The 60948-nt window shown below is 52.3% G+C and overlaps 2 protein-coding genes across 3 annotated transcripts; one reads left to right on the forward strand and one right to left on the reverse strand.

Moving 5' to 3' along the window:
- Positions 1–16182: 16182 nt before the first annotated feature.
- Positions 16183–48575, forward strand: Cog2 (component of oligomeric golgi complex 2). 2 transcript variants are annotated; one of them, XM_077105091.1, is made up of 18 exons: positions 16183–16311; positions 25029–25190; positions 26110–26175; positions 28117–28197; positions 29655–29758; positions 32215–32350; positions 33245–33424; positions 34501–34625; positions 37423–37549; positions 39973–40112; positions 40533–40594; positions 41596–41747; positions 42451–42648; positions 43453–43525; positions 43798–43940; positions 45312–45451; positions 46579–46759; positions 48036–48575. In XM_077105091.1, the coding sequence occupies exons 1-18, from the start codon at positions 16240–16242 to the stop codon at positions 48135–48137; spliced, it is 2244 nt and encodes a 747-aa protein (XP_076961206.1). In that variant the 5' UTR covers positions 16183–16239; the 3' UTR covers positions 48138–48575. The 2 variants fall into 2 exon arrangements, with proteins under 2 accessions (XP_076961206.1, XP_076961207.1); XM_077105092.1 differs by having other exon boundaries at positions 32242–32350.
- A 2750-nt stretch (positions 48576–51325) lies between these two features.
- On the reverse strand, positions 51326–58868 carry Agt (angiotensinogen). The gene is made up of 5 exons (XM_077105112.1): positions 58849–58868; positions 55103–55961; positions 53497–53764; positions 52000–52144; positions 51326–51517 (listed from the first exon to the last, which is right to left on the reverse strand). The coding sequence occupies exons 2-5, from the start codon at positions 55929–55931 to the stop codon at positions 51326–51328; spliced, it is 1434 nt and encodes a 477-aa protein (XP_076961227.1). The 5' UTR covers positions 55932–55961; positions 58849–58868.
- Positions 58869–60948: the final 2080 nt, after the last annotated feature.

Genomic DNA, 60948 nt, shown 5'->3' on the forward strand with positions numbered 1-60948 from the left:
AGTGCTGTGCTAGGGACAGAAACAGGTGGACTGGCTGCCCAAGTGTGCTTGCGTGCCAGCTTCGGTAGCACGCCCTTCTGCAGTAGAGTCTGCCTTGCTGACTGCCTCCGAGCACCTGTCTGACTCCTTGTGGCACCGAGCTCTTCTGACCCTTCCAACACACCCTCACAGACCTATCTGGAAATGACAACAACAACAATATGGGCATCCTATGGCCAGGCACTGTGACAGATAAACTTAACCACAGTTGGTAAAACACACACACTCCCAAGAGGGCACTGATGTCACCCTTAGGGTAGTGCTCTTCCCTGAGCTGGACAGTGCAGAAGGGTCCTGCTAGCAAGCAGAAGCAGACCAGGACTCCAGGGTGGAGCTGCATGAAATCAGCTGTGAAAAATCTAAGAGGCTGACCCAACTGCTGGTCGGTGCAGGTAACATGGCTGCCATGCAGTTTTGAAGAGCTGGTGAGCAAAGGGAGAGCCGGAATAGCCTGGCAGGCAGCTTGCCTCCTATGCCAAAACCCAGTTCCAACCTGCTAGTGCAGGGAGCTTTTGCTCCCCTTTTGTCCTGGGAGGCACAGAAGCAAGTGGTACTGTGAATGGAGGATCTTTGATCTCCCGCTGGGCTCATAGGTCTGTTAGAGTTCCCTGTTTGAAAATAGCCTGACTGCGTTGCAAAGGTAATTTTATTTGTAACCGCACAAGTGATACATAAATGCATAGTTATTAGAAAGTATTCTAAAAGTCAACTGCATGGAAGACAAGGTTATGTATCCACTTTGACACTCCCACCCTGCTAACTCCTCAATTTGGTATCTATTTTCCCAGACCTTTTACAGAGCATTTTTAAACAGTCTGGGAGGTTGCACTTCAAGGCAAGATGAACCATTGGTTTGGGCCTCTGTTGGGGATGCTGGGTGGTGCTGGCAGGGAGCATATGGCAGAGCTAATTGCTGATCTCATGGCCAGGAGCAAAGGAGAGAGAGAGGAAGGGGCTCAGCCTGACATCCCACTCAGGGGTCACACACACGATGACCTCCCCTATGCTCCATCTCCAGATGTTTCCTCCCATAGGACCACCCTGGAGATCGGCCTTTAACACACGGACCTTTGGCCTATAAAGTACAGCATCTGGTCATCATCAACAGCCTTGGGAACCCTGGGCCAAGGATCTGGGCCATCCATCTGATTCATGCTTCTAGTGGCTGGAGAGAGGGGTCAGTTTATGGCGATTTGATCACTACACAGAGAAGCTTGACCAGATTGTCTGAATCCACACGTGAGCCTTCTGGTTCCCTAGCAGTTCTCACCTGTCGCAGCCCCAGCTGCCCTGCCCTCGCCCTGCTAAACTGCCCCACGGCCTTTCCTGATGCTGCCTTGCCTTCCTCGCTGTCCTCAAGCTGCTGCAGGGGCTAAAACGATGGCTGGCTCAGCCAGTGGACCAGAGGCCCAGAAAGAGAGGCAGAGCCACTTGGAAGTGCACGTGTGTGTGTGTGTGTGTGTGTGTGTGTGTGTGTGCGTGTGTGTGCGTGCTAAGCTGCCTCTGCAAGATCTAAAACTATCGCTGTTCTTGTTTCGTGGAGCCACAGAAAGTACACCTATCCCATATCAGCACTTTATTCTGTCCACTCCTTGAACCTCTGAACTTCTGCCTAAAATCTCCTTCCTCCTACTTAGAACTCTCCCTGACTTCTCTGGAGAGACAGACTCAGTTTTTGTTGGTTTGAGGTGCCTTTATTTAGACTTCACTCTTCAAGGGGAAACAAAGGGCTCCCTCTGTGCATGCGTTTGACTCTGAGCCTGGGTGCTGGGGGTTCTGCCTGCACCAACCAGCTTTCCAAATCTCCAGACTGCAGCTGGTGTCCTGTGACTTCGACTCTGAAACTATCTCCCAGAGTTTGAGGGCTGTGTCACTCAAGACTGGCTCACCTCAGAGTCTGTCAATTCCAGGGGTCTCCTGTGTTCTGACCAGATGGTCATGAGTAGGAGGTCCCTGCAATCCCCTGCTAATTCAGCTGTTGGCCAGGAGAGCACATGGGGCTCAGGGAGCACTTGTGTCCACCAGCTATTGCCAAGGATTCAGATGAGTGGCCAGCTAAAGAGGAGCACAGGCCAGGTTTGGAAGTGTCCTGCACTCAGAACTTTCCATCCCTGGGGAATCCGGTCGACACTCCCAGCCTAGGGTGTGACCTCCAGTTTTGGTGCTCCCCAAACCCTACCATTTGGAGACTTCACCAGGGTGTCATCACAAAGCACCCTCCATGCTCACTCAATCTCCTGCCCTTCTGCTTTCCGGGAGTTGGAGGGTGAAAACAACACTTGGAAAGTTCTGTTGGTTTTGTATTTCTGGTGACCAGCCACACCAGGGAATCCACCAAGTGTGCTCTCATCAGAATAAGCCCTGCACCTGACTCAGGAACCCAAAGGGATTAGGGCTCTGCACTGGGAACCCAGCTCAGAGATGTCACAGCCAGCTGCTCCTGGCACTCGAGGAGGGAATTGAGGTTCTGGGGTTCCTATGCCAGGAACAGCAGGGAACACCAAAACATCTGCTTTTTAGTATAAATCATAGCAGCCCTTTGACAATCCGTTTTGGCTGCAGGGATGGGCACACACGCAGTTGCTCTCTCTCAGCACTCCTCGGGTATTCTGTTGCCATCTGACTTCCCTTGCTCCTGGGAACTACTGCCCCAGCAGTTGCTCCTCTGAATCAGCTGAGAGTCCTTTTGCTCAACTTGGGTAGACATCACAAAGTGGGGAAGTGCCACTCCCTGAGAGCTAGCAGCCTCCCCACAGCCCTCCTGGCAGTCAGAGCCAGCAGCTCCCCAGCTCTCCAGGGCTGGTCCGGCAACCAGAGGCAGCCCTCCACAGCTCCCCCACTGCAGGTCACTTTCAGGGTTGCGGCCTCAGCAGTACCAGCTCTTAGCACAGCAACTCAGCCTGCTCTGCCTGAGAGAAAGCCGGGAGAGGTGAGATGAAGAGCATCTGAAACATTTGTTATGGTTTAGAGTGAGGTGTCCTCCAGAAGTTCAAGTGGGAGATGATGCAGAGGTTGAGAGGTGAAGGTTTTGGTTATGAGAGTTTTAATCTGATGGGTGCCTTCATCCCCTGGGGATTAACTGGTAATAACTGCAGGCAGGCGGGTGTGGCTGAAGGAGGTGGGTCATTGGAGGCGTGCCTTTGGGGTTTATATGTTGTACTTGGAGAGTGGAGCTCTCTCTGCTGCCTGGTGCCATGTCCCCAGCTGCTTCCCTCTACCACACCCCTGCCATGATTGTCCTTCCTCACCTCTGACCCAGAGCAATGAAGTCAGCCATCTGAGACCTCTGAAACAGTGAAGGCCAAATAAACTTTTCCTTCTCTAAAACTGTTCTTGTCAGGTATTTTAGTCCCAGTAGCTAAAAACAAAAACAAACAAAAATAACTGACTAAAACAAGGCTTACATTAGGTCTCAAGCTATAGAAGGAGGGAAAGCAGCATGTCAGCTTCTCTGATGGGGAGGTGCGACTGCTCATAGAGAAAACCTGGGATCCCATATGCACAGGGTCCTCAGCTGACCACAGATTTTCTGCTTGGTCCTGGGGAAGGAGGGGCCTTGCAGACCAGCCTGGGGACAGCTAAAGGCTGCAGAGGGGCAGGGTCGTGGGATGGACCCAGCAGGAGCTGCCACAGCTGGAACTGCAGTCCCTGGGAGCAGGCATGGTCTCTGATGTGACTGAGGCAGAGGGAGGTATTCAGGCAGCCACAGCTGTCCACAGTGGGAGAAAGAGAAGTCAAAAGTACTTGTTGGGGAGCATTGGACCCTCTGTTCTGCCTCATTCCTGTGTGTGGATCTAGGTCTTGAAAATTGTCAAAAAATTTCAGCCATTATCTCATCAAATGGTGTCTTTGCCTCATTATCTCTTTTCTTTGCTTCTAAAAGTTGGTTAGAGGAACATTAGACATTTTCCCCCCTTGCCAGTGATGAAATCCAGGACTTCGTGCAGCTAAACAAGTGCTCGGCCACTGAGCTGCCCCTGTCCCGAGGGTCTGAGGAGGTCCAAGGGAGGGGACCTTGACTCAGGAGGAGCAGGGTTCTTGACAAACATCACAGGCAATAATTTAAGGACACGTCAGAGGCATGAGCAGGGATTTATTTAGGAGAGCTAGCATTACACACCTGATGGGAAGAAGAGAGGGCTTTCACAGGAGCCTGAGAAGCAGATCCCATGTTTACAGAGCACAGCAGCGGGGCTGGCTGGCGGTGAGCCCAGTGGGCTGCACAGTCCCGGCCAGTTTCCTCTGCACTTACACACTGCCCTGCACCACACCTTCTGTGAGCAAGGACACGGGTATGGCTGGGTGGCTCAGTGGCTGGGTCGCTCAGTGGCTGGTTTTGCATCCCAGGGGTCCATGGGCGCTTCCTGAATTCTGACTGCTATCCCCAAATCCTGACTTCAACCTAGGAGAAATTTTCTTACTCTGCACCTCCAGCCGCACACCTGCTTTCAAGTTCTCCACGGCTTCCCCTTTCTGTGAGGCATTCTGTATAAACAACGAGCTGTATTCCTGTCGCCAGTTCTCTTTTGTCACACCCATACTGTGATCAGGCTTACTTATTACATTTACTTCTAAGAATTCAGCTTCACTCTTTCAAATAGCTTTGATCATGAAACTTCGTCTGTTTTTAACTTAAGAAGTCCTACTGTGTTTGGTAATCGCGGCACTGAAAGTCTTTGTGGGCCAGCTTCTATGGTCTGTTGTTTCTTCTGGCTCTCTCTTGGGGTGCCCTTGTTTCCTGGGCATTGGCTGGGCCTCCCTGTCACTACCTGCTTGCCCAGGAAGTCTATTGAGGAAACTCCCTGATGTCTGTAAGGCTACCTCCTTCCTGGAGGATGTGTCCTTACATTAGACAGCTGTCGGGAGATGGCCATCTGATTCAGAGACCTTGACACGAGGTGTTTATCCTGGACGTGTTGCTCGCCCAGGTGTCATGAGTGTGTTGCCATCGTGAGTGACCTTAGCACAGGTAGGCGTTGCCCTCTCATCTGTTTCCGGGAGCCAGCTGTCTTCCTTTGCTGTGCTGTGACATGGTGGTGGAGGGACATCAGGCATGATTCCAGGCCACACTGGCTGAGGATGAGGCCCCAGGTACCAAATCTGAAGAAGAGAGTCCCCAAGAACAACCCACTGGATGCCCTGTGCCTGGTCTCCAGGCTCCAGCACTCCCCAGGCATTGACATCTGGGGCTCCGATATGCGCATTTGGTGAACACCCAGGCTGAAAGGGGACTGTTCACTCTTCTTGGTTCCACTTCCCTTGGGGTTTTCTCCTGTGTTTCTTGGTTTCTTGCCACTTCATCAGGGCTGTTAGGAAGGCTTTGTCAAACATTTTTAGTTATTTTCAGCAGGAATAATGAGCTGGGCGATTAGACAGCCATATTTCCAGGAAGAGAATCCCACAGGGCTTGTTCTTGTAAAGCAAAGAGAAGAAAATGACGTTAATGAAATGCACAGGTTGGTAAATATGGCTGTGCTATTAATCTTGTCAATAGGCATTTCAATCATGTTATGTCATGTAGGGGACAAAGTGACGTTCTTTTCTTACCAGGTGATATGAAATGTTGCTAATCAACTATGTGGCTTTCTGAAGAGGAAAATGCAGGAAGAGGCTTGCAGAATCAACACAAAACACAAATGAAAATCCGAGGAAGTAGAATTAACCCTCAACTCCCTCAGATCTGCCTTGTCAAAAATAGAGCATGTATCCACTCTCTTCCTAATACATAGAGGTGGACTGGATTGAATAAGAAGCCTCTTCAATCCAGACATAAATATGGGCTTCTCCTGGGGAAAGAGGCAGGGACCAGGACAAAGTTCCCTTATGGAACCTATCAGAAAATGAGCAAACTATCCCAGTAGGATTGTCCTTCACAAAGAGCTGTGTGCTCTTGCTCCTGGAGTGGGCAGCCCCTTCCAGGCAATGCCAGAGTTTCCTTCTTGAGGAAGGCAGTCGTAGGCATCAGGAGCTGGCCGGGGAGGAGGAGGACAGGAACCAAAGCCTCCCACAGAGGGCCAGCAGCAGACCCTGGGCCGGAGCCTGTCTGCAAAATCATGAGTTGGAGTTTCCCTCAGTTTCCTGCATGTAAGGAAAACTCTCAATGCAGCCTCTGCCATCCCACCAGAACTGGCCACTCTGAAGCCCCTCTGAGTTCTGGGGGAGGCCTTGCCACACCTGACCTCACTCACATCCCACTCCTGCCTCCCAGGCCTGCCTCAGCAGCGGTTCAGCTGGACCGCAGCCTCTGGGGTGCCTTCAAGTGCACCCATGGCAACAGGAAGAGCAGGCAACAGCAGGGCCCTGCCTGTGGGGAGCGTGGGCTTACTGTGGTTCTGAGCTGGGCAGGTGGCCAGAGAGATGAGAAAGGATGGAATCTGCCAAGTCCATGTTGATGTCCTCCCATGGGAATTAGCCCCAGCAGTCACAGCAGCTCCACTCACGTTGGCACTGTAGGCTCTGGTGGCTCAGTCCTCCACCCACTGCCGTTCCTCTCCTGCCCAAGTTATTCATGCCCCCTCCTCTGGCACAGTGTTCAGCAGCTCTGTCCACAGGCAGGGACTTTCAGGCCCATTCTCAATTTACCACCTCCCCATGCCAGCATCTTGGCTGCACCCAGATCCGCACCTACCCTGGGGTGCCCTGCTGTGCACAGGCACCCAGTTCTTCCTGTGATGTAGAGTAGACTGTTCTGAAGCTGACTTCCATCTGAACAAGAGGTGCTCCTGATGAGCATTCAACCTGACTCAGCACATCCCAGCCTCACTGCCACCAACCATCCCCACCAGCAATCATGTCACCCTCCACTGAGTCCCACCATCATGACCTGCACCTGATTCTGGGCACAGGGAGGTCTACAAGCCCAGAAGGAGAATTGGATTAAGATGCATTGACCTGTTTCTGAGCCTGGAATTTGTTGCCGATCAGCTGAGGGCTCATTTCCTCAGTTCAGATAGAGATCACAAGTGAGCAGAGCGGCCCTCCCTGAGTGTCACCAGCTCTGCATCTCGAGCACCAGTGGCTCAGCTATTGGTGTGATAGACCCAGCCTGATTCCCGCTTAAAAGTGGGAGACATCTCACCACAAAGACATGAAAAAATAATTTCGGCTTTACTATAAATTACGGCAAATTCTGAACTTGTTTGGAATGCCTGCCCATGCCTTGAGCTCACCCATGCCTGGCTTTCCCTGACCAGATAGCAGCCCTCTCTGAAACTTTGGTGAGGCCTCATAAATCATCCCTGGCCAGATAACGACCCTCTCTGAGGCTCTAATGACCTTCATAAATTCTGATGTCAGGGCCAGCAAAAGTATAAACTAGCCTTTGTATTATGCTCCTCCAAGTTTTGTTATCTGTAACCCCCCTTTGTGTAACTTTCTGGGCTATAAAGCTGGGCTGCCAGAACACTGCAGTGCTGTCTTGTTCCCACAGCTTTTGTTAGGAGAGGCAGCCCAGCTGGTCAAAATAATAAGCTTGCTTTAATTTGATTTTAATTGGAGTCAGTGGTCTTTTCTTTGCATCCTGGTCTAACAGGTGTTAGTAGTCCTCCTTGCTGCTCTCCTAGCAGCTAACTGGAGTTCTTTCAGGAGCAAGGCCTTGCAGGTCCCAGAAGCTCTCCATTCTGTGGCTACCCTCACACTCACTGGCCACTGCTATTGGCCACTTGCAGTGCTGTGCCCCGCATGTTGCCAGCTCCTAGTGCAACCAGCTCAGACGACCCTGCCTGAGACAGGATCGGTGAACATGCCAAACACAGCTCTTCAAAAGAGGGCCCACCTGGGCTGCAGGACAAGGGGAAGCAGCTCTGCTGGGGAAAGGTGGACTCGCACTTGGCAGTGTCCTGTGGCTGACCACAGACTTTCTGCAGAGTCATGGGGAGGGAGGAGCTCCTGTGGACTGACTGGGAACAGCTGAGGGGCTGCAGAAGAGTGGAGTCATCCGAGAGGCCACTGAGTCACCTGGATGGACACCAGACCAAAGCCACCACAGCCGAAACAGAGATCTCCAAGGGACCTTGGGGCATCTGATGTATTCACAGACGGCCACAAGGCATGTGGGGGCAGTCATGGCTGTTAAAGACAGAAACGTAGAATAAAAAGCCCCTCCTGGGGAGCAGAGGGCTCTTCTCTCCTGTCTCAGATTGGCACCCAGGCTAGATATGGTATTTCATATTCATCAGTTTCAGGTATATCTGTAGCTGTCCCAGAATAAACTGCCCAGAATTTAGCAGCTTAAAACAATAAATATTTATATATAACTATTATCTCATAGTTCCTGAGGCTGGCATCTGGGGGACACTTATCTGGTCCCCTCTAGGTCTCCTGTGGGGCACATGGAACAGCTGGGGCTGCATATCTGGCGGCTGCAGCATCCCCACCCAGGCTCACAGATAAGAGTATCAGCGAGTCTCAGTTCTTTGCAGGCCAGTGGGCAGCCTCAGCTCCTCATCTTGTGAGCCTCTGCAGGGCTGCCTGCATGTGCTCAGCAGCTAGGGACCAGGCAGACGCACCTCCCCATACACACACATGGGGATTGAAAAAAGGTAGAAGCACAGTTTCTTTTCAACACTGTCTTGAATGTGAAGTAGCCTCATTTCTGCTGTCACTGTCACAGCATGAGGAAGGCTTATGCAAGGTAAGAGGAGGCGGGGCACTCTGGTTCTCCCAAGCCCCAGCATGCTAGCCCCAACATGCTAGCCTCTCATGCCCACTAGTGGGTCCTTGTTTCATCAGCACAGTCCTTTCAGCATGGTGTGAAGTAGCTGTGCACCTCAGGCTGTGCAGTCCTCTTCAGCAAGACATCAGGTGTACCTTTAGGCTTTGAGTGACTCCCTGGCTCCCAGCTCCTGCCCTCAGGTGGATGGCCCTGTGCTGCCTACCACCCGCTGCCTGAGCTCCAGGAGTGCTCCATACTTTCCCAGGTTCTTATAGCTTTCCCTGGGCCCCTATGGTGCTTGTGGTTCTGTGTCTCATGGTAACTGTGGCGTTTTCATATGTGCATAGAACACATGCATGTAATATACACACCATTGGTTGCTGTATGCATTTAGAGGCCTGTTATTTTAAAGCTTAATTTTTGACTCATCATAAAACAACAACACAAACCATCCCAAACACCCAGCTGTCTTTACAAACATACGCATCAAGCGTGAGGCCATGTTGATGTGCGTGAGGCTCTTCAGGCCTCATGGGCCTGGTACAATGGTATCTGCTCACCTCCCTGTGTCTCCACCTGCCTGTCTCCTCATCCCATCTACCCTCTCTCTTACCTGTCTCCTCTATCAATCATCCATCTGTCCATCTGTCAATCCATCATCCATGCACCACTTGTCTACCCATCTACTTACCTCCTTATTTATCTGTCAGTTGCCTACCTGTCTATCTCAGGAGTTGATGTGTGCTTGAGAAAAAAGCAAAGCAGCACATGGGTCATGGAGGTGGGGTGTAGGGAGCAGGCATTATTCCATTTAGGGTTGAGTCAGAAACATCTCTCGCATGGAAGCAAAGACCAAGAGAGGACAAGGGCTGAGCATCTACACAAGGGCAGCAGCAAACGGGGTGGGGCTGTGCCTGGTGTGTCAGAGGAAAGTCTGGGTCTCCTGGGGACAAGAGAGCCTCCTGGGGAGCATTCTAGGAGGCAGGCTGGAGAGGGGTGGGGAGCGCCACCCTGTGGATTCATGCACAGCCTGCCCTGTTCTTGGTTAAGACCTCCCTCAGGCTGCTGTGAATGGGCTTGAGGAGCAGGGGCAGGGCAGGGAGGCCATCTGGATGGAGGCTTCTCAGCCCCAGTGCTGTGGACACTGGGGCTGGGTAGCTGTCCCAGAGACGACTGTCCCGTGTCTTGGAGGATGTTTACAGCATCCCTAAAAACACTGGAGGCCAGTGGCACCCTTTTAGCTACACCAACCAAAAGTGTCTCCAGACTTTCTCAAAAACACAAGAGGGAATAGCAGTCACCCCTCAACCCCTGCTGAGACCCTCTGGTCTGAATGAGAGGCAGTGCTGGCAGGGACCAGCATGGCAGGTGTGCAGGTAGTGAGGTGCAGCACGAGGCTGAGTGTGTTCTGGGGGGGCTTGTGGGTGGTTAAGTGTGAAGAATGACCGTGTGGAGGCTTTGGGCCTGGGCACTGCAGCAGTGCAGTGTTGACCAAGATGGAAGGATGGGCAAGGGGAAGTTCACTGGAAACCAGGACAGGATTTGGGACAGGTTGAGTTTGAAATCTGCACTCAATCTGCATGGAGGCAACTGTCAGGGAGTTGGATACATAAGTCTGGGGTCAGGGAATGTCCAGGGTGTGGGCATAAACCCCCATCATTAGGGCTGAGAAAACGGCCAAAGCCCTGGGACCAGACACACCTCGGAAGCAGTGAGCATGGGAGAGCAGGAGTGTGCTGGCCACATCTAAGCAGCCTCCTAATACCTGCCCCCAGCTGTGGCCTTTCAGTGGGGACCACACTCAGGACTTACTTCTGACCAGTAGACCATCAAGGTAAGGGGCCGTCACTCCTGTGCTTATGTGATGCACATGGTGGATGAGAGGCTCGCCTGCGCTCTGAGGAAGCACAGGGCCAAGCTGTCCACTACCATGGAGAAGACAGCATGGCAGGGGCTACCAGTGCCTTTAGAGGCTGAGGGATGCCCCAGTCAACAGCCACCCAGGGCTGGGCCCAGTCCTGCAAGAGCAAGGAGGTTATTCTGCCAATGACCTGAGCAGGTAGAGTTGATTTGATAGTGGAAAGGTCTACCATGCGGCCAGCGCAATGGTTTCATTAATGAGGTTCTTGGCATAAAAGTTAGCTAGCAGAGATCGAAATAAACACACAGACTCAGTTACCTTTTTCTATGACCAGGTCCGAGACAGCTCCCCTCTCTGGTTCCCTCCTCTAACCGCCCTGCAGGGCAGCAAGGATTACTCAGGGCTAGCAGGAGAGACAGAGAGTGAGCACGCCAGGGAGTAGCCTTTTATTGGGGAGCAAGAAATTCAGGGGAGAATTCCATCCAATGAAGGTTGAAGGGGGGGCCGCACTCCAAGGTCAGGGTCAGTGGTCAGTTACACCCCCACACGGACAGGTTCTCTCAACAGGAGAGGGCCAGGAAAGCTCCGACACAGCCAGAGCGCCTCAGACCCTGACCGGGAGTCACCCAGTCACGTGTGAGAATGGCTCCCGACAGAAAGGTTAGGGAATTCCTGTCTAATTTGCTTTTTTTTTTTTTTTCCCCAACAGTGTCCCACCAGAGAGTGAGCAAAGAGGAGGGGTGTTTTAAGGATGGGATGTGGTGGGTGGGAGGCAGGCTGGGACATGTGAAATGGGCATCTCCATTTGAGGGAGAGACATGGGAGTCTGTGGTGGTGCAGAGTACCATCTGGTCAACTGTTTGTGGTCAACTGTTTTAAAGTGCAACAGGTGTCTCAGGTGGGTGACTCAGCCCCAGCTTTCTGGCATAAGCAGCTGGCATTTGGTGGAGCTACTTGTCCAGAAGCAGAACGTAGGAAGGTAAGCAGATTCTTCAGCAAAGATGATGAGTTGACTTTTCTTTGTCTTTTTTTAAAATTTAAAATATATATTTATTTTTTAGGTGTAGATGGACATAGCACAATGCCTTTATTTTTATGTGGTGCTGAGGATTGAACCCAGGTCCTGCCACAATCCCAGCCCCATGAGTTGACTTTTCAATGTGTGGAATTGGAGGTGTCAGCAGGACATCCAAGGGAAATGGCAGGTGACCTGGGTCTGGGGGCAGGGGAAGCATGCAGTGGGCATACAAGGAGCTCTGTTGGCAGCAGGTGGAGCCAACTCCATTGGTAAGGGTGTCACATGCTGCTATCTGTGCAGTCTTGCCTCTGCACAGGTTCAGAGTTCCTCAGGATCAGAGTGTTGCCGCTGCTTACAGGTGACGAGATCTTGCTTCCCCAAATGCTGAAATATAACACCATAGAAGCACGCTGAGGCAAGTGTAGAGTGGAAAGTGGAAGGCTTTATTAAAGTATAGCAGAAAAGACTTCTCCCCAGAGGAAGAAAGGGACCCAAAAGGCAGAATCCGTGAAAAGGGGCAGGTCTTCCCTTTTTTACACAAAGGTTTTCTTTTAGTCCTCCCACATTCCTGTCCTTTGTTTCCCTCTATCCTGCAGTGATAAAATGTAGGTGGGAAGGCCAAAAGGTGGGAGATTGGTGGATTGATGGGGCAGAGAAGCATAATCTGGGCAGGAAGGGCCTGGGGTGGTTTGAATTGCACCTCCCAGTTTGCTGAGAGCTACTTCATTAGCAGTTCTTTAGGATGGGTTGGGGACTTGGGGACATTAACATTTCAGTTTCCCCTGATGTTGTTCTGGTTATCCAGCTCAGATCTGACTCCATCTTCTTTACTCCATTCTTTATTATACTGGATATTAGACCCGATTTACCTGACTACACTAACTCCTATCTTTAAATCTGGCTTCAAGAGGACAGGCCTTGTGCCTCATTCACTTTAGCTCCCAATATAGTGCTGGCCATACAGAAATCCACTCCAATTTGATCTCTCTGCATGTTCACTTACTAGAATCTCATTATAGTTTATTATTTGAAATGCTGCTAAAAGGTAATTTGTTTAAACGAGGACTTTCATTCAAATGTAAGAAATGCTTGTAAAAATTTTACTTAACACATTGACAAGGGAACCAGTAATATATTACAGAGGGAGACTTCAAGAGCTAATGTTAGGTCGGTGGCAGTGACTTGGTGGCGACTTAGTGGCAGCCCGCGCCTGAAAAGAACACCAATCAAATGCCGGCGGAAACACCTGTCAATCAGCCAGACCTCCTGACTAACGCCTGTCAATCAGCAGGACCCCCTGGCCAATCCTGGAATTCAGCCAACTCCCCTGACCAACTTCAAGGGGGCAAGGGACTCTAAGAACACCTTTTCCTGTCCCAAGCCCTTCCCTTCCTGCTGTAAGCCCCATAAAAGTCCAGTCGCCTGCCTTGTCTGATCTGACAGCTGACTCTTGTACAATCAGGAAACAAGTGAGAGTTGGAATGAGAACAGAGGATGGTGAATAGAAAATGCCCATGCGAGTTTCCAGAGCATGAGATTTCTCTGCATTTTTTTTAGTGTTTAGTAGAAAACCTGCCCCAAATGCAGGGCCTATAGATAGGTGAGTGTGGGAAGAAAGAAATGAGACCTGTCACAATGAAAAGAGGGAACTAAGAATTTTCTAAAGATGCAAAGTCAAAGGGGGTTAATATTTACTTAGAAATGAAGTAGCAGGTGCCTGCTTTATAAAGAAAGGAGAATATGAAGGGGAAAATGGTGGAATATAGAAGAGATTTAAAGTAATAAAAAATGTATCAAGGTTCTTCTGACAAAGGTATAGATCACAGGGGAAGAAAGCCAGGGTGCAGGTGGCTTATTTTGTCTCACTGATCAGGTACTTTACATGCATGTTCTGGTTCACTCCTCCTACAGACACTGTGCAATAGGCGTTGTTGCTAGAGATGGTGCTCAAACACCCAACGGTAGACAAATTCCTAACAGCGTATGCACTGGGTACCTGGAAGCCTGCAGGACCATCCAGTGCTGGGTCAAAGGCTGCATGTGGTTAGGGCAGCAGTGGACACTCAGCAGGCTGCAGACAGGCTGTTCGACAATCTTTGATGAGCTGTAGTTTACCAATCTTCACAGCAGAAATGATTGTGCCAGCTGAATAGAGGTGCTGAGTGGATGTGGAGCCATGTCCTCTGGGCAGGGTTTGGCTTCCTCTCTGTTTCCTTTATCTTCATTAGGGTATTCCACCAGCAGCAAGATCTTTCCTTCTGCCCCATCTATGGTGCGCTGTCATGGTCATGGCCTGTGATTGCTCCCTACTGAGTCTTGAGAGGAGAGTGGGCAGCAGAGAGCCCCCATTGCCCTGTGTACCTCGTCCCCTCAGGTCTCTCAGGATTAGCACACAAGGCTGTATACATTTAAGGTCATTTGTTTGCTAAAGGCTTGGGGACTCTATCAGAAGGGAATGACGAATTCGGAAGGAGTGCAAGTTCTAGCTCACTGAGATTCCCACAGAGCCATGCTGGGTATTCCCTGCATGCTCTACCCTCCCTTGGCACTGGTACAGGCTGCCTGTGTTTAAAAGTCACCTCCTACCAATAATGTGACTGTGTTAATGGGTAAGCCTCCCAGGGTCAGTCAAGATTGGTCATTAGAACTGCTGATTTTATTAGTGATATAGAGAGGCCCAATGCTCCCCAAGAGGCACTTTAAATTATTTTCTACTATGGCTGCCCCAAAACACCTCACAACCACAACCACATCAAACACCCCATGGTCACTGACTAGCTTTGGCTCTGGCAACTTCTGTCCAAATCTATCCCCTGTAACTATACCCATAGCTTCTCTGGGTGACTCTGTCCCTCTGCAGCCCCTTAGCTGTCCCCAATCTGACTGAGAGGAACCTATGACTAAGCAGGTCTGCTGCAGTTGCAGGACACTGTGCATGTGTGAGCCGGTCTTTTTGTCTGTATAAGCAGCCTCCTCTTTCCACTATGCTGCTTCCCCTTGTGCTGAACTGTAAACCCCAATTAAGCTTCTTTCTTTTTTTGCCTATTTGAGATTTTTAGCTTGAGTTGAGCAGGCTGTTCTGGTTGCACTAAGAATTGGTAGCAATGAAGTGACAGCCACCTGGGGCTGTAGCATTGAGGGCAGCCAGCAGCTGTAACCGCTGGGAGTGATGGAGCCAGGAGCCACTAGCTCGCGGGAGCTGAAAAAGCTGTCAGGGGAACAGCAAGGAGGGCTGCAAACAACCAGAGCTGAGAGCTGCTGGTGCTCAAAGCAGGGCAGCTAGCACTTGGGGAGCTGCACATAGTACCGTGATTTCTATCCAACAGGAGCAACAGTCCTCTTGTAATGCCAGATTTGTGGGGCCCCAATAGAACTCCAGGAGCCAAATCCGCTGTAATCACACAAGAGTCTTTATTGCAAGCTCGAAGCCTGGACTCACAACCATTCCAGATGCAGTGGTCCCAGGGAGTGAGTCCTGGTCCTTTGTTCAGTGAGATTTTATAGGTTTTGGGGGGATACTCTATGCATCACAACATCACACAGCAAATCATTCCATACCGGGGGAAAGTCAAACAACAACTCTTAACATTGATCAGCACGTTCACTGGCGGGAGCAATTTGGGTAGGGGTGATTGGTTAGTAAAAGAGGGGGATTCCTTTGAACTGATTGGTTTAGGCCACGAGAAGTGTACCTGCATGCTAAACTACATGGTTTCCCAACATGTTAACAACCACTATAAACTACTGGGGGTGGGGGGCGGTCATCTGGCATCCCAGGTATTTTCCCTGTCTCATGCTGATTGGTGGTTGCTAGGGGGTTGCTATGGGTCTTCACCTAGTCTGAGTCAGGGACACCTGGTGCCACAGATGTCTCCTGTTATTTGCAGACAAACTACTCAGCAGGGTGGTTATCTGCCTAGAAAGACTCTGAGTGTTTCCAAGGACAGGGGTCACGCCTCCTTCCTTAGGACAGGCCTTGAGGTAGAAGCTGCTGTTACTTATTTACAAAAATGGAGTCACATCAGTTTCTCACTCTGTGATGATAATGGCATTTTGAGTTAGTAATGTTGTATTTTTCCAACATGAGCTTGGGGAGCAGGAAACAATGTGATATTTGGGGTCTACTCTAACATACATTCCAGACCTGCATATGGCTGAAGATTTTCTCACTAGTAAACCCAACGTTAAACGTGTGTTTCCCCGTGCCCACAACCTCAAGGGCTCCGGAGCCTTCGGGGCACCGCTGCCGCTGTGGAGCTCCTCTGGGAGTCCACTATGGGCGGCGCCCCTTCGTGGTGATGAGGTGCGAAAACCCGCCTTCCCGGTGGCGGATAGGGGCTCGCGGGCGCGGCCACACTGCCACCTGCGAGTAGGACGGATGCACTCGGGCCCGTGCCGGGTGGACACCGCGCCGCAGGGCCGGGTCCAGCCTGTTAAGCTGCAACCCAGCTGCCGCTGGGCGGAGCAGTCGTAGGGGAGGCGCCTTCCTGGGCGAGCGCCAGGCTGCAGTGCCGACCTCCGCCGCTGGGGACAGCACCGCCCGGAAGCGCCCGTTGCCCTGCGCCACTCTTGTAGCCGCCATGTTGGCGGAAGTGAGCCACGCGAAGGGGCGGGCCGCCGTGTCCGCCTGCGCAGTCCGGCCGGACTCGGTGCTGAGGGGTCGGCAGGATGGAGAGGCGCGGGATGAGCCTGCCCACCGGGCCGGACGCACTGTGCTTCGACAAGGACGAGTTCATGAAGGTGCGCGGCCCGGGTGGCTGGGCCGGGCGGGGGCTGTGCGGAGGCCCTGCCGTTGCCCGTCGGCCCGGCTCGGGCTCCCTGGGCGCTGCGCCGAGGCGCACCCGCTTCCCCCCGCCTGGTGCACTTGCTTCCCCCCTGGAGCACCCGAAGCCAGGTTGAGGATAATTGCAGAGTGCCGACTGCAGAGAGAGGAGCTCTGGACAGGCCACCGGGGGTGAACTCCGTCGGGCTCCGCCGTGGAGCCGGCCGCGCTTGGCGGGAGCTGGAACGGGCCTGCCTGTTGGCTGTACCGTTCCGGTGTCTCAAACCGTTCAAAATAGGTGGCGTTCGATTTCTTAAAATTGGGATTTTAGCCACCTCTCAGGAGCTAGTTTCAGAGTTAGAAAGTCACAAGTTTGGGCTTACTTAGTAGACATCTTAAATGCCTCTTGTTCCACTTTCTTTGCTAAATCTTTCAAGGGGTAGTGTTTTTTTTCTTGCTTAGTTGGCCTCTTTTTGATACTTGTATTCAGTCTGCATCTCCGAAGCTCTGGTGTTCTAAAAGCCTGTGTATCCCCTGGAGCGCAGGTATCCACATGTGGGGCTTAGCTAGTCCCACCGATGCTGTACCTGTGCCCCTCCTGTGCCCCTCCGGCGGATTCACACCAGGCCTCTACTGAAAAGCATGATTTGAATGGAATTTCTGAAATACTTCAGAGACTGCCAACTGATCCAGAAACCCAGTGTTCCACCCCCTCCTGAGAGCTGCCCTGAAAGAGTGGGAAGAACTAGCCACATCATGGGGAGAGGTATCCTGAAGGAAGAAAGGACTGCCAAGATAAGGGGCCTTCTGACCTCAGGAATCTTGTCCACCTCTAGACTTGCGTTCCTTCAGGACCAGAGCCAGCATCTTTTCTGACTCCCTAGTCCCACTGTCTTTCTCACTCAGAGCTGACAGATGCCTTTGATAAGTACAGCTTCAGAAAGTAGAAAGCACAAAATACAAGTCATCAAACAGATCTTGGAATTAGCAACAGGAATGCAAAAAGTTTCATATTTTTTCATGGCTCTTACACTTCTCAATATGCCATGAAGTTTGTAGCTCTGATATATGTAACCACTTGCATGTAGAAGAAAATACAGAGAACGGCTGTTCTGTGTGGAATGTTGATATCTGTTCTGTGTGGAATGTTGATATCCTAGGTGGAACTGGAAATTGAAAGTTATTTGCAATTCCTGTTTCCTTCAGGAAGACATGCATACAATTTTGTGGCAGAAAAGATGTGTGGAGTGCTTGCTGGGTGGTTTGTACATTTGTGCCTCATTTATATTTTTGTAGCAGATATAGGTATTATGCATGAGGTTAAAATGTCAGGTATGCATTAGGAGAGTTGGGGTTATTTGAAGTCCAGTCATTTGACTGGACATTAGTTTTCCTAAGATGGTGACAGCCTGCTTGGGCAATGGTAGCAATTGTTTATTCAGTTAGTGGGCATTGATTGATTACCTCCTTTGTGCAAATCTAGACATGAAGGAGGAGGTAAGGTCTGGCACCCAAAAATGTGCATCCAAAAACTTGCACTTAGAGTAGCTTGAGTGTGGGAGGATGTCGGAAAGGAGACTGGACCAGTAGGTGGGGTGGGGTTGCAAGTTGGAATGGGCCTTGTGTGATATTTGAGGAATTTGTGCTCCATGCAAAGTTCATTGTGGAGCTACAGTCAACTTTTTTTTTTTTTTTTTAAGGAGAGAGAGAATTTTTTAATATTTATTTTTCAGTTTTTGGCAGACACATCTTTTTTAAAAATTTTATTTTTTATGATGCTGAGGATCGAACCCAGCGCCCCGCGCATGCCAGGCAAGCACGTTACCGCTTGAGCCACATCCCCAGCCCTTACAGTCAACTTTAAAGCAGGAAATTATATAGTCACATTCGTGGCATTGGGACTGACTAATAACAGGAGGTTACTTAACCCTTAGGGTTGGCAGCCAGTTGACAGGAAGTAGGACATAAGGCTCAGTGGTAGGAGAGAAAGTGGTGTGCTAACAAGGACAAGTTAGACCCATGAACATGGGCATACTTTTGAAATCACATCCTTCCTCTGTCTCCTTGTGTGACTTCCCAGGCCATCAGATGGGTATATCCTCAGCTGCTGCTAACAGTCTCAATCCTGCCTTCCCCAACTGGTCTGGGGCTTGGCCTTCTGAACTCTGCACTGTTGCTGGCTGGCGTGTCCTATCCTTCACAGAACCTTCTTACCCCTCTCCCCATGCTTTCCCACTGGCTTTCACAAATGTGCTTGTGATTTAGTTTCTTCCCCTCAGTCCCCCACCTTTAGCTCTTCCCTGGAACCCTGGGCTTCAGAGTTGTCTTCAGGTTGTCACCTTTCACTCACGCTCACTTCCTGCTAACTTACGGCCCCAGTATTCCTCTGCATAGTTCTCACAGTCAGCGGATGTTGATTCAGTACACCTTTCCCATCTCCTTCCTTCACCTTTCAGAGATGCTCTCTGGCTTTATTTTAAATAGTCATTGTCCCTCTCATATCTACTGAATGGCTGGCTATAGGCTCAGTCATGTGTTCTTTCCTTTTCACGTGCCCTGGTGATGTGCTCCATGCAGATTCACTGACCACCTATAGGCAGGTGACACAGGTTCCTGTCTCTGGCATGTTTGTCTCCTGATCTCCAATTCTGTGTACTCAGCTCCCTGACGTCCTGGGGTAGTCCTGCACCTCAAACTCAGCATGTTTAAAGCTGGATGTGTGGGAAACAGAGGAGAAAACTTCCTTCCCTTGAAGCCTTTTACCTTCTCGTCTTACCAGTCCAGAAAATGCTCCACCACCCAGCCAGAAGATGAGTGCTTCTTTTTTTTTTTTTTTTTAGTTTTAGGTAGACACAATATCTTTTATTTTTTATTTTTATTTTGATGTGGTGATGAGAATTGAACCCAGTGCCTCATGCATGCTAGGCAAGTGCGCTAACACTTGAGCCACAACCCCAGCCCCAGATGAGTGATTCTTTTCCCCTTTCCATTGTCCAGTCTGTTGCCAGGCTTTATGATTTCACTTCTAAATGCCTCTTTTTTTTTTTTTTTTTTTTTAAGAGAGAGAATCTTTTTTTGTAGAAGGATACAACACAATGCCTTTATTTTTTATGTGGTGCTGAGAATTGAACCCAGGTCATGCCCGTGCTAGGTGAGCGCTCTACCGCTGAGCCACAATCCCAGCCCCCTAAATGTCTCTTGAACTAATCTTCTCTCAATCTCCTCCATGACCTTCTGAGTTACTTTTATTTTGGGCCATTAAACTCATGGCTGCTTCTGAGTTTCCTTCATCCCTTGTATCCTTGTCTAGTCCTTTTTCTATATTGCAGCAGGATGCTCTTTTCAAAATGCTTATCTGATCTTGCAAGTATACTGGCTGGTCTGTGTGCCTGGCTGTGAGAAAATATTTCCCAAAACATCTGTTAGTGGGCATTGATTGATTACCTCCTTTGTGCAAATCTAGATATGAAGGAGGAGGTAAGGTCTGGCACCCAAAAATGTGCATCCAAAAATTTGCACTTAGAGTAGCTTGAGTGTGGGAGGTGCACTCATTCCATTGGCAGGTAATCCTTAATGGCATGCAGTTTGTTTCAATGCAGAGTCTAAATCTGCCTGTGTTGAACTTAGGTCCTTCTAGGGCCTCCCCCTCTTGGTGGCGTTATTAGACCTCTGGACTGGCACTTCATACCTGTTTAATGATGAGAAATTGGGGGCGTCCTTGTGACTGTCAATGTCAACAATATGTTAATGAACTAGTGGGAGATGAACCACTCTTTGAGAGTCCTCGGTATTTTGTTTGGATGCATTGTGAATATTGAAGCAAGTGTTCAGGGCCACCTGTTCGTCTTGGTGTAGAGACACTACTGATCGAATAGTGACAGCATGAGGTACAGGCTCCAGTTTCAGCTCAGCTGACTGCCCATGTGATCATGCAGAACACTGGCTTCTCTGGAATATATCTCCTTGTTAGTATAATAGGGTGGCATTTATCTGATTAAAATTTGCAGTTCCTTCCAGCTCTTGACATTCTGTGTTTTTTTCTGAAAAAAAAAAAAAAAAAGGAAAGAAACTAGTACTCTTTTCTTGGTTTACAGATAAGGAAGCTGAGGCCCATAAGTGGTTAGCCTCCCTAAGGTCACACCCCTATTGAGGGCAAACTAGGGCCTCTGTCTGCTTACTCCCAGGCTTTGGCATTGGAGAAGTAGAAGCAAGGCACCTTGTCTCAATAGGAGGAGCTCTGGGAGGTGTGATGCTCAGAGTAACATCAAGAGCTCAGGAGTCAGAGCTGAGGTGCATTGCCTTGCAAGCAGGGCTGAGGCTGAGGCCTTTCACTAAGGAAGGGAGTCTAGTCTAGCACTCCTGGTAAGCTGGCTCCAGGCCTATGGGTTAGATGCAGTGAGTGTGGCCAGAGGGGGAAGGTGGGCTGCCAGGCAGTGGATTCACAGACAGGAGCTGGAGACAGTGACGAAAGGGTTTGTACCACAGCTTCCATCAGCAAGAAGTGGAAGTGTCTGCTGCTGCACACCCTCGCCAGCATCTGGTGCATCCTGGCACCTTGTTTACCTTCCCAACTCCCTAAGAGCACGTGATATCCATCATGTTTTCAGATTTTCTGCCCATTTTTAAAGTACATTATTTCTTATTGCCCCCTTACCGATTGGCAAACAAAAATTGTGTTCAGAAATGTGTCATGATGAGCAAAAGGTGCAACTTATGCAGTACAGGGGAAGAAATAAAGAATATCCACGCGCTTCTGCCCTAGTTAATGCTTTATTCACTCAAATCACTCAATACCATTTCACTCTATAGGTTCTTAATCGGGAAAACGATAATCCTTAATGCTGAGCACTGAAATAGACATAATCAATTCACAGCAAACAGTTCTAGATTAATTCTGAGCACTGCAAACACACTTAATCAAGACAGGCTCATGACAAACATTCCCTCTGCATGCTAAATTCAAGTGTCCGTTCTAAAGTCTCAAGCCCTAGGCTTTAAGTCCAGCAGGTACACACTTAGACCGAGGTGATCAGATCAGGAACCAAGACAGACTTCTCCTAGGGTAGAGCTGACAGCTGACTGAGGAGAGGGTGGTAGGGAGAAGTTGTGGCTCTCCCCAGGGTCAAGATGTGACTGCAGAGTTTGAGAGCAATGAGGAAGATGCAGAAGATCAGCAAAGGATGAGAAGAGTTGGGATGTCAGTCCATATCCTCATCAGGCTCTCAGCATGAGGGCATCAGTGTTGGCTGACTGAATGTCTCTTCATTTACTCTATTATTTATACCAAATTTTGGGGCTTTTGACCCCCTTTTCAATCCTTATTATCTGCCCCCTGGATCTCTTAGTGACATCATTTACCCTGGGGTTAGAACATCTGCTCTGGTGGTCCCCACCTTGATCTTTTCACCTTTCCCTCTTATCCAGTGAGGGCAGCCTGACAGAGGCTTCATTCTGAGTTTATGGGCGGGTGGTGGGGGGGTGGGGTGGGAGTGACTTGTTTGTGCCTGAGGGTCATGCTGGAGGGTTCCATTGGCCATGCCTGATGAGACTGCAGGTGTCATACTGGAGTTTTTAAAGTGGAGTTGCTTAGGTTCAGGCCTAAGGTCATCATCACATCATCCAGCTTCTCTGATGCTTGTGAAGTGATTGCCATAGTCATGCTAGTATGACTACTGAGGGCCATACTACCCTCCTGTGCTGACCCTCCCCGTTTCCTGTGGTCAGAGGGCATAAAATCTACTCTTTGGAGCCGGATTGTTAAACTACAGTTATGCTGTAGGTTTACTCTCTGGAGTGCATTCATCTCATCCGTGAAGTCTGTACCCCTGGACCCCACCCACAGCCCTGATGGCCACCCTTCTGCATACTCCTAGGTGCTGTGTGTAAGTGGGGCCATGCGGTGCCTGTGTTCCTGTGTCTCACATCACTGTCTCCATCAGCTTGGTGACAGGTGGTAGGCTTCCTTTCCTTGCTGGGCAGGCACATGGTGTGCGCCTTGTGCCTTTACCTGGAGGTGGACACTGGCCACCTGTCGAAGCTGTAGTGAACGTGGCGTGCAGATTCTTCCGAGAGGGACTTCATTTCTTTTGGATAAGTCCCAGCAGTGAGTTGTTGGGTCCAAGGGTGTTCTTTTACTTTTTAGGAGCCTTCATGCCGTTTTCCATATAGGCTGCAAGATTTTCTGTTGTTTCTAATACTTCTGTCTGTATTTGGGGTTCAGCTCCTTTTTCAGGTATCTGTCCTACCAATATTTCCCCCCAGCCTGTGTCTGTCTTTTCCATCACTGGACAGTGTCTTGTAGAGCAGAAGCTTTTGGTTTGAATGGAAGTCTAGCTTATCAATATTTTCTTTCCTAAATTGTTTTTGGTGTTGTATCTAAAAAGTCATTGCTGAAGCCAAGATCATCTAGACTTTTCTCCTGTGTTATCTCTTAGAAGTTTTATAATTTTGTGTTTTAAATTTAGGTCTGTGATCCATTTTGAATTATTTTTTGAGAAAGGTATAAACAATTTGTGTTTCAACAATTCTGTTTTTTGGTACTGAATTGAACCCTGGGGACACTTTACCACTGAGCCACATCCCAGAGCTTTTTCTTTTTAATTTAAAAATGTTTAAATTTTAGCTGTTGATAGACCTATATTTTATTTTTATATGTGGTGCTGAGAATTGAACCCCGTGCCTCACACATGCTAGGCAAGTGCTCAACCACTGAGCCACAACCCCAGCGACCCCCACCCTAGAGCATTTTAAGTTTATTTTGAGACAGGGTCTGGCTAAGTTGCCCAGGCTGGCCTTGAACTTATGAGCTTCCTGCCTTTGCCTCCCAATTGCTGGGTTATAGGTGTTTGTGCCATTGAGCCCAGCTGGGTTTTTTTACACATGGAGGTCCAGTTTTGCCAGCACCCCTTTTGAAGTGGCCATCTTTCCTCTTGGTTTTGCCTGGGCCCTGTGTCAGCGATCTGCGAACTCTGTCTGTGTGGCTGTTTCTGGGTGCTCTGTTGTTACCCTGGTCTTTGTTCTTTGGCTAGACCCAGTGGCCTTAGTGACAGTAGCTTTAATAGGAAGTGTTAAAAGTGTTAAGGAAGGATGGTGGTCTGTCCTCTGGATTTGCTTTTCTTCTTCAGAGTTGTGTTGGATAGTCTCAGTCTTTTGCCTTTCCAAATATGCTTTAGAATCATTCTATTAATAAACCCATAGTTCCTGGGATTTTGATTGGGGAAGAACTGAGTTAAGGATATTGAGTTTTCCTACTACCCATGAACAGGTATATCTCTACATGTTTTAGGTCTTACATTGCTTTCTTTCATTGGAGTTTTGTAGTTTTCCTCATGTAGCTCTTGTGCAATTTGTTAAATTTGTACTTTGTGTGCTAATGTGAGTGTGTTGTGCTTTTTTGTTGTTGTTGGGGTTATTGGGGATTAGACTCAGGGCACTCAACCACTATTTTGTATTTTCTTTCTTTGGAGATAGGGTCTCACTGAGTTGCTTAGCACCTTGCTTTTGCTGAGGCTGGCTTTGAACTCATGATCCTCCTGCCTCAGCCTCTGAAGCTGCTGGGATTACAAGAATGCGCCACCACGCCCAGCTGTGTTGTGCTTTTACTTTCAATCCACTTGTTCCCTGCTGGCTTGTGGGAGAATAGTTGGTTTTTTAAAAATATTTTCCTTGCAACTTGCCTTGCTACTGTTGTGTATGAGTTCCAGGGGCATTGTTGTTTTGGGTTGGTTTCCTTTGGGATTTTCTATACCATTACATTATCAGAGCACAAAAGCAATTTTATGTCTTCCTTCCCCGTTGGTACATCTTATATGTCCTTCTGTTAGCTTAAACATGGAGTTATTGAGCAGGTTTAGTGAGAGGGGCCATTCCTGCCTGTTCCCCATCTTAAGGGAGGAGTCTATGTTCTCCCTTGATAGAAGTTTAGCTGTGGGTTTTTTGTAGGTGTTCCCCGTAGAGTTGAGGAACTTTCCATCTTTTTTCTGGTTTTACGAATGTATTTGTCATGAGTGGTGTGGATTTTTTCAAATGCTTTTTCTGCATCTGTTAATATCACATTTCTCTGTTGATGTGATGGATTAATAGATTTTTTGATGTTAAACCATCTTTGCATATTATTGTTATTAATTTTTTGAGATGGAGTCTTGCTGTATTGCTCAGGCTGACCTCAGACTTCTGTGTGCAGACTTCTGTGTGCCACAGACACACTCAGGTGGTGGTGCTTGGGAGAAGCATTTACACACAGGCCTGCATGTTAAGGTTGTGTGTGCACACTGTGTGTTTGTGGTCTGGGAAAAGGTCTGCAAGGAGGTAAAGCTTAGTGTTAAATAGTGACAAAGTACACATCAGTAGTGCTTATCCCTGAAGCTTGGAAGTTGGTTTTTTTTTGTTTGTTTTTTTTAATCCTATCTTGCATTGCACATTTATCACTTATAAAATTCAGGAGAAAAAAACTTTTCCTGTTCTGAGAAGCATCCAGCTGAAATAACATCTTGAAAACAGTCCTCTGTAGAGTTGAGTTGAACTCCACAGAGGAGTTCCTCGTCGGGCCCCTCTGGGCGCCCTCATGAGGTGACCAGCAGGTGCTCCCCTCAGCGCAGTGCTGGCCTGTGAGTGGCTGGAATGCTGTCTCTACCCTCTGCATAGGAAACCTGGGGACACCGCAGTCATTCTTCCCTCTCCTGGTTTTATTTTCCAGGAAGATTTCGACGTGGACCACTTTGTGTCTGACTGTAGGAAGCGGGTGCAGCTGGAGGAGCTGAGGGATGACTTGGAGCTTTATTACAGGCTGCTTAAAACAGCCATGGTGGAGCTCATCAACAAGGACTACGCCGACTTCGTCAACCTCTCGACAAACCTGGTAACAGAGCCTTGGTCCCTGCCATTCACTGTGCGCACACGTGATTTCTCTCATGCGGAGTGTGCTCAGAAACTTTTTAGTGGTAGAACTGGACTTCCTTGGTGTACCTTCTTGTTTGTAGTTCCTGCTCATCCAGGACTTGCCTCCTGCTTGTCCTGAGCAGGTGTCAAGGCCCAAGAGTGAAGGTACCAGGGCGGAATAATGGCAGCTGCTGCTGGCCCCAGGAAAGTGCGCTGGAACCAGCTAATTTGTCCTCAAGGAAATGTTTAGTTTGCTTTCAGATACGTGTGCTAGCCAGAGCCAAGTTGGCAGTGGCCACTAGGGATCTCCAGGAAGCTTGATTTTATAAACTGTGAGAATAGGTTTCACTGAGTACTTTAGTTTGTAAAAGTAGTTTAGAAATGCTTGGGTTTTAATGCTCCCAAAATTTGCCTTGTGGTCTTCTTTGTCATATTTTATTTTGCTCTTAAATCTATGCATGGAAAGTAGTACAGAAAGTAAACACCTCCATGGAAATTTTGAGAGGCATTAAACTGAATGAGCCACACTGGTTTTGGGAAACACACTGCGGGCTAAACCTTCAGTGGGATTAGAAACCCGGGAGACTTTACTCCTGTCCTATTTAATTCAGATTTTCTCAAGTCAAGCTGTTGTTCATCAGGCTCTTGTGCCAACTGGTTGGATGTCATAAGTTCACCTCCAAAAGTTTTCAGTCATTAAGAACTTTCATCCAGAGGCAGATGTGCCAAGGGAGCCTTTTGTTGATGATAACTTCCCTTACCTTTGTGGATTTCACATGTATAAACAGATTTTTTAATACGATTTTTTAAAAAGTCTAGTACTGCTTCGACCATTAGATAGATACTTACCACCACTCTTGCCTGTGAAGTGTTTGTGCTACGGTGTCTTTTGCCCTTAGGTTGGCATGGACAAGGCCCTCAACCAGCTTTCTGTGCCTTTGGGACAGTTACGAGAGGAGGTTCTGGTAAGTCCCCAAATGACATTAAACAGACTACTGTAAAGCATGATGTGCTTGTTTTGTTGCAGTTTTTGAATGATCAGAAATTACAGCACTCACTCAAAAAAGTAGGAATAAGTGGTTCTTTTTGTTTGCATGTAATAATGCAACCTCAAAAAGTCTTTGATTTGAAGGTGACAGATTCTTAGAGTTAGCGTTAAAATGTGGGAAGAAGGAGGTTTTTTGAAAACATCTTCTTAATAAACAGTCACCAGCTTGCAAGTGCACTGTGTTTTAAACATTTATGATTGTCCAAGTGTTTCCCCAACTGATGTTTCATGTGTGGTTAGGTTCCTAGAGCAGCTCACAGAAGCCATTTAGCCCAGTGCAACTGAGGATGATATGAAGTTAATGTAATCCTAATAGACATGGTGTTTTTATGTTTCTCAGACCAGGCCGGCTGTGGGAATGGGACTCCCCACCTCTAGCCATGAACAGTAAAGGGGCAGTTCTGGCAGTGTTTGCCCTTAGGTCAGCATGGACAAGGCCCTCAATCAGCTTTCTGTGCCTTTGGGACAGTGGACATGCTACCCTGTCCTCTGCCCTCGAGCTACCTCCCCGTGTCTGTCAGTTCCCAACTTGGGGCCTCCAGCACAGATGAGCTGTCGCAGGCTTAGTGCACTACACTGTCATTTCCTGCGTGGACCACTGGGTTGTGTGCAGCCAGGACCACCTGTGTACTGTCCCTAAGACAGTGCCTGGCACATGGTCAGCTCTGAGATACAACATGAGGAGACTTTGAGTCTCTGTGTGGGGCTGGGAAGACAAAGTAAGGTCCACAGGAGGAGGCCAGAGAGAACTCACATCGAGAGAAATCCTGATCTGTGTCTTGAATATTTACATTTCATTTGATTTTTTAAAAGTGTGTCAAGATAGCTGTCTATTGCTAGATTCCACACCCTCCTTGGCTCCCTAGACTCTCCTGTCCAGCCCTGTGGATGGGCCTTTCCCGAGCCTCCATCTCATCTGTCACCCTCCTGACTTCTGATGTCACTTGTCACCTGCCAGCACTCTGTCCCCACCTTTTCCCACAGCCACGCATGTGGCTACCACTTCCCCTAGGATTTGGCCATAGAGTTTTGCTTCCTTTTTGAAGCTGCTCTGAGATTCTGAGGTCCCTGAGAGCTGAGACTGTCTTCTCCTTTGCGTTTTCGTGTTTTAGTAGCTGACATTCAATGGGAAATTCTTAATGTTTGTTGAATGAATGGATTTACTTTGCTGTAGAACTTTTGTGATCTGTCCAGTTTATCATGTGGCTTCTGTTACCTCATTTTGGTCCTGTCCCTGATGATCCCTTGCTTGGCTTGAGTCATCAGCTTACGACCTGACCTGTTTTTCCACCTGTGACCTCCCCCTTTACTGGCCATCCATTCAGGCTTCTTGACTCCTGAATTTCCCCAGAAGCCATCCTCATCACAACCTGTCAGTGTCAGAGCGAATAGGAGCTGGTCCAGAGACCTGTCCGGGCCACGCCCTCCAAAGCCAGCCCCTCTCTGAATTCTGCTCTTCTCCCCGAGGTCTGTGGTGCACCTGGGTGTGTGCCTGGCAGGCCTACGTGTCTGTCCCCACCCGTCTTTGGAGGCCCCTCTGTGCTCAGCAGCGCCCGCAGTCTCCTTGGGTCTGCCTGGGCCCCACCCTCTTCCAGAGGCCCAGGGGCTGCCAGGTTTACCCTCCCTGCCCTGACTGCCTATGTGTTCATCCTACCTGGGTTATTTTATTTTGGCAGCTACTTCAGTGTGACCGTGTCTTCATGTAACCTGACAACAGTTGTGCCTACTACTTTGAAATTCTGTCAGTATCTGCACAGTCCTGGCCTGTAGACACTGAGTCCTCTGGAAATGAATTAAGTGTGTAAATTTTGTGATGTTACAAAATAGTTTTTTCAGTATACCCTCTTCATTGTTTCAGAGTCTTAGATCAACTGTCAGTGAAGGGATTCGGGCAGTGGATGAACGAATGTCAAAACAAGAGGACATTAGGAATAAAAAGGTAAACCCTGACACCTGACCCCAGAGCCTCCACTGCTCGTGCAGCTGTAGCTGCTGGACTGTGGGGCCTGTGGTCTGAGGCCTTGGTGGGGAGGAGCGTGGTGTTCCTCGAGCTCAGGGATCTGCGGCCCGGCTGCGTGCTGAGGGGCAGTGCCCAGGCCTTCTCACTCCTGGTCTGTAAGGTCCTGTGGTAAAATGGGTGAGGAAAGTAAAGACTTTCTAAAAGGAAATTGCATATTGCTCTTGTGCTTTATTTGTGGGAACATTAACATTTTTAAAGAAATATGTGACCAGCCAGCCCCGTGTCCCACTGCCATCTCATTCTTTTCAGTCACATTACCTACTAAAGACAGAGGACAGAGTTTCCGAGGTGCCTGAGTGGTTGTATTTTAAAATTCCACTTTTTTCAGAGGAAGAAGCTGGCTCAAGGGCATGAAGCCTTCAGAGCAGGGGAGCTAGCCGCTTCCCAGCAGTGTCCTCTGTGCCTTTTGGAGGTGCCGGAGCACTCTTGCAGTGTCCCCCCAGGCTGCCCCTGCAGGCTCCTGCTCTGGAGAGTGGGTACCATGCTTCAAGCCTGCCCAGTCTGGCTGTTCTCCCCATTGTGTCACGGTTTGGGTACTGCCTCGCTGTGCAGTGGCTCTGGGTGAACTTGAACTTTCTTTGTGATTTTTTTTTTTTGTGATCGTTAGTCATACTGGCGGAGTTAGTTGGATTTGGAATTTGTAATTCTCACCCTGGAATATGCTCTGCCCAGAGCCTGATTTGGAGACCTTCGAATCCAAATGGTTCTCCTGAAGGCCCCTCTCAGCTTTTCCAGCTGAGAACGTAGCGCCTCTCTAGGAGAGCTCCTGTTCCCAGTGTCTAGAGCAGCGTGTTCCCAGCAGATGCTTAGTAGCCATGGTTCTGCTATTTTTTTGTTAGTTTAAAATTTGGTGCTGAAAATGGACCATGCTAGGATGCTCATGCTAGGCACTGTTTGCCCTGAGCCACCCAGCCCAGCACCCGTTCCTTTAGGAATAACTGTATCTCTAGGTGTCTGTAATGAATCGACCCTTGAGTGTGTGGGTACAGCAGGCTCATGTAATTCAAGAGGATCCGGGTGATTGTGAATCAAAACAAAACCTGAAGAGTGGTCTCAGGAAAATGAATGTAGCACCAAAAGAAAGGTTGTTTAAGATAAGGAAAGTAGAAAGGAAGAAGGATGCAGGTTTGGGAAAGCAGTGACGTGTTGTGTTTGTTTAACTGTAATCTAAGAATAGTGAAACGTGCTGGTTCTGGAAAGCCAAGGTGAAGATTTGCTCTCTGGGGAATTTGGTGTGCTATGGAAGTTGTGAAAACGTGGAGGCTCTGAGTATCCTGTGTTGGTGCTGCTCTCTGCCTCCTCTTACGCGGGGAGACGCGGTGGTTGCGATGAAGCATGCTGATGACTTTCTCTTTGCCTGATGTTCACTTTCATAGATGTGTGTGCTGAGGCTGATGCAAGTTATTCGATCTGTTGAGAAAATTGAAAAAATCCTAAATTCTCAAAGTTCTAAAGAGACATCTGCACTAGAAGCAAGCAGGTAAGTATTTTTACTAAATACTTCACACCCAGGCTGGAGATTTTTTGGAGTTAGTATTCGTTTCCTCTGAGGGGAAAACTCCATAAGAAAATTCAAGTCTCTAGCTTAGTGGGTTTTTAAAAAATTTTTTTTCTTTTAATATCTTTAAAGTTATCAATAGATCTTTATTTTATTTATTTATATGTGGTGCTGAGAATCGGACCCAATGCCTCACACATACTAGGCAAGCACTCTACCACTGAGCCACAACCCCAGCCCTGGCCTAGTATTTTTTAAAGTAGCTCAAGAAAAGTGGAGTGCCAGAGTTGATGGGCCTGGAGGCTGCAGGGCGCGGTTCCTGCCCGCCTTTCTGGGGCTCGGGCAGTGTGCTGCTGTGGAAGGTTTTACCTCTGAGCTGCTCACCCGTGAACTAGCAGAGTCCTGCTGATCTGGGGAAACCACATTCATCTTAGCCCTCCTTTTTCAGTAGGCCAAGGCATTGCCATTGACGTGTCTCAGGTCATCATGCTTGTGTCGTTTAGGAGCAGGACAGTACACTGTGGCTGAAGTGTAGATTCTGAAGTGGAAACTCCCCACTGGATACAGACAGCCTTTTCCTCATCAGGCCATCGCTGTCTTACTGTCCACTCTGAGTTTCACGCCAGTGGGCAGATGAGTGACTCAGGAATGAGTGGTATAGGTCCTGCAGACCCCAGCAGGACCCCTGCAGGAAGTTTCTGGGTGCAGTGGGAGGACACAGCTTGGTGCTGCACACCAGCCAGGCCGAGTGCCACCTGTAGAGTGAGGCTGCACTGAGGGTTCACTTTCCCTTTGTCCCTCCTCTTCTGTTCTCTGGCACACTAGGCAGTCCTGCAGTGGGTGCGGCTGCCTCGCTTGCAGACCTGGAGGTGTCTGCTTCTTGCCTCCCTTTCCCACTGCCTCTTTCAGGCTTGGCCTCCTGGCTGGCCATTCACCTTCTCTAATGCACTGACTCCGAAGCTGCCTGTTTGGTTTTTTAGATTGGTCCAGTCGCAGCTCATCTTTGACCTCCTAAGCCCCTCTTGGCCACTTCTGTACCGCTGTTTGGATTTACTGTGGTTCCCTGATGGTGAACCCTGTGAAGTACGTTCCACAAGTTACATGTGGCTGTCTGTCTTCCAAGGCTTCCTTCACTTTTGCCCCTGTGGTCTGCCTGACTTCTTTTTGTGTCTTTCAAATCCAGCTCACAGCATGCTTAAGGTGTGGAGAGGTGGTTGTTTAAGATACTGTGCTAACTGCAGAAACACTATGGATTTGCTTTTTAAAATTGACTCCTCTCTCCTGCCTTGGATACTGTCGTTCCCCTGCTGTCTTTAAACTTGGGCCCAGTTGGGACTGTAGTGAATGTCCCAACAAGACACTGCAAAAGTTACCTTTTATAGGCTGGACTTCAGGATTACTTCCTCCAGGAGGTCATCCCTTATCTCTCAGATGCTCTGTGCTTCCAACAGCCTCCAGGGAGCTTCTCTGTGAGTTGGAGCCATGGACTAAGTTGTGTGCTTTCTCATTAGACTGTAAGACCCCTGACTTGAGGCCAGACTTCCCTTGTTACACCTGCAGTGTGGAACCAGTGGTACCTAAGGAGAGCTGCCAGACCTCACCCACTGGTCCCTGGGTGCTCTCCTGTGCCTTCCCTGGCAGTGTTCATCCTAATACAGCAGATCTGAGCTCCTTTAGCTCTGGATCACCTTCAGAGGCATCACCAAGCCTTGAGCTATAGAGAAGGTGCAGCCAGGGCATGTTAGTGACTGGTGAGCATTCCCGCAGGGTGTCCCCAGCCAGGGCATGTTAGTGATTGGCGAGCGTTCCCGCAGGGGGTCCCCTCCTCTCTGTCTGGACAGGATCTTCTGTGTGTTTCTGCTCACTTGCCACTTGTCCAGCGGAAGTATCTTTGTATTTATCCTTTGCTGGCTTCCTTCTCTTGATTGTTGTTGACACTCCAGTGTGTGTTTAGAGACTGAAGTGCATTTATCACAGATAGATTCGGCCTGACTCAATAAGTGTCTTCTCTTTAGGACTCGGAGCAAATAGCCCGACTGCTATTTCTGCTGTGCATAACTTAATTTTAAAGTAAGCTATTACATAAGCTTTTGGCATTTTAGAAATATTAGAGGTATTTCAGAAGAGGGAAGAATGAGCAGGTAGAGAACAGAAGAGGAACAGGTAGGAGAGGGAGAGAGAGAATGGAGGTTGGGAATGGGGAGCTTGGGAAAGGTGCACCTCCATGGGCTGTGCATCCCTGCGGCTTCATGCTCGGCCTGGTAGGACTCGTTGCCCACCAGCGACCAGCTATAATGCACTGTCCTGTGGCCTAGAGAGAGAGCAGACTGATGGCAGGGAAACCTGGCTTTGACCTTGTGACAGAATACCCATGGAGCCACCTGACAAGCTGGGCGGTGGCACACTGCTGTCTGTGGTGCTCTTCTGTACCTTCCCAGGCATCAGGCTCTGCTTATCGTCCCCAGCCCCCTGCTGACTGGACAGACCTTGGAGAGGATCGCCACAGAGTTCAACCAGCTGCAGTTCCATGCGGTCCAAAGCAAGGGCATGCCTCTGCTGGACATGGTGAGGCCGGTGAGTCATGACTGCCTCTCAGCCCCTAGCCTGGCCCCTGCAGGGTGGTTGGTTAGTCTGGGGATGTGCCTGTGCGGGTTTGGAACTAGTCTTGACTTCTTGTCGGTTTTGGGTTTGGGGGCCTTTCTTCTACGTGTCATATGTTATAGATCTTGTGTAAAGTTCAGTCACATTTCCTACATTCCAAGAGTAATGATTCTGAATTTATGTGATTTGATATATGTTGTAAGACAGCTGTAATTTTTCCGGTGACCTTGATTGGATTTTAAGTCTGTAGCTTTAGAGAAAAACAACCTTTTCTCATTCTGCAGTTAGGTCTATATTCTTTTTTCTTTTTTAAATATTTTTTTAGTTACAACTAAAAATGGACACAATACCTTTATTTTATTTTATTTATTTTTATTAGTTTATTTTTATTTTTGGTACTAGGGATTAAACTCTGGGGCATTTGACCACTGAACCACATCCCCAGCTCCATTTTGTATTTTATTTAGGGACAGGGTCTCACTGAGTTGCTTAGCACCTTGCTTTTGCTGAGGCTGGCTTTGAACTCGCCATCCTCCTGCCTCAGCCTCCAGAGCTGCTGGGGTTATAGATGTGCGCCACCGTGCCCAGCTTATTTGTTTATTTTTTGTGGTGCTGAGGATGGAACCCAGTGCCTCACACATTCTAGGCAAGCGCTCTGCCACTGAGCCCCAGCCCCAGGCCAGGTCTCCGTTCTTTGGTGAACCAGAGATAGACTCACAGAGAGACTAGGGCAAAGGGGAGTTTGTTCTTACGCCCCAGAAAATGTCGGTGTTTAAGCGTCACATATCCTCTTTGGGGTCAGACACAGTGACGTGCCCTGGAGACATAGGAGTGGTTCTGATGGGGCTGTCCTGCCATTGCCCGCAGCGGATCGCAGGCATCACAGCTGTGCTGCAGCAGTCTCTGGAGGGCCTCCTGCTGGAAGGGCTGCAGAGCTGCGATGTGGACGTCATCCGGCACTGCCTGCGGACCTACGCCACCATCGACAAGACACGGGACGCCGAGGCCTTGGTCGGCCAGGTCCTGGTGAAGCCGTACGTAGATGAGGTGTGCCCTGCGCACATGGAGAGCAGTGCTCTCTGCCGCCACTCTGCTGGGGGCTGGGAGGAGGCTGGTGCACCAGAGGTCTTCCTGGGAGGGGCCCTGTCACTGCAGGCCAGCCATGAGGAGGCCAGTCCCGTCTGCACATCAGTGTGCCCCAGCACGCTCTATGGCATTCTGGTGATGCCACAGCTGAGAGGTCATCCTCATTGGGAAGGGATATCACCATGCACTTCAGCTCTGGTGTGATTAGTCAGTCATGCCCCCGTCAGGTTGGACAGCGTTTGAGCCAGTGGTCTCAGGTAGAAGCCCCAGGTAAGCTGAGGACAGCACTGGAGTATAGGAGAGGTCAGAGACAGGGAGGCAGTGGTGCTCCCCCAGGTGTGCAGGGAGCAGGTAACACTTGGCCCCCCAAAATACGGAGGAGTGTGCTGAGCCAGGAAGGCGAGAGGAAGACCCAAGGCAGGGACTCCCATAGTACGACGGCAGGGTGCACTACTGCCTGGGTCCACTGCTGTTGGGGCCTCGTTGGAGATAGGAGGGAATGCAGGGGACTGGCCACCCACAGTGTGTGGAGCTTGCCTCTCACTGAATGTTCTCTGCTCAGCAAGTGCAGGATGTGTAGAGGTCATGCTCAGTGACCTGAGGGTGAGAGTTTTTCATTCTGACTCCCAGCCTCATGCCAGTATTCAAATAGTGACATGCACTTTCTCCCACCTCTGGCTCACAGCCTGCCCTGAGCTGAAGGAGGACAGAAGAGGCCAGGGCAGGACAGTGAGGCGCTGTAGGGGATCCTATGCTCTGGCTTTAATGCTTTTCTTAAAAGAAATTTTGCTCTTTTTAAATTCACCAGGAAACAGGTAAATGTGGGGCTTGCCTGGCTTAGGCCAGTCCCCGTCACCTGGCCAACATTGCACCATGGTTAAAGCCACAGCTGTGCCTTAGGAACTGATCTTGAGTGTGACCGGTTTACTGTTTAGAAACAGGCGTGTTTTCTGGCCCAGGAGGCGTGTTTTTGAGGTGTTTTGTTTAATTGTTCATATGCAGTATGTAGTTTACACTTTTAAATGCTTTTTTCCCAGGTGATTGTGGAACACTCTGTTGAGTCCCATCCCAATGGCCTTCAGGTCATGTATGATAAGCTCCTGGAGTTTGTCCCCCACCACTGCCGCCTCCTTCGGGAAGTCACAGGTGACGCTGTTTCCAGGTAACCTGAGGGCCCTGCCTCAACCCGCCTTGGCTTGCAGATTCACACCTGCTAACTGCTGCGCCCGGCCTGCTGCTAGGACAGGCTTGCAGGAACAGGGTCCCCGGAGTGTCCTCATTTGGTGGCTCGTGCCACCGTGCCCTGGGGCAGGTACATTCAGCCTTGTTCACAGAGGAGGAAGTCACCGTGAAGCTAGAAATAGGCTGAGTCCCTGCAATAGGGTCTATCCCCTTTCCCCTCTGCATGGCTGAGTCCCTGCAGCAGGGCCTGTCCCCTTTCCCCTCTGCACTTGCTGCAGTTCTGATTCCGGGGTCTAGTGTGTGAACACCAGTTCAGCTGATGAATTTCATGCTGATGGGGAGGCCATCTTCAGCCTCTGTCTGTATAGTTGGTCTCCAGGACTTCTCAGTACTTTCCAGAGTCTGCCAGTCCTCCAGCCGTTGCCATGGTCCAGCCTTTGGGAGTCCTGCGATCTGTAGACTGAACCTTCTTTCTGAAGGCTGGGTGAGGAGGATCCTGCTCCTGGACCCAGTGGAGGAGGCTTCTCATGATCGGGGCTGGCAGCTCCTGCACATGTAGAGCTCCACCACACAGTTCTGCACCCTTTCCCCAGCCCTCCTCCTGTGCTTATGGTGCCCACCCTTCCCACCAAATCCCCACTGCTCGTGAAGCACCAGCTAAGACTCCCTATCTTCCAGGACACCCTCCTTTGTCCTGATGTTCAACATCAGTCATACCCTGGATTCCAGGAACCTTGCCCTTGCTTCTGTGGGCTGACATCCCTCTTCCAAGAGGCCATCCTACCATCAGGGCCCACCACTCCTCACACAGTGCCTTGAGGATCTCAGCCGTCCAGGAGTGCTTCACCAAAGCCTGCTGAACTCAGTGGTGAAGGGAAGTCCCTGAGGGTTTTCATGGACAGGCATCTCAAATTTATGTTACTTAAAAACAACAAAAAAAGTATCTATGGTCAAGTTCTCATGTTCTGCATGGCCTCTCCAGCACCATCCTGTGTCCACTGCACCAGTGCATTGAGGCCTTGTTGTGCCACTTGTTAGTATTGTGTTGAGCTTGGATTTGGGGTAGGCGTCCAGTAGAAGACAATATGAAATTGAAGAAGCCTCGGTTGTGAATAGCTGGTTGTCAGACTTAACAGTCTAGCCTTGGTCCCCACGTGTCAGATACCCAGTGTTGGCAGTCTCTGCAGCTTCAGTGTGGCAGATTCATGCAGAAGCTGAGGAGTCCCAGGCACCTCCTGGCCCCTTGGCCCCTGTGCATCTCAAGTGCAGGCCCTAGGGCCTGGGCCTTCCCCAGCACACTCGAGGCCTCAGACTGCCCATGCCTGCTTTCTCCCTGTGTATTCTCTTCTGTTTCACCATCTCCCCCCAAGAACATGGAAACTGACACCACCTACAGCGTTCAGGACTTACCTTCCCCAATGACACACTAGCTCTTCTTAGTCCCTGTGTTCACTGTTAGTCCTGCAAGGTCTTAACATTCCTTTGGGGGATTTAGAGGTTTACTATGTGAATGAGGAGATCCTGTCTCTTGACGTCGGCTTTGTTGTGACTGTGTTATAGTATCTGTGGCTCACAACCAGCTGCCTAGCAGTCTCTCGTTCTGCTCAAGGGTCTGTAGCGCCCCCACGTGGCTTTGGCCATGAGGGAAGCAGTCACCTGCCTTCACCTCCTTTGTCCTCAGTGGTTCTTCTTCAGGACCTAGGTGAACTGCATGGGCTTAGGGAAGCTGCCCCTGGACAGGAGGCAGTTTCTGTGCTGACCTCCTGTCTGGATGCGTTCTGCTGAGGAGGACAGCTAAGACAAGGTTCTGATGTTGTTTAGTACTTGGCAGAAGACTGAGTCCCGACTCAGAATGGCAGTTAGCTATAAATCCCAGGTTTGCCAAAACGAGACCATCTATTCCTTCACATTTTGAAGGAAGACTATCTTAAGGTAGAGCATCTTGCTCAGTGCATGGCAGTCAGGGGTGGGCAGTGGGTGTGTAGGGCCAGGGGTGCTTTCAGATCTTCCTTCAGCAGGACTGACAGTGCCTCCTGAGTACTGGATGCTATCCTGGATGCTTTACATATGTTGGTCCTTGCAGCGACCCTGTGCAGTCAGCTGTTACTGTGCCCATTTTAAAGACTAACCACAGCACAGGAGTGAGATGGTCTGCCTACGACCCACCATTTGAACTCAGGCTCACTGGCTCTGAAGTGTTTATTTTATCTCAGTGCCAGGGTTGTGAATTAGAAATCTAATATCCAGTGCTAAAAACAGCAAAACACGCACACCAAGCACATTGGGCCATTGAGAGTTTTTGTATCAAGCTTTGCCATTGGGATCTCACCTACAGTGTCACAGACTTTTAGAATTAAAGGTCATCTTCAGGACACTGGATTAGTTTAATTTGCAGTGCCCTGGGGTTTGTGGTGTTCCATTGACTTCAAAGTTTTCTTGCCTAAGGTAGGAAACCACTCTTTCCCAAAACAAGCTCATGGTGGTGGCCTGTGGGAGAGGGAAGTGTTCCCAGGTGGGCACAGTGGTTCTGCCTCATCCTTGATACCAGCTATAAGAGTCAGGACCCAGGAGAGTCGTCTGGGCCAACGCAGTATTGAGGTCCAGAAGTCAAGTAGGAACTCGAGTCTGGGGACAGCTAACTGGCACATGTGGTCTTTACGAAGAAGGTCGGGGTGGGTGTGGGGCTGAGGGACTCCTGGAAGAAGCTGCAGGGTGGAAGTTGCTCTTGGGCGGTGGAAGCTGTGGGGCCCTGACTGAATCTTGTTTGTTTCTTACAGTGAGAGAGCCACCCCTGTTCCCGGGTACGACTTCTTAGTGAACTCTGTCTGGCCAGAAATCGCACAAGGACTGGAGGAAAAGCTGCCCTCGCTCTTCAATCCTGGGGACCCTGACGCATTTCACCAGGTGACTTCCAATCCTGGCTCTCGAAGGTGTTGGCCTGAGACTTCGGAGCAAGCAGCATGTTCTATTCTCCATTTTTGGTTCTGTGGTCTTAAAAACAAAAACTTGAGTTGCTGAGTGGACATTTACCTTAAAACACATTTTTTTTTTCAAAAAAATTATGAAGCTCTGCCTTTCCTTCTTTAAGAATCATGGTATCTTTTAGAAGGTCCTGTCCACGGCCATGAACATCATTTCTGCTGTGGCCCACTGCTGCCACGGCCTCCTGTGCCTGTGCCTCCCTGGAACTTGGTCAGGTCCTTGCTGGGCAAGGCCTTGGTCTCAGACGTGGCTGGTGGTGTGCAGCACTGCCATCAGTGAGGTCTCTTCCTGTCTGCCTCCTTTGTGTTTTAGACTTGGGGATCTGCTTTCTCCCGTTACTCTGATTTTGCTTCTGCTGTTTGGGGTGTTCTGTCCTTTCTCTGCATATGTTGAGTAACCTTGGTAGGAGGTGAACAGTCTCTCACTTCTTCACTTAACCGAGTTGAGTTGGTTAGCGGTCTTTACCTCCTCCTGACTGCTTTTCATGCCAGTCATGCCTTCTTGGACCCAGGCTGGCTCTCCTGTTGCGTCCGTGGTCCCACGTGGCCGTGGTGTTCTGAGAACTGCCCCAGGCCTCTTGCTCTGATGCTTGCTCTTGTTGGGGTGAGCCCATCCTTCCTGGGCCCTTCCCTTTCTTCCTAAAGCCAGTGCCAGAGGCTTGCAGGTGACAACCTTGTTTGCAGTGAGCCCTCAGCCGTGTGTGGGGGTTACTCTTCTGTTTTTCTGTTGGGGAGAGTGGTTCTGTTGGGCATGGACTTGTCAACATGTGGTACTGACTGTGGACTCCACCGAGTCAGCTGTGGACGCACTGACCCCCTGGCTGAGCCCTTTCCCTGGCTGGTGGAAGATCCTCTGAGCCTGGTGTGCTTAGTTCACTCTGACGTGCCTCACGTGGACTTTTCTTCTACCTCACCTGGGACTTGTTGGACTTCCGGCGGAAGGCCAGCACCTCTCCTCTGTGCAGTTTCTCTCCAGGCCCTTTCCTCTCGAGCTGCGCTTTCCTGCCATTCCTCCAGCACATGCCTGCAAAGCTGCTTCCCTCTCTTTCCATGTGCATGCGCGTGCTCTGGATTCCTCGGGACTTGTCTTTCGTTTCACTGGGTCTTTCTTCAGATGCGTCTGTGCTTTGAGTTTCCAGTTGTAGTTGCCATAATTTCTGGAATTTGTTTGCTTCTCTTCTGATCTGCTTGCTTAATCCCCTCACTAATGCTAGGTACACGAAGAGGCACAAGGTGAGCGGACGGAGCCTGGGCCCTGGAGGCTTGATGGTGGTGGCTGAGATACAGCGCAGCACAGCCTTCTTGTCAGGATGTGACCCTCTGGGCTAATGGCCTCATGTTACAGGATGCTGAGTCGCATGCTTGCTTGTGTTGATTTTGACAGAGGACAACTTCTATGATGTTAAAAAGTAGGGCTTCCTAAGTTAGATGGCGTGAGCAGAGTGTGGGTGGCTCATGCAGGAGCGGTGTGGGGTGCTCTGCGTTCTGCTGTGCTCCTCAGGTCATGGTGACCTGGTTGGCTCAGGAAGTGCAGCAGCTCAGCCATGAACCTTCTGAGAGAACTTGGCAGAAGTCTAGGCCAGTGCTGGGTGCTGGTGGGCTTAGTTTCCACAGGTGTCTGTCGGCTTCAAGAAGTACTTTCAGCTTTGGGCCTTAAAGCACTGTTTCTTAAGGAAAGGGAACTGCCCTTCTCCCTCTGGTGGCCATTGAATGTAGAGATAGAGCCTTACTCCACAGTGGCCTCTTGTGTCCCAACCCCACACAACTAGCCCACCCTTAGGGACACAGAGTGCCGCCCAAATCTAAGTGAAAGAAAGGATACACCTGTAGCTTCTGCTGGCCTACAATCCCTGTGTGAGCAGACATCAGCCTGCGTGGTTCAGGGCACAGGGATTCAGGCACAGAGAGCCCCGAGAAGGCATCTGCTGACCGACTGGGTCCTGCCCCTAGCTTTGTCAGAGTCCAGCAGAAGAGGCATCACCTGCTGCTGGTGGTGGTAGTGGTGGTGGTGGCATCCTGGACAGGCAGCTGGGTGGCTTACGGTAGTGCCCGCTGTCGGCTGTGCTCCTCCTGGAGCAGTTCCCACTTCCTGTCTGTGAGAGACAGGTGGCTACTCAGTGACAAGTTGGATCACTTAATGGACCGTCTGTTCAGGTGCCGGTGGGGTGAGAGCACTGTCATTATCCAGTTCTGGACATAGGACTGTGTTGAGGTTTCCCCTGGACATGGCCGCGTTGGACCTGGGCATGGCCCAGGACTGCTGTGCGAGACCCTTTCCCCTCCAACGTTTTCCTGAGTGTGCCCAGTACTGCTGAGCCACTGCACTGACCCCCTTGTTCTTTCTAGAAGTACACCACCAGCATGGACTTCCTAAGAAGGTTTGAACGACAGTGTGGGTCGCAGGCCAGTGTGAAACGGCTGCGAGCGCACCCTGCCTACCACAGCTTCAACAGCAAGTGGAACCTGCCTGTCTACTTCCAGATACGGTCAGTGCCCAACACTGCAGGCACCTTCCCCAGAGCGTGACTGCTGCTGAGCACGCGTCCAGCTGGCAGCTGCCTCTGGCGTTAGAAGGTTTCTGTTGGGAGGCAGAGTTGGTTGTGGAAGGTACAAGTGTCCTGGGAGCCAAACTGAGCAAAGATCAGCCTTTTTCTGATAGTGGGAAGGAACGCTGGGCTCTGATGGGCAGACCCCAGGCCAGCTTCCTTCCCATGCCCTCCTCCGTGGCCGGGGCAGAGGATGGAGTAGGACAACTGCCCATCTCCCTCTGCTGCATCCTCTGCCTCAGGTGTTGGGCCTTTCCCTTGGCACAGCACACAAGGAAGCCCTGCTGCCTGGGGAGAGGAAGATAGGTCAGGAGTGCCTCTGGCGGTACCTCGGGCTGACTTAGGTGTTGCTCCTCGCAGGTTCAGAGAGGTGGCAGGATCCTTGGAAGCAGCACTCACACGTGGGCTGGAAGAAGCACCAGGTGAACTCTTAGAACTGGAGCAACAGGTGTCCCCCTAGCCACGCCCACCCCTCAGCGAGGCCTTGGTCCGAAGAGCACTCTGACCTTTTCCTGTCACTCAGGACACTGCCCCTACCACCACTACCCAACTTTTTTTCCAATAAGGCAAAAGAAACCACATCTTTCAGTTCATGGAGCTGCTGCATGGAGAGGGTCGAAGGTGCTTGCAGACAGGTAGCAGAGTCCTTCTTGGTGCTGAACATAGCACATCAGGGCTGCAGTCCCGGGGCTCAGGCTGCTGCAGTCTGGCTTCTTCCTGGCTTAGGGTGGCCACATGTAGGACCCCAAGAGTGACCCTGTGGGAGCATGTGCTCGGCCTCCAGCCCCAGGGTGGACACCAGAGGTGACCATCATAGGTGTGCAGACTTCAGAACACGTGTGCGTGTCTGATGGCTCGTCAGTTTCGTCATGTTTTTCTTGGTGACCACTAAAGGATGGTGTATGGGTTCTGGGTTCCTGGATGTCAGTGCCTGCTCTCCTTGGGGCAGCTGTATCCACTGTCAGTCCCCCTGCCCCATTGGCCTCCACCTAGTTTCAGTCTTTCCTTGTCAGAGGTGGTTGTGCATAAGTGACTCCTCTCTGGGAACTGCTGAGACGGGAGGAGAGGAGTGGACAGAACAGGTAGGACAGATCCAGTAGCCCTTGCCCTGGAGGGCTGCCCTAGAGCTGGTCTGAGGTGGCCCACGGTGTGTGAGGAGCAGCATCCCAGGTGCTGGGTGTTGCCTCTTCGTCCACATGCCTGGGGTGTGGGGCCAAGTGCGTGAAGACAGGAAGACGAGCCACGGGGTCCTCCTGTCTTCCCTGGCAGCCCTTGGAAGGCCACACCTGTGTTATTGTGCGTGAGCGTGCATGCGTGAGTTCTGGGCTCGCTGCGCCACACTCGCACATGGCACACCCTTCGCCCCGAGGGCCGGCATCAGCAGCTACAGCTGACTGAGCCCAAGTCTCTGCTCTGTCCCCAGCTGGGAGTCCGTTTTGCCTCTTGGCTTCCCACAGAACATGGAGCAGCCTGATCAGGTGTTGGTCGGACGAGCTGTTCCTGCCCTTGCTGGCCCATCGCCTCTGGAGACTCACTCTGCAGATTCTGGCACGCTTCTCTGTCTTTGCCAGTGAGGTAAGTGCCATGCGTCTCATCTGTGCCCAGGACAGGTGAGGGTCAGAGACCTTTCACGCCCACAGGAAGGTTAAATGCCCTGTGGCGTAAGTGGACGGCAGCAAACTGGCTTCTCGCTCGCAGCTGGCTACCTTATATTCTGCTCCGGCAGCTGCCCCTTGGGTGTGTGGTGTTCCACTTTCTGTGTTTTCTTACTGAAGAGCCCCACACTGACCAGTCCACTCTCTCTCTCAAAACTAGAAATCTTCACAGGGCCTGAATTAAAACATGTTCATTTTAATGAAAATGATTAGAAATCAAAATATACTTGGTATTTGGAAGTTGAAATGAAAAGGGGAGCAGTCTTTCCTTTTCATGGGCACCGTTCCCCTGCTCAGATGGCCAGGTGTGTGAAGTACCGCAAGCTTCAGGCTGTCTGTAGATGTGTGGCAGCGACAGAGCATGGCCCTTGAGCGCCAAATGCCAGCCTTGCCAGGTCCCTGCAGGGCTCTGTCTGCAGGCTGCTGCCCTCAGTGTCAGACACAGGGACCTAGTTGTCCCCTGTGTGCAAGCCCTGCTTGTCACTGTCTCAGAGATGTGCGGAGTTCTTGCCTTAGTCCATCTTTGCTGCACACAGCTGGCGTTCCTTGCTGACTTACATGTGTATGGACACTCCTATGTCTCGCCAGCCTGCAAGCATGTAACCACTGGAACTCTTGTCCAGCTTTCTCACAGGCCCATTTCTAATGAAAGTGCCAAGGAAATCAAAAAGCCTTTGGTAGCTGGTAGCAAAGACCCTTCTGCTTCTCAAGGAGGTAATGAAGACCAAGGAAGGGGACCTTCAGAGGAGAAGCCAATGGAGTCCATTTCTAGTACTCAGCTGGTGTATGTGGTCGCAGACCTAGACAGGCTTCAGGAGCAGGTAAGCCGATCCCTAAAGAGTCCCAGGTTTCTCAGAAAGAGGCTGGTGCCAAAGGCAGGTTCCTGTGTCCTTGTGGGCCCTGGAACTGTGGGGCCCCAGGTATCCCGCCAAGGTCTGGTACATCTCGCCTGTCCTGTGCCTCCCCAGCGTCCTTGACAGGTCATCTCTGTGGAGGCTTCTGCCAGTGTGCCTCCTGCTCAGCAGTGCCCCTGGCACCATGGGAGCCTGCACCTCTGCCCCTCCTCAGCAGGGGTATGCTGAGCAGAGTCGTGCTGCTTTGGTTGGTTAGCTCACCTTGCTCTGGCACAACTCTTAGCTATTTTTAGTTCACTTACCCAGATGTTTTCTGTAATATTTGAAAGTGTTGACATATCAAAATTTCTCTATTTTCTCTATATAGTTCCCATAGCTTTTGCTTTTTACAATTGAAGAACTTTACGGGCTGAAGTTAGAGTGCATGATTCTGCTTTCCCTGAGTTTAAGGCTTTATGTGCTTGAATTGGTGCATTTGTGCGTCTCGAGCATTGCTGTTTACAGTGGGCTTTCTTGGTGTCACGGATAGCCAGAAAATGGAAGGTTTCCACCCATTCCCTGGGTCTGCGGGTGGCTGTGAGCCCATGGGCTCCCCGTGTCATCAGTTCTTCTTGACAGCACTGAGCCTCACGTTCCCTTGACAGACAGCACTAAGAGTCCTGATTTTAGTTTCACTACCCATTAACAATGTTCCAGCTTTGTAGATGCAAGTAGAATTGCCGCTGCCTTGGTTTACAAGGAGTGACTGAGCATGTGGTATCTATGTTCCAGCTTCCAGAGCTCTTGGAGACAATTAAGCCAAAACTGGAAATGATTGGCTTTGAGAATTTCTCTTCTATCTCAGGTAAAAATGATCTTCAGACTCGGCAAGTTTTGAATAAGAAATAATTTGAGTTAAAGTTTCAGAGACTACGGGACTTGTGTGAATCAGCACTTTCTTTTCTAGTTGTAAATCCTTGGTCACTCTGCTCTGTGGGTTTGATACCTAAGATCTTGTGTTTAATGCTAATTGATTTGATTTACTGTAGTACACACTGCATACTATGATTGTCTTTAAAACCAAGCTCACCTCTGGGCCCAAGCAGAGTGACCAGTCCTGCCTTCCTGCCTCTGCAGCTGCCCTGGAGGACTCCCGGAGCTCCTTGTCAGCCTGTGTGCCTGCCTTGAGCAGCAGGATCATCCAGGACCTGAGTGAGTCTTGCTTCAGTTACCTGAAGGGTGCCCTAGAGGTGCCCCGGCTCTACCGAAGAACCAATAAGGTTAGTGTCATTCACCAAAAAGAACTCTGAAGTGGGAAGCTTACTGAGGGGGCTGGAGAAGAGGGCAAGATAGCTCCATCCAACCATTCCAAGCCAGGCTGGAGGGCAGAGGCCAGGCCAGGTTCAGTCAGGCTCCCTGACACCGCAGCTGAGGTGGGTGGTAGCTGGGATAGAGTGCACTTTCTTGCTTCCTTTCAAAAGAAAGCATTTTAATATTTTTAAAATCCTACTTAAACATGTATGTATTACAAAATACTTGAACTTACAAAATACCTTGCTGCCTTCTTGTTCTGGAGGTACCTGCTTTCTCCTGAATAAGTTCAGACAAACTGCATTAAAAAGTATGTCAGGGCTACGTGGGATGAGCACTTGCCTGGGCAGGCCCTGCATTTCATCCAAGCACCACAAAAATAAAAGAAAGGAAAAGGAAAAACAGACATTTGTAGGCTAGAAGGCAGAGCATGCTCCTGCTGCTCATGGTCACGTCCTAGAGCAGACATGGGATTCAGTGTTGAGTGCTCCCCCTGAATGCCCACTCTCCCATGTTTAATGTTTGTTCTCGTCTTATTCTTAGTAGAGCTCACATAATTCTCTGATTTTCTTTTTCTTCCCAGTTGTAAAGTTAGATTTCAGACTTAATTTAATGTCTCTTGGTTCACTTCCTAGAGCCACGAGGGTTGTGGAATGTAGGGCCTTGCCTGTGCTAGGTGGGCCCTGTCGGTTGCTGCACGGCCATCTGTCTGGCATGCTATTGGGGGTGCTGGTGGGTCCCTGTGGCAGAGCTGGCATTAGTTTGGACAGTCTTCTCCACAGTCCATCTGGGATGTGGGCTGGGATTGCCGTTTCTAGTAAAGCACTTCTAGTCTGCACCTTCCTCTGACCTGATGCCCCCTTGGAAGTAGAGAGACCGGCTTGCTTTCCTCCCAGTGCTGCACCAGCTCCCTTTCTGCCCCGCGGGCTGTTGGGGTATGTTCGCTTGGGCATGAGGATGAGCACTTTACACAGACTCACTGCTCCTTCTGTGACTGGCATGTTGATGGGTGGAGAAACCAAAGCTAGGAAGGGTTATAGGCTGGTCACTCACCCACAAGCTCTGGTCTGTTGATGAGCCACACTGATGCCCCCTGGTGGTCAGAATTAAGCTCCACCCCACCTGTAGAAGCAGATCCTGAATTAAACAGAATTAGCAGGATATTATAGATGGACAATATGGGGAGCTACTGCTCCAGGGAACAGAGTCCGAGGTGTGGGCCTGCATTCTTGGCTGCCCTCCTGCCCCAGATCTTTCTGTGGACCTCTCCCGTTAGTGTCTGGGAGGACAGTGGTTGTGCACACTCTGATCTGGAACACGCCCTGTCGACATTATTGCAGGAGGTCCCCACCACAGCTTCTGCTTACGTGGAGAGTGCACTGAAGCCATTTCACCAGCTCCAGAGTGGACACAAGGACAAGCTCAGACCCTCACTGGTACAGCAGTGGCTGGAAGGAGCACTTTCTGAGAGCACTCACAGGTGTGCCCTGCTGAAGAGCCCCTGGAAGAGACCCCTGGGCATTTCCAGGCTGTGCATGGACCTGTAGTGGGCCCACCACAGCACCTGCCTGCCCCTGGGCACGTCAGCCACACCCTTTCGCCCTCTTTGCTTTCAGCTCAGGGCCACCTTCTTCCACTCAGACCACCATCAAGCTGGCCTGTGTTCTGCGAGTCTCACATCCCGGGCACTGTCTGTGCTACTGTTTGTTGCCCCTCTGCCCTGTTCAGGCCCTCCCTGTCCTCAGCTCTGTCCCTCCAGCACAGCTCCAGTCATGCCACTTGAGTTCATACACACGAAAGCCCTGTGACCTAAATGAGGACGCACACGTTTAGAAGCTCCCTGCATCTGGCATGGCAGTTTCTGAAGTCCCCAGCCCTTGAGTACCTCTTCATCTAATTAAGTCTGCTTCTCGAATCCTGGTGCCAAGTCACACTAAAGGGTATCATTTGAAGCTGGGGTAGCCCAGCCGGAGAGCACTTGCCAACATGCACAAGACCCCGGGTTCCATGCTCAGCACTCCACCAAAAAATGAAAAAGCAAAAATGTTTCATTATCAATTTTGTTTAACTGTTTTAAGCATTAATTTTTGCAGTATGTTATGTTCAGTTCTTATGTGTCAAGCAGCCATTAATGGATTAGTTTAGAACATAACAATGATGTAGACTGTTTTTGTGGGCAAATGTATTCCAAATGCCAAATGACCAGCTTACAGAATTTAGAAATGTAACTTACTTATGATTTAAAAATTATATGCAGAGTATTTGGAGGACAGAATTTTACTTAAAATTCTAGGAGTCTTACACTTTGGAAGATGAGCTGTTGCCTTCAGGGTTTGGAATGACCTTTGTTTGGCTGTGGTCGCACTGCAGGTGTCCACTGGGTATGAAAAGGCATAGGGCCTATCAGTCTCTCCTGGCATTCAGCCTAGAGTCCCAACAGTCCAGTTCTGGGGAGATGCTGTGCCAGACCCTTCCCACTGTCTTCAGAGACAGCATTTACCACAGTTGGGTCTTATTGGAAATGAATTTTATCTTAAGTACATCTTTGTTCAGAGTTGGCCACAAGGGTTCTGAATGTTAGTTTCACTGGTAACTGTGTCTGGCCAGGTACTGTGAGACTGTGTCAGATGTCCTAAGCTCCGTGAGGAAGATGGAGGCGAGTCTGAAGAGGCTGAAGCAGGCCAGAAAGACCGCCACAGCCAGCCCTGTGGGCCCCAGCAGTGGCATGAGTGATGACGACAAGATCCGGCTGCAGCTGGCCTTGGACGTGGAGTACCTGGGCGAGCAGGTACTGGGAGCCATCTCAGCACCAGCAGCCCAAACTCGGGTCTCAGGGCCCAATAGGGATCTGGCATTGCCTCGGGTGCTGTTGCCGAGGCCAAGACATCAATCCCATGGCTTAGGAGAGGAAGGTCGGGTCCAGGCCGCTCTCTGGTAAAGGGTTTGTACCCGGAGCAGGAGAGAGGGGAGGCAAGAGAGTGCCGAGAGTTTCCATTGATGGCCGGCTGTGGTGGTAGCTGTGGGGTCGCAGGTGCGATTCCCATGCCTTCCATGCCTGGGAGGGACCGTGCTGCACAGCTAGCCCTAATGTGCTTACCAGTGGCCACAGAGAGCACAGCAGTGCCCTCCCATGGATGCAGGAAGTGAGCTGATACAGCTGCTTGCTTCCCTCCTGGGTGGTGAGGCTGGCATGGCCCGTCTGTGAGGCAGTCTCATCCTCAGCATCCTCAAGCTGGCAGGTGTCCAGATGGCCCCTGTCCAGATTTTCTCCAAGCAGTTGCTCCTCAAACAAGAATTCTGCCAGAGAGGGGGAGTGAGGCAAGCCACATGTCCCTGCCCAGGCCCTCCTGGAACCCAAGTTTCTGTTCTGAGCTTCTGGATGTCTCCTGCAAAGCCCATTGCCTGTTGCATGTCATAAGAGAAGCAAAAAGTTTGCTGTAGAGACATGGAGAGTAAATAAGCAAAAGGGAAACAGGTGGGGAAGGCAGGGACAGGCTCCCACGGTCCAGTGCCAGGCCAGCCGTGAGGTGCCAAGTACTGCCCAGCCTTTCCTTCCCATTCTGTGCACACACATTATTCTTGAACAAAAACAGGCCCTAATGGGCACTCAGTGGCTATAGTCACCACAGTAGGTCACCACCAGTGTGTTCTGTCCATCACAAGGACCCAAGAAAAGGCTACATGGACAAAGCAAGAGCTCAGGTCAGTACTTGTTTGGAAATTCTCCACTTAGAGAACAATTCATGTATTTTTTTTAGTTGTGAATTTCCTTTGAGAACTTTTTTTTTTTTTTTTTTAAAGTCCTTAAAAGAGGCCCTTGCGCTCATCCATCTGATTTGAAGGACTGAGATTAGGTAACATATTGGCTTCTTAGAATGCAGAGGGTTTAACCCCAAAACGAAATTCTGCAGTAAGTTGACCTTTTTTTCCAAAGGAGAAGGTTCCTGCAGGTGGTCAGGGCACTGCCCTCTTCTGACTTGGTCCTGTGTTCGGTGGCTTCTCATGTGGGTCTCTTCGAGTCTGGCTAAGCCGCAGGATGATGACTCATTCTCATGTCTTTGCAGATACAAAAGATGGGCCTGCAGACAAGCAGCATCAAGAGCTTCACAGCCCTTGCAGAGCTGGTGGCCGCTGCCAAGGACCAGGCAGCCACGGAGCAGCCATAGCGTCCTGGTGGCCCAAGGGAAGAAAGCGGCTCTGTTCACAGCAGAGGCGCGCATCCAGCATTGCCCAGCAACGCTCGCACCCACCTCAGCACCTTTGGATCTCCTTTTACCCAAAAAAAAAAACAAAGGCCTTTTTCCATTGTATGGATGAGTTTTTAAGACATTTGAAACTTTTTACTGTAGTTTACAGATCAGATGATTTTATTTTTATTGCAAATCTTAGCGTGGAAGAGCTGATTCTAAAGCAGGGTTCGAGCTCATGCATAGGTGGGGCCCAGCTGTGTCCCAGGCTGGCTGGGTGCTGGGACTGCATGGGGCTGCACCAGTGGACACACTGTCTGCTCATAGACTGGGACCCAGCACCACTGCTCTCGCTGGTCTCTGAACCTGTCAGGAGCCAGAGCCGGAGGAGGAGATGATATCCTGAATAAAGGAGTGCCTGCTGCAAGCCTGCGCCATCCTGTCCTCCATGAGTTACCTCGCCCTGGGTAGCACGGCTCCCCTGCAGCTCCCTTACAGGGCACCTCCCTGGGCTTGGGAGCTCTGTCCGAACCAACACCAGAAGGTGCCTTCTGCAGGCCAGCGAGTCGCCCTCCTGGTAGGCTGGCACTGGTGGGCAGGGGGAGTCACCCTCCTGATAGACTGGCACTGGTGGGAAGGGGGGGTCACCCTCCTGGTGGGCTGGCGCTGGTAGGCAGGGGATGTTGCCCACCTGGTAGACTGGCGCAGGTGGGCAGGGGACTCCCAGCCAGCTTCTCCCCAGTGGACCCCAAGTCCCCAGCCCCCTGTTCTGCCTTTCTCACTAGCCTTAGAGCAGGAGGTGGGGTGCAGCCCCAGCCCAGGCATGTTGTCTCCATTTCACAGGTGGGGAACTGAGGTGGGTCATCGTTTGGAGACCCAGGCAAGGTATTCCAGACCAGCTGACCATCTGTTAGGCTTCCTACCCTCCCTGTGTCCACCTCTGGAGAGGGTGGCCTTGGGTAGTGACAGTCCTGGGGCTTAGGAAGGAGGACTTTCCTGCAGGAAGCTGGTGGTTGCAGAGTGTTGTCTGCAGCTCTCCTTTCTTTCATCTGTTGATGGTTTAAAATATAGTGGTGCTTCCTGCTGGGAAGAGCTGCTTTCCCCCTGCTGCGCAGTTGAGCATACCTCAGGGAAGCTCCAGGTTCCCCGGGAACCACTCTGCATCCCTGGGGTCTGCCTGCACAAGTGGCCACCAAGGTGGTGGCTGAACACAACAGAAATCCAGTCTGTCACACTGGATTCTGGACAGGGACCAGAAGTGCAAAAGCAGGTGGCCCTAGGTCCTGCTCCCTCCAAAGGGTCTGGGGTGGGAAGGTGGATGTCTTCTTGGAAGCTGCTGCCTTCCACCCACCCACTCACTACAACTCACTGGGAGGAAGTGGGAGGTGCCCCGGGTGTTTGAGTCCTAGCTGGGTGAGCAGACTGACATCTCCATCTCTGGGTGCCTCCAGCTCATTCCCAGCTGTGACTCAGCTTTGGAGCTGCTTTGGACTCCTGCTGTTCTCCTGGTCAGAAAGTGGCTGTAGCTCCTGAGAATGCTGGAGTTGCCCAGGCCGGGCTGCCCTGCAGCTTGTCCCCTCATGACAGGGGAAGAAGGGGGACCAGGATGCTGTGCAGAGGGCAGTGCTGAGCACACTCCCTGCGCCCTTCAAGTGCACCACAGACCAGGGCTTGCCGTGTCACTGCGGGTCTCCTCCACAGCACCCAGGCCTCAGTGGCCGTGGCCGATCCCAGTCTCTTGGATGGGCACTTTGCACCCCGGGGAGGTTTCTCCCAGCTCAGTGGAGGAGTGCGTAGGGCAGACGGACCCCATGCTTGCTGTTCTCAAGCCGCCGTCATGGCGTGCTGGTGTCCTGCGCTGTCTCCCTGACCCAGCCGCCCACCTAGAACTGTACAGAAAGCAGCGCGGCAGTGGTCAGCACTGCTCCACCTGCAAAGCTGGAAGCCACCTTCCCACAAACAGAAGGCAACACCCTAGGACCCCAGCTGTGGCAATGCCACCACTGGGTGTCCCAGGAGCCAGGGGCAGAGTGACTGGCTGGGTCCCTGGGTCCCTGGTGTGACACTCGGCACCTTGCAGCTGATTGTTTAAGTGAGGGTGCTGGAAACGCATGCCAGGCTGCCCCACCAGCCAGGTGTCACCACGGAACAGGGCTGCTGTGGTTCTGGAAACCCTGCCACCCACATGTGCTCGCAGAGCAGAGCCACTCCATTCCACAGGAGCTCCCGAGGCTGGTGTGTACTCAGCATCTGCAGAATGCAGCTGCTGGCTGGGGACCTGGGGCCTGGACCTGCATCCAGCACGGCCAGGGCTATGTCTTCCCTCAACTTTTCCTGAGGGAGATAGAAGCATCACCAAGGCCATCCAGCCTGCCTGGTACCCACCTCTTCCTTGGCTTTGCTGAGACATAGAGACTGTGGGTCTAATCCATTGAGGGAAAAAGTGTTTGAGAAGATTTAGGGCCCTGCCCTCTGCTTCAGGGACCCCCTGAGCAGCAATCCAGCCCTCAGCCCTGTTCCTCTCTAGGTCCCCTGATGGACAGGCCTCCCACCACACAAGCCTGACTCTCCTGCTCCTGGCAGAGGCGCCCAGAGCACATGAGCTGGGCCTCCCCAGGAGCAAGGGGTCACGAGAGCTCCGTGGACTGTCAGCTGAATGGCTTGGTGGCCCTGCTCACAACGGAGGATGTTACTAGCCACCACCTGAGGATTATTGCCAGGGTGGTCAGGATTGCTCTAGCATGAAATCAGGTCTGTGTGTCTTTCTGCAACTACAGATATCATGGGAAGAAAAACTAGGGCATTGTGGGAACTACAATCTCACATTCAGTTCGCTGAGTATAAACCCAAGGCAATGAGACAGCGTGTGTTTTAATCTTAAAAGCTCAATTTCTGTTAGGGGACACTTTGGTTTCAGAGACAGTGGATATGTTCAGAACCCCCCACCCCCACCCCCGGCTCTGAAGAGTTGTCCTGGTACAGCACAGGCTCCTGCCTCCCCCACTCTCCACTCACGCCTGTGTCTGCTCAGGTGCCACACTGGCAAGGAGCCATGCCAACCCACCAGGAGTCGGGAGGAGAAGGTGGCAACAGGTGGCCGATTCTGCCAGGTTTACTCTTCTGCTGGCCTCAACTTGGATAGCCAGGCACAGTGGCCTTGCAGGGCCTCACACTACATTCAGGGGGTTGTCCACACGGCCCAGGAAGTGCAGGGCACCCGAGTCCTTCTCGTAGATGGCGAACAAGAACGGGCTGCTCAGCGTCACCTCCAGGGCCTCAGACATGCTGGGCTGCTGGGCAGACTCTGCAGGCTGCTCTTCCTCATCCGCTTTGAGTTCAAAAAGAAGGCTGTTCACCACCTGCAAGGCAATGGAGATGGCCTCTGTCCTCGGGCACACAGGGCCCAAGGCAGGGAAGACGCCTGCTGGCCCACCACGGGACTCCGGCAGCTCCTGCCTCCCCTGCCTGTGCCCTCCCGTCTCCACCCACCACCTTGCTGTGCTGGGCAGGATCCCTGGCTCTCTTGCCAGAGAGAGGCTCCTGAGCACAGAAGGAGCTGCAGGATAGAGCCTGGCCAGGGACACCCCCACTGCAGCTTCCGGGGAAGACCCCAGGTCCTGGCCTTGTTGAGCAGGGCCTGAACACTCCTGGAGCACTAGAGGCAAGGCTGGGCAGGAGCTGCTCTCCTGCACTGTCCCTGAGAAGTCCTGGAGGGCTCTGGCCACTTCCCTCCCAACATGGCCCACCCCCCTGGTCCAGGTCTTCTCTCCCTCCTATCCTCACAGCCTCGCCCACAGCCCCCTTTGTGTCTCATCCACACCTCCCCTAGGCCAGCACCAACCTCTCCCACTCTGAGGTCGCCATCACTGATCCTTCCCAGGTTCGCCTCTGCGCCCAGCAGGGTGGGCAGCTTGGCCCGAGCCAGCAGGTCCTGCAGGTCATAGGAGCCTTGCAACTCCAGCTGGGGCATGGTCAGGTGGATGGCCCTGGGAAGATGTGTGGTCAGAGGGTTCCAGGGGACAAGGCAAGGGCTCCCAGGAGCCCAAGGAGGTGTGTTCCTTGCTCCTGCCCCTGAGGAAGGGGAAGTCTAGCCCCCATCCAGCTAGGTCATCCTCACCTCTAGGAAAACCTCAGTAGCAAATACAAAGAAAACCATAAACATGAAGAAAACAGCATGGGAAGGGCTCCCAGCTCCAGGGCTTGTCCTGGGGACTGGCGAGGGCAGCTTGGGCTTTGCTCTGCTCACTTCTCAGGCTGGCTGTGTGTGGGCACTCCTGGGCAGCCCTGAGAGGTGTCACCCCAGCTGGCTGCAGGGTGCTCTGGAGGGAGACTCTGGGCAGGGGCTGTGGTCTTGACCTCAGCCTGTACCAACCCATTAGCTCCAGTGACCTCCACCTCCAGCTGCTTCCTCTGGCAACCCTTAGGGCCATGGGCACTTCTGGTGACACAGCCAGCCCTGGCCAGTGTGCCATGTCCGCAGCCGAGGCCTCAAGCCACCGGGGAAGCCTCACAAGTGTCCACGGACAGACATGTGAATGACTGTGTGTCTGCATAGTGGCTGATGCTCAACCCCAGGGGAGAAGGGACCTGAGGTGGGCAATCCACAGCCAGCCGGAGGGCGCTGTGGGCTGCCAAGGCTCCGGTGGGTCGGCACCACACAGGCCAGTGTCAGTGTTGCACTGTTAGCGGGCTCTGGAGACAGGCTGCTGGTGGAGGTCCACCACTGAGACGGCTCCGTGCCAGGACACTGGGATGGCCGAGGTGGTGTGTTTTAGGTCAGCTGTATTCCATCACGATTCAAACTAAGACCCTCATTGCATACTGATTTATCACTACAATATTATAAACCTAAAAAAATAAAACTTTCAAAGAGAATTGGCAGCAGGGTCCCCACTCTTCCCCCTGGCGCTGGCCCTGGGCCAGACTCTGGGCCCGTGAGTCTGAAGGACCAACAGGAGGAGGCCAGTGCTCTGTGGGAGGGGCTGCCACAACAGGAAGAAGAGCAGCTGAGGCCAAGCCCTCCCAACATCAGTCCCCAGAGGCTCTGGGGTGTTGGGACAGGCCTGCCTGAGTGTGGGGTTGAGTCCCTTCTCAGAGGGTGGCTTAGGTGTTTCTCTCTCGTAAAACCTGTGGGCTCACACCGCTCTGAGAAGCGGGTGCTTCCTCTTCTCCCAGCTGCGCCTGCCAGAGCCCAGGGGATGAAGGAGTGAGAGGTGCTGGTGGGTACCCAGGTCCAGGCCAGCCTGGCACCCTGGGCCTGTCCCGCTGTGCTCACCCTTCCACCCTGGGCTAAGATGGCACAGCTCCCCCAGTTTCCAGGGCACCCAGAAGTTCCTACCGGGGAGACAGGTTCTTCATCCAGGCCAGGAAGTCATGGTGGAAGACGAGGGCTGCGACCCTGTCCAGATCAGAGGCACAGTGTGGCTGGAACAGCAGCAGGCATGAGCTTTCGCCCAGGGGTACGCGGGTCACAGAGAAGTTGTTCTGCACGTCAGCCCAGTGCTGAAAGGTACCAGTGCCCGAGAGCATGGGGACGGACACTGAGGTGCTGTTGTCCACCCAGAACTCCTGGGACCCGGGCAGCAGCAAGAAGCCCTTCATCTTCCCTGCAGCCCAGACAGAATAGGAGGGAATGGTCAGCAGCTGGGCAGGCTGTGGGCCATGGCAGCAGCAGTGGGGCCCGGGCCTGGGCAGCCTTGGCCAGGCTGCTCTGCTCCTCTCCTTCCCCACCCTTAGCCTCCTTCCCCACCCAGCGGCCACCACTGCCCCGGGCGCAGGCCCACACCTGCCCAGAACCTGAGGGCTGCCTGTCTTCTGCCCAAGCCCGGCTACAGAGCCGCTGCACTTGCTGCACCCGGGATACCAGCCCTGAGGCTGAGGTCCAAAACCACTCAGGGACTGGCAAGGGCTCCTGATGAGGAGCCCACCAGATCTGCCTTGCCCAGCCCGGGCTTGCCTCTCTTTTCCCTACTCAATATGACCCTTTAAAGCAGCGTTAGGGCCACAGTCCAAGCACGAGTGCAGAGATCTCCCAACACCCAGCCTCGGCCATTGACACCCTACCACAGCTGCCCACTTGTCAGAGTGGCCAGTTATTACACAAAGCCACAGTTCACAAGGGCTCACCCTGGTGCTGGACCTGGTGGGACTGGACAGTGGAGAGTGGTGACCATCCACCATAGCAGCTTCACACGCTTTCCTGCCTGAGGCCCAAGGTCCTCATGTAGCCTCTAAGCCTGCTGGTGGTACTCAGCCCCCACTACCGCTCACTGACCAGGCCCCAGCCCTGGAACCAGGCCCCAGCTCTGCACTTCTCTTGCCCAGGGACAGGCAGGACTGAGGACCAGTGAGCTGGGGCAGTAGAGTGAAGCCAAGGCAGCCTGCAGGAAGCCTCAGGGAGGCCTAGTCAAAAAGGGGCCCCCATGACAGCCCTGACCCCTGCCTGGCCTCACTTGTATGTCGCCCTGTCCTAAGGGGCTGGATGCAGCTCTGCCCCCTGGATTGGGACCTTGTGAGAGTGGAGTGGCATGGTCCTCTACCCTCAGAGCCTTTGGTGGGGGGGTGACAAGAGCCACAGTGTAAAGCCATATGAGCAAGAAGCAGGGCATCCCCTTGTGTGGTCCCCAAGGGACCTCAGTGGAGCTGCCTAGAGGGACACAGGGCTTTTCCTCCAGCCACAGTGACGGAGGCAGCACCCCCGCAGCTGGCCTGGGTGGTGGTACCCCTCCTGCCACTCAGCTCAGCATCTGCCCCAGAGGCAGAGTGAGACCCTGCAGTTGGCCATCAGCTGCCATGGAAACCAGGGCTGCAGGAAGCTCAAGGGCAAAGGGCACCTGAGCAGCACGCCTGCCGTCTTCCTGTCCCCGTCCCTCCATCTGCTAAGGGTGTGGGACTGAGAACACCACCCTGTGGCAGCCCAGCAGAGTGACCAGGGGTTTCCTCACCGTGGAAGTGGACAGAGGTGCTGAAAAGCAGAGTGCTGTCTGCTCGGGCCCCTGACAGAGGCCTGCCTGTTGTCCACCCTGTCACAGCCTGCAAGAACCTGCCAATCTTCTCAGCGGCGAGCTCTGGGTCTGAGGACAAGTCCAGAGAGCGCGGGAGGACCACGGGGGCAAAGGTGGCCAGGCCCTGCACAAAGGACTGCTTCAAGCGCAGACCAGGGGCTGTGAACAGGCCCACCACTGTGGACAGCAGCAGTGGGGCCTGGCCGCCGGCCTTACCCTGGGCCACCAGAAGGCCCTGGGTGGCCTGCAGGGCAGAGAGGACCCTATGCCCATCCAGCCGGGAGGTACAGCCCTGGTCTTCCCCAGGTGCACCCAGGAATGACTGTAGCTGTCTGGCCGTAGGGTCCAGGGCTCCCAGGTAGAAGGAGGCCAGCGTGCCGAAGAGAGCCGTTGGGGAGAGGACAGCTGCACCGGCGGCGCCCCACGCCTCACTCAGCATCTTGTACATGCGGAAGCCCATGAAGTTGGCCATCATCCCCACCTCTGAGGCCCTCAGTCTGTCTTCAGCCTCCAGTTTCTCGGCCACCAGCACCAGCTGGGCACGCAGGGCCTCCTCGTCCACTGGGGCTGACTTGGCCTGAATCGGCACAGGCGTGAAGGTCGGCTCTTTGGGTGTCTCCAGGTCGGGTTTCTCCAGCTGGATGCAGGTGCTCTTAGGGTAGAAGAGGAGGTGGAAGGGGTGTACGTACACCCGGTCGCCAGTGGCCAGGCCAACCCAGGCCAGGAGGCACAGGACTGAGGCCTTCAGGGCCACGCCAGCAGGAGCCATCTCTGATCCCAGCGCTCACTTGTCTGTACCCTGAAACAACATTTTGTAAGGGTGAAGGTGTCTATCCAAGGGGTCCCCAGCCAGACATTCATTTTACCCCGCACTCCCTGAACTACAGAGCCAGGAGGCACCTGGGGTGCTCTGGGGGTGGACAGGAGGGGCGGAGCCAGACTCTTCACAGCCCAGGCACCAACACCTGGCAGGGGGCCGAATTGCCCTGTCTCCGTCCATGCATTGAAGTCGTCCCCAGGACCCTGGCAAGTGGCCGTAGTTAGAGACGGGGTCTTTAAAGAGGTGCTTAAGTTATGATGGGATCCTAACAGTGGGACACACAGAGGGACAACCACTGAGGACACTGGGACTAGACGGTGTCTGCAAGACCAGAGAGGCCTCAGCAGGAGAAGCCTGCTGCACCCTGACCCTGGATGCCAGCATCTGGGCTGGGGGACAGTCGATTTGGACTTTGAAGCCCCAGGCTGTGGGCGAGAGCCCGGGGGCTGCGGCTTCCTCCCAGGGAGCAGGAGGGGCCAGCGATGGGTCCAGGTGGAGCCCCTGTGCTCCCTGCTGAGATGCTCATCAAGTGACTCTGGATGGTTTAGTGTCCCTAAGATCCTAACTGCTATAGGGTTTGACCCAAACCCCGACCTTTCCCCTCATCCCCAGCTCCAGGCCGTCTGCACTGTCCTGTCCAGTGGCCCTCTGGTCTCCAGGACAATGCCCGTCCAGCCCTGTTCCCTGTAGTTGGCCTCACTCATCTGTGCTGGGTCAGGAATAGATCGTTTAAGTCTCTGAGAACTCTGATGTGCAGCCAGAGCTCAGAACCCTGCCCAAGCCACAGCGAACAGGGCAGCCAGGTGAGCCCTGGAGGCCTGTCCTTCAATGCCGAGACAGCTCCAGCCTCAGCTGGACAGACAAGGATGGAGCTGGCCAGGGATGGAGATAGCCAGGGATAGAGCTGGCCAGGGATGGAGCTAGCCAGGGATGGAGGTGGCCAGAGGTGGAGCTGGCCAGGGATGGAGCTGCCTGGGGTGAGCAGGGGAAGGCAGCTGGGCTGCCCGCCCTCCACGCTGTCTGCTCCTCTGGGTTGAGGGAAGGGAGCTCGTCCTGCTGGTGGCTCAGGTCAAGACGTGTGGCTTCTCACTTGATGCTTGCAGGGAGCCTGCTACATTGCCCTGTCACCTGAGGCCATCCTGCCCACTTTGCTGTGCCCTGGTCCCAGCCTGGCCTTCCCTGCCCCTGCCCATCTGGACCTGGTTCATGGGCCTTGCCAGTGAGCTGTGTGCACCTTACCCTGTGGGCCTGGATTAACACCCCCAAGGCCTGGCCCCAGGGCAGTGTTGCTGGGAGGTGGAGCCCTTTGGAGGAGTGGCCTCGTTGGCCCTCCATGGCACCCCATCATAGGTCTGTCCTATCCTGGGCTGGAAATTCCAAATCTGAGCCAAAATGAAACTGTTCTCGTCACAGTTAACTATCTCAGAATCTCCTGGTGAGGCACAGCTGCCCGCACCTGCCTGGCCTCCACGCCCCCAGGACACCGAGGTCTCCGCGTGTCCGGTCCTGCTCGGTTCACCTACTGCCAACGACCTTTTTTAAAACAGTTTTTTAAAAAGACCTTTGACTTTTGACCTGGCGCCTCCTCCCCCTCCTCCCCATGCATCCGACCCAGTTCACTCTTCTCATTAAAGCCACATGCAGTGGACAAAAGGGCAGGGCCTCTGCCCCCGCCCCGGACCTCCTGTGTAGACAGGCCCCTGCTGGCCTCATGGGGCGCCATGTGGGCTTGGAGATGTGGGGAGCACAGCCCTCCCACCTGCCGCTCCTGCAGACTGCTCCTCTTGGGGCAGCATGGTGGCCCTGAATTCACTCTCAGCAGGGACCTGGGGACCAGCAAGGGGGGTAGCCGCCCTTCCCAGCCTTTCCCTGCCCAGCCTTTCCCCCTGAGGGTGGCAGCACACTTGTACATTGCCATCCTGGCTGGCGGCGTCTCCGCTGTCCAGCCAGCTAGTCTCGGCCACCCTGGCCTTCCGGAGGCTGCCTAGACACGCTCTTCTCACCTGCTGCCTGGAAGCATTATCTGCTCTGTTGTTTGGAGGTGTGGGTTTGTCTGTCTCGTCCCACGTGAAGATAGCCCCACAAGAGCCGTTTCCGCCTCATTCCCAAGGTGGCCCCAAACAGGCAGCTGGGTGAAGTCATCAGTGCCATGTTGCAAGGGACAGAGAGGTCCAGGGGCTTGCTCCAGGGCCCACAGCCAGTAGGAGACAGAACCAGGACTCAGCCAGATCCTGGGGCACAGCAGGCGGCACTGAGGCCCAACTACATTGCCTCTTGAGGAACACCAGGGCCCGCCTTTGCCACCTACAGGAGCAGGAAGCACTTCCACATGGTCAGGCTCTGTCCCTGTGGGCCCAGCCTAAAAGCCAGTGTTGTCAGGAGTCTGGCTTTATGTAGGTTCAGGGACAAATTGGTGAGCAGGTTGCACTGACCCAGACCTCGATCCCAGGACCAGAGAGACACTCTGCTTAAGGGTCATGCAGGTGGCACACCCTGAGCCCTGCGGGGCCCTGAGACCAAGCCCCTCCCTGTCGCTGCCTGTACATGAAGCCTGCTGTCCCCTCAGATGGGAAGAGACCCAATGGACTATTGGAGCCCCAGGTCACCAGAGGAAGTAGGAGTCAGGGGTGATCCTGAATTGCAGCTAGAAAGAAGCCGTTCCCGGAGCCCAGGTGGTGGCTGGGGAGGACAGCCTCATCTCAGTGTCTGGACTTGCAGGTGGCACATCCCCTGTGAAGCATGGCCTCCACAAACCCTCATTCTTGATCCCAGATGAATGAGAACAGCCCCTCCAGCAGCTCTGCCCCTGGCCACCTCGCCCAGCCCGGCTCAGCTGTAGCCAGGGACAGCTGAGGTCTCCACTTACCTCCTGCGTCAGCCCTGGACCAGCGCAGCTTTGCCCTGGCCAGCCACCAAGGCCCTCTTTATACCCAAGAGTGGGGTGGAGCCGTTCCCAGGCCACTCTGTACACAAGTGGGGGAGGACCAGGGAGGGGGCTGCAGGTTTGGCCAGGACTAGCCACTCTGGGACCTCTTCCAGGAAGTTCTGGCAATCAATGTGGCCCCTCAGCTGAGCAGATGGGCTGGTGCAGCGTCCAGTTACACATTGACCCAAGTTCACCAGAGCTGGGGCCCTCTTGCCCTTCAGTTGGGCTGTGAGCCTGAGGCCCACCATCAGGCCTCCTGACTCAGTCCCCCGGGGCCAAGGTCATGCTGGAAAGGGACGAGGGCAAGGACAGGGGTGGGGGCTGCTAGACACCGGCAACATGTGGCCAGATCAAAAGGCCCAAAGTGCTCTCAGGTCCAGCCTGGCCATCCACCCTGTGGGTGCAGATGGTGGGCTTGGACACTAAAGGGCTCTCAAGGGGAGAGCTGTGTGATTCGGATAAAGAGGTGGGGGCACGGGACAGCTGGGGACACCGGGTGCAAATGCCCACTGTGTGTGAACTAGATGTCACCCACTGGCACAGAGGCCACAGTTCTGGGGAGCTGAGTGGACACCTAGGAAAGTTGCCAGGGACAGAGGAAGGCTGGCAGCTGTGGGCCACAGATGCCCTTGGACTGGCCAGCAGGGGTCAGCGCCACCAGGGGACGAAATGGAATGAAGCAGGCCTGGCTCAGGCTTCTGAGGAGTCTCAAAGAGAAGCAGTGGACACTTGGCAGCCAGCTGTGAGGCCCAGGAGGGAGCTGTGGGCTGAGGTGCGGGTGCAACAGTTGGAGTCCATATCTGCTCTGCCCCCAGCTCCTGGCACCAAGCTCCTGAGTGGGGGTCAAGGGACTCCGCCCTGTGGTCTTTGCCCTAATCCCGAGTTCCTGGCCTCAGAGCCCTTAAGCACCTGGGATTTCCAGAGCTTTGGTGGCTTTGGGTCGGCTCGTGAGGTCTGGTGGCTGGAGCCTCTGGGGCTGTTTGCCAGAGTGGCCACGCTACTGTCATGGCTGGCCTTCAGCCCACTGATGCCTGTAGGAGACAAGGCTAGAGATGCCTTGGGGGGCAAGGCTGCCAGTGGCATTGCAAATGACCACCCCAGTGATGGTCAGAGAACATGCAGGTGGTGCCCATCTCTGCCCCGGGGCCTTGGGAAGGGAGCTCCCATGGGGCCACCTCCTCCCGCTTCCCCACAGCCCTGTCCCCATGCAGCCTCCTGGCTGCACACTGGAGGGAGCCTGCACTGGCCCACCCAGGCCCCGCCTTCCACAGTGTCCACAGACCTCACTGGCCAGGGGCTCCTGGGCCTCGCCACCTGGGCGAGCCTTGTCCTTGGCACTGTCGTCCCATGTCTTGCTTCATGCCCGTGGGCCGCCTGCCAGGCACCACACCCTGCCTGGCACTGAGCCTGCGTCCTGACCTCGAGGATCACACCTCCCACAGGGCACTCATGGAACCTCGGCCATTCCCAGAGCCATTCCCACTCTGTCACCTAGGAGTGACCCTCGTCCCCAGCTCAATGGGTGTGCAACTGGGAGCCAGGTAGTGAGCAGAACACAACGGGAAGACCTTCCCTTCAAGGAAAGCTCTGTGTGTGTGTGCATGTGGCATGTGCACACGTGGGTGGCTTGTGCGCATGTGTGGTGTTCATGCAGCACGTGTGGCGTGCATGTATATGGTATGTGGTGTGCATGTGTGTGGTGTGGGATGTGCATGTGTGTGGTGTAGGGTGTGCACGTGTGTGGTGTGGGGTGTTCATGTGGCATGTGTGTGTGGCTTGCATACATGTGTGTGGTGTGGGTTGTGCATGTGTGTGGTGTGGGTGTGAAGACACCAGGCTCCTGGCAGGCGTGGGTGGCTGCACACTAACACCCTCAGTGGCCGCCTCTAGAGGCTCTGGCTAGAGCTCTGTGGTGGCACTACTGACGGTCATGGGTAGCTGAAACAAGCTGAAGTAGCCCACTGGACCTGGCTAGAGGCCAGCGACTTTCTTCAGGGACTCAACTCCCCTAGAAACAGCGCTTCCTGTTGGAGGCCGGCC

Source organism: Callospermophilus lateralis, chromosome 13 (assembly GCF_048772815.1).
Source record: "Callospermophilus lateralis isolate mCalLat2 chromosome 13, mCalLat2.hap1, whole genome shotgun sequence".
In the NCBI taxonomy this organism is placed as follows: Eukaryota; Metazoa; Chordata; class Mammalia; order Rodentia; family Sciuridae; genus Callospermophilus; species Callospermophilus lateralis.

Excerpts from the sequence above, each read along its gene's own strand:
- Cog2 (XM_077105091.1), top strand. The coding sequence starts at position 16,240 with ATGGAGAGGCGCGGGATGAGCCTGCCCACCGGGCCGGACGCACTGTGC. Across the intron at positions 32,351-33,244 it reads TGCTGGACATGGTGAGGCCG|CGGATCGCAGGCATCACAGC; the intron begins GTGAGTCATGAC and ends CATTGCCCGCAG. Across the intron at positions 46,760-48,035 it reads TGGAGTACCTGGGCGAGCAG|ATACAAAAGATGGGCCTGCA; the intron begins GTACTGGGAGCC and ends ATGTCTTTGCAG.
- Agt (XM_077105112.1), bottom strand. The coding sequence starts at position 55,931 with ATGGCTCCTGCTGGCGTGGCCCTGAAGGCCTCAGTCCTGTGCCTCCTG. Across the intron at positions 52,145-53,496 it reads ATGAAGAACCTGTCTCCCCG|GGCCATCCACCTGACCATGC; the intron begins GTAGGAACTTCT and ends ACATCTTCCCAG. Across the intron at positions 51,518-51,999 it reads GCGACCTCAGAGTGGGAGAG|GTGGTGAACAGCCTTCTTTT; the intron begins GTTGGTGCTGGC and ends ATTGCCTTGCAG.